Source organism: Puma concolor, chromosome D1, assembly GCF_028749965.1.
Source record: "Puma concolor isolate L17-30 chromosome D1, mPumCon1.1.hap2, whole genome shotgun sequence".
NCBI classification, from domain to species: Eukaryota; Metazoa; Chordata; class Mammalia; order Carnivora; family Felidae; genus Puma; species Puma concolor.
The window spans coordinates 6,580,094-6,647,373 of NC_141676.1; the positions used below are offsets into that span (position 1 = coordinate 6,580,094).

The following is a 67,280-nucleotide window of genomic DNA, read 5'->3' on the forward strand; positions in this document are numbered from 1 at the left end:
TCAGTTTCTACCTCTGTTAAGTAGGGATAATTATAGTTCTGCCCCTTACACGGTCACTGAGAATATGAAACCCTGGGAAGCGTTTAGTACGGAGACTGGCTGATTTTCTGAGGTCTTATTAAATGGAATCCGCTACCTGGGGCACCTGCGTGGCTCAGTCGGTTCAAAGTCCGACTCTTGGTTTCAACTCAGTCCCGATCTCATGGTTTGTGAGTTCGAGTTCCGTGTCTGGCTCTGCACTGGCAGCATGGAGCCTGCTTGGGATTCTCTCTCACTCTCTCTCTTCCTCCCCTCCCCTGCTCACACTGCCGCTGGCTCTCTCAAAATAAATAAACTTAAAACAAATAAATGGAACCCGTTATCACAGACTGGAAAGTGTGTGTGTGCACGCACAAATGAGTTTACTCTCCCTGCCCTAAGAAGCCTGCCCCAGGCATCAACCGCCCTGTTCACACCTAGATTAGAACCCTTATCGCCTACCTGCATGGTAATGAGCACCTGCAGGTATCAGGCCGAGTTAGAGAACTGTCAGTCTCCTCCCCTCCCTGCCAGCCCTCTGCAAGGCTTGTGAATGGACTGCAGGCTGGTGCTTAGTAAACACTCGGTTTGAACAGGATAACTGATCTGCCAGGAGTGCCTGCCTTTGTGTCCAGGAGGCAAGGGACCGTACAGCAGGGTGTGGGGGTGAGCAGCCTGTAAACCTAAGCTGTGCAATTTCGAGGTCCTCTGTTTTTCATCTCAGGAAGTTATGGGGGTGTTATGTGTGTGCCTGGAGGTCTGAGCACCCACCGTACCCAATTGTGTAGGCTTCCTCCAGCGAGCCTGACACCTGGGTTTGGGTTTGGCTCCCAGACCCAGCAGTGCAGTCTCGGTTTCTTCTGTAAGAGAAAGCCCTTGACATATAACTCTAAAGGTTCCAAGTGCGACGGGGGGGGGGGGGGGGGGGGGGGGGGGGGGGGGCTAGGCAGCCTGTAAGCGCGGGATGGGAGTATCTGGCACCCAGTCGCCCCTCATCAAAGCTGGGTCTTATGCACGGAAGCCCCGGGGCCCTGCCCCCAGCTCCCCTCCAGGGCTTGTGTGGCCTCTACGGAGGCCTGGGCCAACGCAACTTCACCCCATTCGGCTTCTGCAGCTGTTTCCTTCCACCCAAAGAGCACTCACTAACTCCCAGGCCCTTCCTGGAGGCGTCTTCCCCTCTCCTGCCGAGGGGCCCCTAGGCCCGCTGGCTCAGGCCCACCCATTTCCTGTGCCGCCCCAACTCCGCCCCCACTCGGGGTGGAAAGTTTCTCTCAAGATAGGCGGCTCCTTCTCCTTCCTTCCCAGCCGGCCAGGAAGGACCAAAGCGAGGCGGGGGGGAGAGGGGCTGGACTCCTAGATGTCCGGCCAGAGAGGGGAAGTTCCTCGCCAGCCGTCGCAGAACCGCGGGACCAGCTTGGCCAGCTCCCCAACCCCGTCGGTGGAAGGAGGTTTCGCATTCCATCACCGGCCAGCCCTTCTTCCACTCGGGGGTCTTGGGCGCCATCTGCCGGCGAAGCGCGGGGCCGCACTTGCCAGAAACACCGCTATCTTCCAGCCGCAGAGCCAGGCAGTCAGAACACAAGAACGCTGAGAGAGTATTTATTTACCTCCGTGCCCAGGAGTCTGGCCCCTAAACTTAAATATCCAGCATGGAGCCTCGGCCCTCCTGGCCGTGGGTGGGTGTAGGAATGGGGATGCCCTGGTCTAGAGCAGTGGAACCCAGGGACCAGAGGTGGGATGCCCCTGAGCCAGCAGCTGCCAGCAGCAGCAAAAGGTGAAAAGGCGATGGGAACCAGGCACTCATCCCAATCCCAGAGACGCTAAGGGGAGTGCCAGATGCTTTGGGCCCCACCACCAGACTGAAGGTTGGCCAAGCTGGGGTGCACACGTGTGGCAGAAGTGTGGAGGTCCAGTGCCACGGGCAAAGGCTGTAGGCCAGGTGCCTGCCCCAGTGCCAGCTAACCAGAGTCAGGAGAGAGAGGGTTGGCAATTTTGCCTCTGAGGGGCCCAAGCCTTGCCTTCCTATCAAGTGAGGTGGTATGGGGGAAAGCAGGCACTAGAAGTCTGAGTACTTGCTACGGGTGAGTTTCTGAGCCTTTTGCATGGGTGCATATTCCCCCCACCCCCAGCTCTTCAGAGGCTGATGTGGAAGGCGTCCTGCAGCCACTGGTCACGGGCATTGTGTGTCTGGGGCACAGTGAGGGGTGGCGGGTCCGGGGGCAGGCTGGCATCAGGAGGTTCATCATCATCAGATAGGCCAGCATCGGGTGGATAGGAGCTGTCTGAATGCAGGGAGGATGACAGGTCCTGGCACAGGCTCAAGTCTTGGCACAGGTGTTTATAGTCTTGGATTGACTCGTACAAGCCCCACAGCTGGCACAGCAGGGACATGTCCAGCTGCCGCAGCCCCACCTGCAAAAGACTGAGGGTGGGCTGGGGTTGGGGTCCAGGCCACCCTCGGCCCTAGCCAATCTTCCTGCACCTTTCTAAGCACAAAGTTTTGTGGACATCAGATGCCACCTGCAAGCTATGAATCTAGGCAAGTCACTGACCCTCATCTGTAAAATGGGGATAACATTTATCTAGCAGGATGGAATGAAATAACACGAGTAAAGCTCTTAAAAATACATGGTAACTAGTGCCATAAACAGTAACTATAATTATTGTTACCATATCCCCTCTGACCCAACTAGTTTGAGACGCAAGCTATGCGTTCCCCGTTCCGTGCCTCTGCCCTCCGCCCCGCCCCGGCCCCTCACGCTCAGTGGCAGACCCCCGCCCAGTAAGTCCGGGGCCCAGCTACTCACCATCTCCTTGCGCAGCGCTGCTAGTGCGGAGTCGAGATTGACAGGACGACGCGGACCGGGGGGACCGGCGGCGGGTCCCGCGCTGGTGGCGCCCGAAGCGTAGCGGGGCCCATCTGGGACGCGGGCGGCGCGGCTCAGCTCGTCGTGGATGCGGCTGCGCTGGCTGTAGACGCGCTCCAGCTCCCGCCACGAGCCCCCGCTTGCGTTGAGGAGACCGCTGAGGCCGCGCGGCAGCGGAGGGAGCCCGGCTAGGGCGCAGCCAGCGCCACCCGGCGCCTCGGCCGAGGGCAGCCCATTCATGGCCCGGCCGACGCGGACCCCGCTGCGGCCTGCTTCCCTTCAACGCTGCGCCCGGGCCGCCGCCCGCAGGCCCCGCACCGCGCGGCCCAGCCGGCCGAGCCCAGCCGCCGCCCGCAGGCCGCGCTTTGTTCCTTCCCCGACTCCTCCGACTCCGCCCCTGCCCCACCCCCTTCGCACGGGCGGGGCCTCCCTTAAAAGGGCTATGGTGGTGGGACCACATCTCGAAAAGCTGAGAAAACGGAATGGGGCATGCACTGAACAGGAGCCAGAAAAGGGGTGGGGGTGACCAAAAGCGGCGCACGCGGTTCCTTCGTGGTTCTTTTTTGCTCCCCCCACAACAATGTGTTTAATCATTCTGCCCAATTATAACTCCCAAGGGAAAGGATCCAAAACGAGGGGGCTGGGGCGGTCGGGAGACTTGGATAAGTCCATACTTGGTCCCTGACGTCCTGTCAAGTGTCTGAGTACCTGGGCTGGGCATGAGGTGGGTCAGGATGATGGTACCAGAATACTCCGGGGAAGGAGAAGATGCCAAAGGGGCCTGGAACCCCCAAATGTCACTGGAGGATGGGAAATGAGCACTGGATGGCTGAGGAGGCTGCAGGGGTGCGGAGAGGACCACCCCTCTTCCTTCGGCTTTTGAAGAGGCTTTGGCCTCCTCCTCAGAAAGTAAGTATCACATAGTCCTCTCCCTCTTCCCTCATTCTGGGCGGGGAAACCAAGCAGAGACAAGCCCAACGAATCTCTCAGGGCATCAGGAAGAGCCTGGTAGTAGTAGGGTAAGAGGCCAAAGGCAGGGAAAAGGCTCACGGAGCCGGGGCTGGCATGCAACTCAGAACCAAGAAAAGAACAAACCACACGAGAGGACAGCTGTTTTTCTAGAGGGTTTTTCTCAGGAGGGGCCTCTTAGTGTCGAAGCTGCCGCAGGCTGCGCAGAGCCTCAGCACAAGCTCGGATTAGGCTACACAGCTGGATGCTAGTCTCCAGGGAGGTGCTAGAGCCCAGCTCAGCTGAGGCCCAGGTCAGCTTCTGCAGGAGGGCCTCCTGTGTGCAGGCCAGGACGTCTGCATTTGGAGGCCCAGCAGGAGGGGGTGGCCCCTGGGCTGCCTTGAGCCCTGCTGCAGCTCCCTCACAGTGCTCTGGACGGGGTACTGGGGGCTGAGGGGCTGGCCGGGAGCCCAAGGGGAGCTCCGAGGCAGAGGCAAGCTGGTGTTCCCGAGCTTGGGAGAGGGCAGCCTGGGCGTTCAGAGCTAAAAAAAGGAGAAAGTGGGTGAAATGGTCAGGGCGCCTGTCCCCTCTCGGCCCTGAGCCACCTCCTTACTCTTTACTGCTCTGCTCTTTCTACGCTTGAGATGTTTTTCCTAACCCCTCTATTAGGTAACACATCCATTTTCTTCTTTGTGTCGAAGTTATTTGTGCCCTTGATTCATCTCTCCCATCAGGACCGTGCCCGATGGAGCTCAGACTCTTCACAGTGTCTGGCACAAAGTAGGTGTTTAGTGCTCTCACTGAACGAATGGTCCTTTCTAGAGCCGAAAGGAGAAAGCACCTTACCTCCGCCCCACCCGCAGACTCCACTGTCACCTCCCAAACCTACTGTTCCGGGGCTTCTATTAGCACGCATCTTCTCCACCAAGCACACTCGACCCCCTCACCCGGATTATCTTTATCCACGTCTGAGTCGAGCTCCTGACAAGCCACGCAGTAGATTTTCCGCTGTTTGTCTTGGAGGAGGATCGTCTAGAAGCAGAGAGTACGGGGGCAGGGGTGAGACGCAAGGCCATGGAATCCAGGGGGGAGAGTTGAGGAAGGGCCGTTGAGGCCTGGTCCGCGGCCCCATCCCCGATCCCACGTCCCGAGTCTCCTCACCCCGCAGTCCGCGCACGTCTCGCCCAGCATGCGGTAACCACGCAGCAGGTAGTCGCCCATGAGTCTGGAGATGCGATCCTGTCGCTCCCGTCGCGCTTGCAGAACCTTCGTCTCCGCTTCGGTTGGGGGCTCCCAGGAGAAATCGTCGACTTCTGGCGGAAGAGAGTCACAAGAGACAGAGAGGTCTTGCCCGAGCGGGTTGCCTCCTATATCCCGCAACCACAGGCCCCCGCAGCCCAAGTCCTCACCAGCGCCGTTCAGGGCCATGTTGCCGTTGTCGCCACTAGGCTCACCGGAAGTGACGTACAAGCAGCGCGCTTTCCACCCGGCTCCGCCCCCTTCACGCCCTCCTAGGATGAGGGCGGAAACGGCACCCCTCAGACGTCAACATGCCAGGAGTGGGGCGTGGCTGCTGCCGGCGACGCTGGCCTGCTGGCGAGCCCCGCGTCCGGAACCGGGTCTGCGAACTTTGGGCTGGCGGGGCCGCAGGAGGGGAGTCCCCGGGGTAACGCCGCTCGGGTCGCAGGACCGGAAAGTGGTGGGTGTGCGGGGTCGCCTGTCTTACCCGTCGCAGATGAAGAAGACCACTTGGCTGGTGAAATCCCCGCTGGCCTCCACCTGCCCTAGGGCTTCCCTTTCCGCACCGGTCGCACCGGCAGGCCGGGCAGTGTCGTCTAGTGGCCCCCTGCGCGCGCGTCGAGCCTCCTCGGGCCTCAGTACTTCTCACTTCAGAAGGCAGGCCAGGCGGGGATCGGTCTCCCTTTCTATTCCTTTCAGCCTGTTTCAAGACACTCCCACCCCTTTCTGCCTGTTCGGAGTCCCGATCTGCCGACCCCTTAGCCCCAAGGCCTGGGACTGATGCAAAGTCCGCCCCTGACTCACCTCTTTCTTTCTTTCTTTCTTTCTTTCTTTCTTTCTTTCTTTCTTTCTTTCTTTCTTTCTTTCTTTCTTTCTTTCTCCTTTCTCTCTCTCTCTCTCTTTCTCTCTTCCTCTCTTTCTTTCTTTCTTTCCTCTTTTCTTTCTCTCTCTCTCTCTCTCTCCTTTCTTTCTTCTTTTCTTTCTCTCTCTTTCTTTCTTTCTTTCTTTCTTTCTTTCTTTCCTCTCTTTCTTCTTTCTTTCCTCTCTCTCTCTCTTTCTTCTTTCTTTCCTCTCTCTCTCTTCTTTCTTTCTTTCCTCTCTCTCTCTCTTTCTTCTTTCTTTCTTCTTTTCTCTCTCTCTTTCTTCCTTTCTTCTTTTCTCTCTCTCTCTCTCTTTTCTTTCTTTCCTCTCTCTCTCTTTCTTCTTTCTTTCTTTTCTTTCTTTCTTTCCTCTCTCTCTTTCTTCTTTCTTTCTTTCTCTCTCTCTCTCTTCTTCTTTCTTTCTTTCTTTCTTTCTTTCTTTCTTTCTTTCTTTCTTTCCTTTCTTTCTTTCTTTCTTTCTTTCTTTCTTTCTTTCTTTCTTTCTTTCTTTCTTTCTTCCTCTCTCTCTCTCTTTCTTTCTTTCTTTTGACTCATGCAATGACCGCCCCTAACTTTTCTTTTTCTTTCTCTTTCTTTTCTTTTCTTTTCTTTTTTTCTTTCGACTAATGCAAAGTCCGCCCCTAACCTACCTTCCTTCCTTCCTTTTTGTCTTTCCTTCTCTTCTTTTTAAAGTTTAAGCCCTCAGTAGGGCGCCTGGGTGGTTCAGTCGATTAAGCGTGGGACTGACTTCAGCTCAGGTCATGATCTCACAGTTCATGGGTTCCCACCCCACATCGGGCTCTGTGCTGACAGCTCAGAGTCTGGAGCCTGCTTGAAATTCTGTGTCTCCCTCTCTGCCCCTTCCCCTTTCCCCCTCGGTCTCTCTCTCAAAAATAAACAAACATTGGGGCGCCTGGGTGGCGCAGTCGGTTAAGCGTCCGACTTCAGCCAGGTCACGATCTCGCGGTCCGTGAGTTCGAGCCCCGCGTCAGGTTCTGGGCTGATGGCTCGGAGCCTGGAGCCTGTTTCCGATTCTGTGTCTCCCTCTCTCGCTGCCCCTCCCCTGTTCATGCTCTGTCTCTCTCTGTCCCAAAAATAAATAAATAAACGTTGAAAAAAATTTTTTAAAAAAAATAAACATTAAATTAAAAAAAAAAAAAAAAATGGGGCGCCTGGGTGGCGCAGTCGGTTAAGCGTCCGACTTCAGCCAGGTCACGATCTCGCGGTCCGTGAGTTCGAGCCCCGCGTCAGGCTCTGGGCTGATGGCTCGGAGCCTGGAGCCTGTTTCTGATTCTGTGTCTCCCTCTCTCGCTGCCCCTCCCCCGTTCATGCTCTGTCTCTCTCTGTCCCAAAAATAAATAAATAAACGTTGAAAAAAAAATTAAAAAAAAAATAAACAAACATTAAATTAAAAAAAAAAAATGGGGCGCCTGGGTGGCGCAGTCGGTTAAGCGTCCGACTTCAGCCAGGTCACGATCTCGCGGTCCGTGAGTTCGAGCCCCGCGTCAGGCTCTGGGCTGATGGCTCGGAGCCTGGAGCCTGTTTCCGATTCTGTGTCTCCCTCTCTCTCTGCCCCTCCCTAGTTCATGCTCTGTCTCTCTCTGTCCCAAAAATAAATAAAAAAAACGTTGGAAAAAAAATAAAAAAAAAATAAACATTAAAAAAAGTGTAAGCCCTCAAAACGCTGGCTGACTGAGAAGTGCTGTGCTGGGCAGGCACCAGAGCTGGTCCAGCTGCTGCGGAGAGGTTCCCGCTGGATGGTGAGGCTGAGGGACCTAATAGTTATGACTGTAATATTCTTTTTTAGGTAGGTCTCTGTTAAAAGTACTAGTGCTCCCTGAACATTGGTCTTGATTTTTCCCTCTCTTCTGTGTTCTTTTTCTTTATACATTCTCTCCTTTATTAGATTTAGAGAAGCCAGACGGGGCAGGCAGTGGTCCCCAGAGGTGCAGCCCGAAGTGCCTTAAGGCTGTACCCCAGGGCAGAGGAGAAGGAGCTAGGATTTAGACCCCCATCATCTAATCGGCAACTTCCTTCTTTGGCTACACAGCACATGCTTCTGCAATCTTACCTGGAGATCGAGTGCCCTCCTTTTGGCCCCATCTTCTTTCTACATAGACTCCCCGGAACTGCCATTTTCTGACCCTTGCTGCCTCCTGCTTACTTGGAGAGCTCTGTGCCCCTCTTCACTCTCTCCATTTACCAGCAGGCTTCTGGGCATTAGTGCTCTTGACTCGCAGGCTGACCCGAAGTCAGTTCAGCCAAGCTGACTGGTGGAACTCTCGAACTCTAACCTGTATGCACAGACCCTCCAGGTCCATACCGCTTCAGCTCCCAGCCCCATCCTAAACTCACCTCATCAGCATGGCCAGGATCCCCTCAACAGCTTATTCTTCCTGGAGCCAACTAAGATCCTGACATTCATCCTCCCGTTCCCTCCCTTTAGTTTACTCCTCATGACAGCCTTATCCGGAAGGTACTACTGTTATCCCCATTCTACAGAACAGGAAACAATAATGCTTTGAAAATTTTTTATAACATTTATTCATTTTTGAGACACAGAGGGAGCATGAGTGGGGGGAGGGGCAGAGAAAGAGAGAGACACAGAATCTGAAGCAGGCTCCAGGCTCGGAGCTGTCAGCACAGAGCCTGACGTGGGAATTGAGCCCACAAACCATAAGATCGTGACCTGAACCGAAGTTGGATGCTCAACTGACTGAGCCACCCAAGCGCCCCAACAATAATGCTTTTAAGACCTATATCAGGGTGCACCTGGGTGGCTCAGGCGGTTAAGCGTCCGACTTTGGCTCAGGTCATGATCTCACACTTGGTGAGTTCAAGCCCCACGTCGGGCTCTGTGCTGACAGCTCCGAGCTTGGAGCCTGCTTCGGATTCTGTGTCTCCCTCCCTCTCTGCCCCTCCCCTGCTCCCACTTTGTCTTCCTCTCCCTCTCAAAAGTAAACAAACATTAACAAAAAGACACAAATCAAGTCATATCGCTCTTTTGCTCAAAATCCTCCGGCATCTCCCCATCATACCTAGACAAAAATCCAAAGTCTCGCCTATGGTCTCCAAGTTCCTATGAATTTGGCTCCCGGCCCACTTCCTCTCTTCCCACTCTCCCTGCGAGCCCGCTCTCCCATTACTCAAGGGGATTCTCATCACCTCTCTCTCCTCAGAGCCCGTCCCTGCCTCCAGTTGTGCAGGAGGGTAGACAAGGCACAGGTCGGGCATCAGGTGGGCCTGGCTTTGGTCCTGGATCCGCCGCTTACTGCCTCTGCCACCAGCAGTAATTCCCTTCGCTTGTCTGGACTTCCAGCTCCTCATCTGTGAAACTGGGTCAGTTACACCTCCTTGGCAGGGTGTCCGTGGGGATTTGGTGAGATGTGAGGAGAGAGGTGGTAGGAGACAGTTGTCGCCCAGCCTCTCACACGAATGCAGGTTTCGTGAGCAGAGACACTACCTTTATTCTGAACTGTCTTTCCCAGGATGTTTGTATAGTCAACAGCCTTGGACAACAGAGATAGCGGCTCCCTCTAGAGCAAAGGGCGGACATACTTACTGCCCGTTATGAAATCCCTGGGCGGCCCAAGCTCAGGGTTCTTCTACTGTGACACAACTGGCCCTGTGTGTGGGCATCCATATGATGGATGAGACCTGCACTGGTGAGACCTGAGGGTAAGGGGAAGTGACAAGTATTCTCGTGTTCATAACACGTGCTGTGCTGTAATGAAGTCCTTTATATCTCTGGCCCAGAAGTCTCATGTCTTCTGCCAGTATCCCTGAAATTGTGTCACCTTCTTTATTTGAAAGTAGGGTGAAATGAGAGACCCTATGGCATACAGGTGTGCTGTTTCGAAGGGACACACGCACCCCCATGTTTATAGCAGCACGATCAACAACAGCCAAAGTATGGAAAGAGCCCAAATGTCCATCGATGGATGAATGGATAAAGATGTGGTATATCTATACAAGGGAGTATTACTTGGCAATCAAAGAGAATGAAATCTTGCCATTTGCAACTACGTGGATGGAACTGGAGGGTATTATGCTAAGGGAAATTAGTCAGAGAAAGACAAATATATGACTTCACTCATATGAGGACTTTAAGAGACAAAACAGATGAACATCAAGGAAGGGAAACACAAATAATATGAAAGCAGGGAGGGGGACAAAACAGAAGAGACTCATAAATACGGAGAACAAACAGAGGATTGCTGGAGGGGTTGTGGGAGGCGGGGATGGGCTAAATGGGCCAGGGGCACTAAGGAATCGACTCCTGAAATCATTGTTGCCCTACATGCTAACTAATTTGGATGTAAATTTTTTAAAAATATAAAATTTAAAAAAATAAATAAATATCATAAATTGCAAAAAAAAAATAATAATAATAAGGGACGCTTTCACAGTTCTGGACTGTTCTCGCACTGAGGATGAGGTGCTGACGGAAGCACAGTTTTCTGTAAGAGGAAGTATGAAGACCTCACGGGCTGATGAACACATGTTGAGGGGAAAGCCAAGGGAAGCAGCAGCGCACAGGTTGACCAAATCGTACAATCAACCAATCGATAAACGGCCTTCGACTTCCTTTCCTGTTCATGAGAACGAGTGAGGGAGGTCGTTGCAGGTGGAGTACCTGGAAGTAGGGTCAAAGCCAGCTGCCAGACGCTGCCCAGGTTGTTGCTAACTCTCCTCTGGGTGGGACTGGGGGACGCAGGGGTAATTGCCCACAGCCCGGCAGGCAGCCTCGGGTCTGCCCTGTTGTAACAACCAGCCCTAAGACTCATTTGGGGCATACGGAAGTTTCCAGCCCCTTTCAGACGGCACATACACACTGAACAATGAAGGGAGGGAAATTTACTACCCCTATGGACCAAAGTCAGATGAATCATGAGAATTTTGTTGGCTCACTTGGGAGATGAGGAGAAGGACATGGGATGCTTGTTAAGGAAGGACAGTAACAGCTGGACCATCTTACAACTCAGTCCTTCCTACAGTCTATCATGCAAATCTTTTTTTTTTTTTACATTTTTTTAATGTTTTATTTATTTTTGAGAGACAGAGCACAAGTCGGGGAGGGGCAGAGAGAGAAGGAGACACAGAATCCGAAGCAGGCTCCGGGCTGTCAGCACAGAGCCCAACGTGGGGCTCGAACCCACAAACTGTGAGATTATGACCTGAGCCGAAGTCGGACGCTCAACCGACTGAGCCACCCAGGCGCCCCTATCATGCGAATCTTATACCCATGCCAAGATGATGATGAAAAGTCTCAGCTTTGCTTACTTTTTTGTTTTCGTTTTTGTTTTTTTGCCAATGAGTCCTAGCTGCTATATCGAAGCTTTATCCCACTCAGGGAGATTCTCTTGAGACAGACAGGCTCCCTTAGAAAACCATAGATGAGGCCTGGATTGCTCTTTGGGTTCTTGTTGTCTTAATATGGGTTCACAGTGCTGCTAAAGGTGGCCAAAAAAAATCTGGATAAATTTTTGTGATCAGCTCCACTGCCCTAGAAAATGGTCCTAGCCCTTACATTAAAACCAGGAAAAAAAACCAAGATGTTATTATCACAATGAGACAGAAAGAGCCTCGACCAAGGTAGTCTCCTTTAAAAGTCACAGACGTGCAAGTCAAGCCCAAGTACTGAGAGCTATAGAATATTCCACCCAACAATAGCAGAATGCATATTCTTCTCAAGTATATATGGAACGTTCTCCAGAAGAGACCATATGGTAAACCATAAAACAAGTCTCAGTAAATTCAAAAGGGTTGAAATCATACAGAGTAAGTTCTCAGACCACAATGTAATGAAGTTTTCAATAACAGAAGGAAATTTGGGAAATTCACAAATACGTAGAAATTAAACAGCAGACTCTAAAATGACTAATGAGTCATAGAAGAAATCACATGGAAAAAATAACATGAGAAATTAGAAACTACTTTAAGATTTATGAAAACAAAAACACGACATACCAAAACTTACGAGATACAGTCAAAGCACTGCTTAGAAGGAAATTTATAGTTCTAAAATCTTATTTTTTTTTTAATTTTAAATGTTTATTTATTTTTGAAAGAGAGAGAAAGAGAGAGGATGCAGGCAGGGGAGGGGCAGAGAGAGAGGGAGACACAGAATCCAAAGCAGGCTCTAGGCTCTGAGCTGTCAGCACAGAGCCCGACGCAGGACTCGAACCCACAGACCGTGAGATCATGACCTGAACCAAAGTCAGACGCTTAACCGACTGAGCCACCCAGGCACCCCTAAAACCTTCAATTTAAAAAGAAAAAAAAAAAAGATCTAAAATCAATAGCTTAAACTTCCACATTAAGAAAATAGAAAAAGAGGGTGGCTCAGTCGGTTAAGCGTCCGACTTGAGCTCAGGTCATGATCTCACGGCTCCTGAGTTTGAGCCCCGCGTCGGGCTCTGTGCTGACAGCTCTGGGCCTGGAGCCTGCTTCACATTCTGTGTCTCCCTCTCTCTGTTCCTCCCCAACTTGCGTTTTCCTCTCTCTCTCTCTCTCAAATATAAATACACATTAAAAAAATTTTTTTAAAGAAATAGAGAAAGAAGAATAAGCTAAACCCAAAGCAAGCAAAAGAAAAGCTACAGTAAAGATTAGAGAAAAATCAACTAACCTACATATTAGTTCATTGAAAAGATCAACAAAATTGACAAACCTTTTGCTGGACTGACCAGCTCAGGCCCAGGTTAGCCAAAGGGTATGAACCTGGCAGCTGCAGCCAGAAAGCAATGTGGCTGTGGTTGCTATGTCAGGGAGTCCCCACATGTGAGGTCAATGCCAGTGATAGTAACCCTGCCGCCCAATAGGGGGCTTCGCATGGCAATGCTTTAAGCTAACTGTGGAAACAAACCACAGCTGCTCAATACAGATCGCTCATGTAGCTGCCCATGCTCTGGGCCATTCTCTAACGAGACTGGAAAGAATCAAGCTGTTGATCGGTCCTGCATCACCCAGGTTGTCTCCATTTCTTCCTGGGTCTTTCATCATACGCAACATGTCCACCACCATAGAGTGGGCACAAAGTAGAAGATTCTAGGCTTCTGGTACAGAGGCCACCACTCCCTGCCAAACTTGTGACTCCTGCCGAACGTTCATCTGTGTGTCCTACGACTAGGGAGGCCACAGCGTAGGTAGTGTTGCCCCTGTTCTCTCTGGGGGAATTGACTACATAGAACCTTTCACTCCTTCTTGGGGCTATCGGCGGTGCCTTTTTCAGGGTACGGTGGTGCTGTGCCAGTCCAGCCAGGCAGCTTTGGCCACATCATTGTGGTTCTTGAGACTCATCTGTGCATTTTACTTTCTGGATGATTTGTAGCGTAGGAACAGGGCAACTGTTATCCCAAAAGCCACGCAACAAGGGGCTGATGGTCTAGGGATTTGGTGGCCCTTTCATGCTATCATCCGCAGGCAGGTGGCACTGTTGAGTGTTGAAGTAGTTTCCTCAAAACTAAACTCAAAAAGCATGCAACTCTTGATCTTGGGATGGGGAGTTCAAGCCCCACGTTGGGGGTAGAGTTTACTTAAAGAAATAATAAGCTCAAAAATATTTCTGGCCCTCCCCCCGGTCCACACAACTCAGTACAGCAGTTCAGTCACTGAATGTGGCTGTCCCCAGGACGGGACCATCTCCTCTTGGCTATGTCCTTTGTAATGATCAGGATGAGAGGGGTGGGATTTAGATAGACCAGTTTTAAAAAGTCACTGGGGCACCTGGCTGGCTCAGTTGGTACAGCGGGCGACTCTTGATCTCAGGGTTGTGAGTTCGAGCCCCATGTTTGGTGTAAAATCTCTAGAAAACAAAAAAATACATGATTCTTTGTTTCCCCTAACACTAGCCCCAGCCTGGTTGCTGCATTTCTTCGGTGGCAGCTCAAAGGGGACCTACGAGATTTACATTGAATTGTGGTTCAACCACCTAGGTTCTCTTGTTGGACAGATGTGGTCCTGGATCGTGAAAACAACTGGAGTGTTCTCTCTTTGAGTCCTCAGAAGTGGCCCAAATGTAGACTGGGGGACCTAATGAGTCCCTGTAAGTTTTATAAAAATGTCCTTGTCAGGGGCGGCTGGGTGGCTCAGTCAGTTAAGCATCCAACTTCGGCTCAGGTCATGATCTCATGGTCTGTGAGTTTGAGCCCCACATCAGACTCTGTGCTGACAGCTCAGAGGTTGGAGCCTGCTTCAGATTCTGTGCCTCCCTCTCTCTCTCTCCTCCCCTGCTCATGCTCTCTCACTTCTCAAAAATAAAAACGTTAAAAAAAATTTTTTTAAGTGTCCTTGTCCTTCTTGCACCAGACCCTCCCAGATGAAAGACGTCAGTAGGGAATGATTGGAAAAAGGTGACGTTCTGGCTACTGGAACAGAACAGATTGATCTTGTAACAATGGAAGTGAAACAACCGCCTGGGCAGCTCGGAGGGAGCACTTCAGACACAGGAGCCATGAGGGAGAGAGAGACATTAGTGATCTTTGCCTTTCCAAGGCACCTGGAGCCTCCCTTACTAAGGAAAACATCCTGGTCCAATGCACGCAAACTGTCACGAGTGCCTTAAACTTAACTGCCCGCTGGGTCTGTTATCGTCCACTGGACAGCTCTGACCTTGCTTTGATTGTCATTCCGCTTGAGCTGAGACGCCGGGAGCAGCAGAGGGTGGCCTCGGCTCCTCTGCTTCCCACATAAAACACCTGCCAAAAAAAAAAAAAAAAACAAAAACACCTGCCAACACCAGCACCTCCAGGTGTCTTCCTCATCCCCAAGCCTGTAGCCGTCATCACTCAGACATTCCCTGGGGTAGATGAATGCCATCTGGCTGGTGGCAAGGACAACCCAGAGAGGTTGGGCCCTCAATCAGTCCCTCCGAAAACAAAGACTAGACTCCATTATTTGACTTGGACTGGGCACTCTAAGGCGACTAGCGCGTGGAGAAGCCACATTGGAGGCGCTGTAAGTTGTGCCCCCAATTGATGCAGGTCCCACTTGGCGGGGGGGGGGGGGGTGGGGGGGGTTAGGTTTCTTCCCAGAAGCACCATATGCATCCTCGAGACTGCACGACTTGTGTGGAAGTTAAATGTTAACTTGCCTCTTTCTTGAAAACAGGATGACTTCAAATTTATCCGACTTTCTGGGGCGCCTGGGTGGCTCAATCGGTTAAGCGTCCGACTTCGGCTCAGGTCATGATCTCGCGGTCCGTGAGTTCGAGCCCCGCGTTGGGCTCTGTGCTGACGGCTCAGGGCCTGGAGCCTGCTTCTGATTCTGTGTCTCCCTCTCTCTCTATCCTCCCCTGCTCATGCTCTGTCTCTCACTTTCTCAAAAATAAAAACGTTAAAAAAAATTTTTTTTTAATTTATCCGACTTTAGTTGAAGTGATCAGTGGCACCACCTTGGCCTAGAAATCTTTTAGGAGAGTTTTAATTCACTACCTCGTGTTGCTATGGAGGATAGAATTTCCCTGGACTTCTTCCTTGCCAGCCGGGGCAGAGTCCGTGCAATTGTGATATATTCTGCTATACCTACGTGGGTTAACACTTCTGGTCAAGTGGAAAGGTTGATACCTAGAAGCAAGCAACCACCCCCACCCTGCCTTTTTTTTTTTTTCAAGTAGGTTTCACACCCAGCATGGAGTCCAATGTGGGGCTTGAACTCAAGACCCTGAGATCAAGACCTGAACTGGGGGACGCTTGGGTAGCTCATTCAGTTAACCATCCAACTTCAGCTCAGATCATGATCTCACGGTTCATGAGTTCGAGCCCCACATCGGGCTCTGTGCTGATGGCTCGGAGCCTGGAGCCTGCTTCAGATTCTGTGTCTCCCTCTCTCTCTGCCCCTCCCCACTCACGCTCTGTGTCTCTCTTTCAAAAATAAATGAACATTAAAAAAAAAAAGACCTGAACTGAGATCAAGAGTTGGGTGCTTAACTGGTCACCCTGCAACCTCGCTCTTTATGGGAGATCTGATGCTTAATGAATCTGTTGAACTAGGACCCTGAGGGGCATGGTTGAGGTTGAGGTCAGTACTATAAATTGACCTCATTCTGCTGCTTCAATTCCTGTTGAGAGAAGCCTTACGTAATGCTGTGTGTGACAAATTGAACAGATTTGGTCCCAGACTCTGTTGATCAGATTTACTGATGATGTGGTACCCTCACGGGAAAATCAGCCAAAATCAAGTTCAGAAATGAGGATTGGTTATTATTGCAAAATAGTTCTCCGGGAGTCTCTTAAGTTTCTGCACATTTTGCAAGAGAGGGACTATCTCCCTTGTCCTGGACTCCTCTCAAGGATGTTGATACAGTGAGCAGCCATGGAAGAGAAGATGGAAACAATGTCTCCTCCAGAGCAAAGGGCAGACATGCTTGCCGGCCATTAGAAAAGATGTGGGTTCAGGGGCACCTGGGTGGCTCGGTTGGTTGGGTGACCAACTTCGGCTCAGGTTATGATCTCACAGTTCATGATTTTGAGCCCCGCGTCGGGCTCTGTGCTGACAGCTCAGAGCCTGGAGCCTGCTTCGGATTCTGTGTCTCCCCTCTCTCTGCCCCTCCCCTGCTCACGCTCTGTGTCTGTCTCTCAGTAATAAATAAACGTTAAAAAAAATTTTTTTTTAAGAAAAGATGTGGGTTCATAAAGATGTGTATGTACACACACACACACACACACACACACACACACACACACACACTGGAATACTACTCGGCAATGAAAAAGAATGAAGTCTTGGCATTTGCAACAACGCGGATGGAACTGGAGGGTATTGTGCTAAGTGAGGTAAGTCAGTCAGAGAAAGATACCATATGTTTTCACTCATATGTGGAATTTGAGAAACTTAACAGAAACCATGGGGGAAGGGAAGGGGAAAAAAGTTACAAACAGAGAGGGAGGCAAACTATAAGAGACTCTTAAGTACACCAACTAATCTTTGATAAAGCAGGAAAGAATATTCAATAGAATAAAGACAGTCTCTTCAGCAAGTGGTGCTGGGAAAACTGGACAGCGACATGCAGAAGAATGAATCTGGACCACTTTCTTACACCAGACACAAAAATAAACCTAAAATGGGTGAAAGACCTAAATGTAAGACAGGAAGCCATCAAAATCCTCGAGGAGAAAGCAGGCAAAAACCTCTTTGACCTCAGCTGCAGCAACTTCTTACTCAACATGTCTCTGGAGGCAAGGGAAACAAAAGCAAAAAATGAACTATGGGGACCTCATCAAAACAAAAAGCTTCTGCCAGAGAAGGAAACAATCAGCAAAACTAAAAGGCAACCGACGGAATGGGAGAAGGTATTTGCAAATGACATATCAGATAAAGGGTTAGTATCCAAAATCTACAAAGAACTTATCAAACTCAACACCCAAAAAACAAAGAATCCAGTGAAGAAATGGGCAAAAGACATGAATAGACACTTCTCTAAAGAAGACCTCCAGATGGCCAACTGACACACGAAAAATGATCAGTATCACTCATCAAGGAAAGACACATCAAAACCACAATGAGATACCACCTCGCACCTGTCAGAATGGCTAACATTAACAACTCAGCCAACAACAGATGTTGGCGAGGATGCGGAGAAAGAGGATCTCTTTTGCATTGTTGGTGGGAATACAAGCTGGTGCAGCCACTCTGGAAAAAAGTTATGGAGGTTCCTCAAAAAATTAAAACTAGAACTACTCTACGACCCAGCAATTACACCACTAGGTATTTATCCAAGGGATACAGGTGTGCTGTTTCAAAGGGGCACATGCACCCCAATGTTTATAGCAGTGCTATAACATTGGAAAGAGCCTAAATGTCCATCAACAGATGAATGGATAAGGAAGATGTGGTACACACACACACACACACACACACACACACACACACACACACTAAAGTATTACTTGGCAATCAAAAAGAATGAAATCTTGCCATTTGCAACTATGCGGATGGAACTAGAGGGTATTATGCTAAGAAAAATCAGTCAGTCAGAGAAAGACAAATATCATATGACTTCACTCATATGAGGAATTTAAAATACAAAGCAGATGAACATAAGGGAAAGGAAGCAAAAATACTATAAAAGCAGGGAGGGGGACGAACCATAAGAGACTCTTAAATATAGAGAACAGATAGAGGTTGCTGGAGGGGTTGTGGGAGGGGGGATGGGCTAAATGGGTCAGGGGCACTAAGGAACCTACTCCTGAAATCATTGTTGCACTATATGCTAACTAACTTGGATGTAAATAAATAAATAAATAAATAAATAAATAAGAGAGACTCTTAGGTACAGAGAACAAACTGAGGGATGATGGGGGTGGGGGCAGGGAAAATGGGTGATGGGCATTGAGCGGGGCACTTGTCGGGATGAGCACTGGGTGTTGTATGTAAGTGATTGATCACAGGAATCTACTCCCGAAGCCAAGAGTGCACTGTATAGGCTGTAAATTAGCTAACTTGACAAAAAAAATATATTAAAAACAAGAAAAGATTTGGGTTCTCTAAATTTAGAGTCCTCTCCCTAGTGCAACCCACTGTGTGCAGACATCTATCTGGCCCACTGATGCCACCTCCATGGGACTTAGGGACAAGGGGACTAATGTCAATAGGCTCATGATCACACTGTCTACTGTGCCCTGAGTAATGAAGTCCTTTGTCTCTGACCCAAGAATCTCATGTCTTCTGCCGGCATGCACAAGACAATGGTGGGCTCACTTCTTACTCTGCAAGTGGGGGGCAGTCTCAGCCCCTTGCCAGTCTTTGACAGGGGTACAAAGAAGATCCTAGAAAAGCTGGTGGTAAAGCTTATTCATAGTAGTCATGGAAAGCAGACCAGTTGTCTGGGAAGCAGTGGGCTTGGACTCTTTCAGACTATTCCCTCACCAATGAATCTATGACACCCTCATGTAAGCCAGCCCAACATGTGTCCCTACCTGTGGCACTGCTGACATGGCAGTAGTTAGGCCATTCCTCAGTGGCAGCAAACACCATGGTGGCAGATATACTCGCACAACTCAATAACAGCCACCCTTGACTGCCTCATTTGGAGGTCAGGTTCACATGGTACCAAGTGTGGTCTATGATGCATAGCTGTGACTCTGAAAAATATAATTTATGTTATTGTATCTTCACACTAACAGGCACCCGAAAGGTATCAGCTTTTCTTCTTGTTTTTAACTGTAATGTTAATTGACCTGACATTTCTGTGGAACAGGAAAGGGCTTGATGATACAGTGACAAAAATACTACTACTCAACTTGCGGTGGATGTTTTCTGTGGGGTGGGCGCTGTGCTAAGGGCTTTTCACGACCTATCTCGCTTAATGCTCGGGACGACACCGTGAATTAGGTCTTATCATCATCTCTAATTTACAGATGAGGAAACTGAGGCCTGGACAGGTTAAGAGATTTCTCCATGAGCACTCTGCTCGGATGTGACAGGGCTGGGACTCCATCCAGGCAGCGTACCTCTAGAGCCTGATTCTCAGTGGGCTTTTCCTGTGTTTGAAAGGTGGAGGGGAGCAGCAGGGCCGAAGATGCTGTCTGATTGATCAAGCATGAAGAAAGCGTCATTTCATTTTCCAATCCCATCCCTTTGTCACAGTATGTGGCACATGGGAGGGACTCAGTGAAAGCCACTCTCGCCAAAGTGTCTTGGGAGAGAGATGCTTCGGGGCAGAATCGTCCTCTCCAGGCCTCTGAAACTTTCCACCCTCGCCTTCAGAACTGATGCGTAGCGCCCCACTCCCCTACCCCCCAGAGTCATGTCTTCAGAGCCTAGAAGCTTCCTAAAGACATTCAGAACTCTGAAGGTGGCACAGAGCCCCTCTTCTAGTGGTTGTACCCCACCTCCCCACAAGCACCTCCCCATCATGGTTCCCAGACCCAGATCACAATGATAGGAGTTAACATATACTGAGTACTTACCACGTGGCCAGCACCCACTAAGGGGTTCTTAAATGCCAATTCATTTGCATCCCTGTTTAACAGTGAGGCAATTGAGACATAGAGAAGTTGAAGAGTTTTCCCAATTCCCATAGTTGGTACAGGATGCAGCCAGGAAAATCTAAGGCCAGAAAACCACCGCTGTGCTCCGCTGCCTCCTAAAATATAACTTCCTTACGCAGGCTGCCTCTCTTCTGTCCCGCCAATTCCCCTAATGAGGCATTGGGAGCCCTGGGTTTGAGTCCTGGCTCTGCTCTTGACCGGCGGTGTAAACTTGGCCAAGTCCCTTGCCTTCTCTGGGCCTCAAGAACTCCCTCCACACAGAGCCGCCCCTAAATTTAAGCAGGTCTGAACATTTCCTGGGCCTGGGTCCCCTGCCTCATGTTTGTCCCATCCCAGTGGAGCTCATCATTGCCCTCAGGGCCCCACGCACCTATCTTTAGGACATTTGTGGGACCCTTCTCACTCCTCCCTCCCAAGAGTACTTGTGTATGTTTCGGATCAGGCAGCCTTGAGTTCCATTCCCACATTTGACTCACCTGATGACCTGAGTGTAACTGTTTCATCTTTCAAAGCCTCAGTACCCCCTTCCCGGGGTCACTAGGAGAATATAATAATGTAAAGGTATAAAGTGCGTGGTAAATGATGTGTTCTTGTGGCTCACTCCACCTAGCCAGTCAACAAACTTCAGCACCTTCTGTGTGCCAGGCCCTGTGCTAGGATCTGGAGACAAAGGTGTGCCTTCCTGGGATGGCTGGGAGACAGAAAATAAAGAAGTAAACACACCTATAGGGGCACCTCGATGGCTCAGTCGGTTAAGCGTCCGACTTCGGCTCAGGTCATGATCTCACGATTGGGCATCACCACGTCGGGCTCTGTGCTGATGAGCCTGGAGCTTGCTTCAGATTCTATGTCTCCCTCTCTCTCTGTCCCTCCCCCACTCGCGTTCCCTCTCTCTCTCTCTCTCTCTCTCTGTCAAAAATAAATAAACATTAAGAAAAAACTTTAAAAAAAAAAGTAAACACACCTATAAAGAAGAATGTTCCAAGGGTGACTGGGTGGCTCAGTGGGTTGAGCGTCCGACTCTTGATTTTAGCTCAGGTCATGATCTCACCGAGTTGGGCTCTGAGCTGCTATCGCAGAGCCTTCTTGGGATTCTCTCTCCCTCTCTCTCTGCCCCTACCCTGCTCATGCTTGTGCACGCTCTCTCTCAAAATAAATAAACATGAAAAGAAGAAGAAGGAGGAAGAGGAGGAGGAGGAGAGGGAGGAGGAGGAGGAGGAGGAGGAGGGGGAGAAGAATGTTTCAGGCTGTGATGAATACCAGCAGGAAACAAATAGGTGATGGGACCCAGAGGGCCAGAGGTGGCTGTTTTAGAGAAAGATGTAAAGAAATGCTTCCTAGAGGCAAGAACCCTAGACAAAAAGGATTGACCCCAACCTCATTCCCTGCAGAGTCAAGAACTCAGCACCTCTGAGGCACAGAGGACCTTGGGGGCCAGCAAGCAAAGGGAAGCCACTGGAGGCTTTTTAAGCAGGGGAGTAGCATGGTTGAAATCAGGTTTATTGGGTTTTTTTTTTTTAAGTTTATTTATTTATTTATTTTGAGAGAGAGAGAGAGAGAGAGAGAGAGAGAGAAAGCACACACGCACGTGTGAGCAGGAGGGAGAGAGAATCACAAGCACGCTCCGTGCTGGGAGTACAGAGCCCAACGCAGGGCATCGGACTCTTGATTTCAGCTGGGGTCATGATCTCACAGTTTGCGGGTTCGAGCCCCGTGTAGGGCTCTGCACTGATGGTGCGGAGCCTGCTTGGGATTCTCTCTCTGCCCTTTCTCTCTGTCCCTACTCGGCTCGCACTCTCTCTCTCTCTCTCTCTCTCTCTCTCTTGAAATAAACAAACTTACAACAACAACAAAAAAGGCAGCTCTGGCACCAGGTAGAAGAGGGACAAGGGCAGAAGTGGCAGTGGGGAGACCCATTGGGCAGCAGAAACGATCTGGAGTGACCGAAAAGGTCATGGTCTCCTTGGACTTACAGAAGAACTCTATCCAGGAGGCAGGGAGGCATGCTGGTAGGTTCTAGGGAGATGGGGTGCTGGGAATAGCGACGCAGGAGATGAGGCTAGACAGGGGCAGGCCCCAAAAGCTGGACTGTCAAAGTCTACCCTGCTGGTCCACTCTGCCTCTTTATCCTCCTTGCTCCATGACCAACCTCATGTGCTGAAACCTCCCAGGGGCCCCTGCCCACAGGCTGCTTTGGGGGCTCAGCAGGACAAGAGGAGACTAGAGTAATATGGCCTCAGCCTAGCCCCCTCTCTGGTGCCCAGGGTCTCTGCTGCAGGCCCCAGCCCTAGTTCCTGCGGCTCCAGGCTTAGATAAGTGGGGTCCCCCCCACCCCCAAGTTCCTTCAGCGGCCAGGGCTTCCCTCTGTTGCCCCTGGTGGTCTCCTTGCCCTCTGTAAGCGGTCCCTCCCATCCAACCCCCTCAATCACCCACATGCAGGTGTCCTCTGTTCCCTGCTGGCTCCCCACTGAGCTTAAGGAGTTTGGTGATGATGACAGATAACATTTACTAAGCACTCAGAATGTGCCCGGTACTGGACGGAGTGCTTGCTTTCGCTGCCTTAAGTCACTGAGTCCCCTCAGCAGCCCCTGAAGAAGGGCGGTCACCACCCCCTCCTGCTTTCGGCAGCGGGGGACACTGCTGGCCACACAGTCCTCCCAAACACTCCTCTCAATCTTTCCTCCGTGCTCCCTCCTGCTGCTCTTTGTGAGTCACTTCCGACTCTGCCTCCTCTCCCTGACCTGGGAGTGGGGACCTCCCTGGTTGACCCAGGGCCCTCTTCTCTCCCAGGCTGAGCCCATCCTTTCCCATGGCCATCGATGCCCCTGTATGCTGCGGACCCCAAGTCTGTCTTCGGGCCAGACGTTCTGTCTGAGCTCTAGACTGCTGGGTTGAGATGTCTCTATCTGGATGACACAAGCATCTCAAACTCAGCAAGGGCTCAAACAGAACCCCAGGCTCTTCCCAGAATCTCCCTCTCCGCCACCTTCCTCACCCACCCTCGGGCTCAGGCCAGACTCCCTGAGCCATTCGTGCCACCTGCCTGTCGGGTACCGGCCACTCACCCAGTGTCTAGATTCCACCTCCCAAATACATCTCCACTGTGCCCAGGATGTAGCATCTCTTCTGCGGTGATGGCAGCAACATCCCCTCTTGCCCTGATACAGTCCCACTGAAATGAAAAAAAACAAATTCCTCTGGGTGGCATCCCACATCCATGTCCTCTCCCACGTTGCACCCTGTTGTTTTGCTTGCCTTCTTTTAGTTCCTAGAAGAACTGAATCTCTCTCCCCTCCCATCCCCCAGCCCCTCATGCCCTCTGTCCATCCCCCTCCCATCCCCCAGCCCCTCATGCCCTCTGTCCATCCCCCCTCCCATCCCCCAGCCCCTCATGCCCTCTGTCCATCCCCCTCCCATCCCCCAGCCCCGCATGCCCTCTGTCCATCCCCCTCCCATCCCCCAGCCCCCCATGCCCTCTGTCCATCCCCCCTCCCATCCCCCAGCCCCGCATGCCCTCTGTCCATCCCCCTCCCATCCCCCAGCCCCTCATGCCCTCTGTCCATCCCCCTCCCATCCCCCATCCCCTCATGCCCTCTGTCCATCCCCCTCCCATCCCCCAGCCACCCATGCCCTCTGTCCATCCCTGCGCCCTCAATCCCTCAGGCCTCCTGCAGGCTTCCCTCCCGCTTGGCTGGCTTCACACGTACCCCCATGAACTCCTGTTCCTCTTCCAGCTTTCGGCTTAGAAGTCCCTTTGTCAGAGGGGCTTCCTGGACCTCCAGGTCCCACCACAGCAGCGGCAGGCCTCTATTGTAGCCACAGTCACGTGTGAATTGACTTGTCGCCTGTCAGTCTCCTCCTCTACAGAGGCTCCAGGTGAGGCAGGGATGGGTCCTATACCTTAGCAAGAGCTTGGTACCTGGTGGATTCTCGGTTGGTTGAATGAACAGAGCCCCATTTCGCAGGTGAGAAAACTGGGGCTTGGAGAGATTAAGACTCCAACCCTGGTCTGTTTGTGCTGTGTTCCAAGGGGAGCCACAGCCTGTTCTCAACAGAGGACGGTCGGGTTCAAATGAGTAGGAGGAAAAAATGACTACGGACCGCTCAGCCCTGAACCTGGCAGGTGGTAAGCGCTCACTTATTCCCTGCCTCAGTGTGTGATCTGAGCCCCGAGGGAGGGTGGGGCTGTCTCTCGTATCCACTTTGGGACTCCAGCAGTAGGGATCCCTTGAGGACACGGCCTCATCCCGTCCCTGCAACACCAGGCTGTATGAACAGGTCAGAGCCCACGGGGCACTTCAGGCAGGGGCTCCACTTAAGGGTTTCCCTCAGTCCCTCCAAAGCTATCCAAATAAATCCACCCTCACAGTAAAAAAACCATGAGTTCCTTGGACAGGTGTTCCTAAAGGCAAGTCCCTGAACCCCCTCCCCCGGTCAGACTGCCACCCCCAGGGCCCAACAGGAGAGGGTTTGGTGCTGCTCTGACCTGGCAGTGAGCTGCTCAGGATACCCTGGTCACACCCACCCCCTGCTGAGTTCTGTGAGTCAGACACTGAATCCTGGGGTCTCCTGGCCGGGCCCTGTCGGCACAGTTGGGGCCCCAGGACACAGCAGGCCTCCAGGGCTTCTCCTTTCCAGACCAGTGGACAGGCCTGGCTCCTCTGAAGCTTTACCAAACCCAAAGCCCCTCCCCAGCCCCTGCCAACCCCTGCCCTGGGGCCCTGCTGTGCCTCTCCCCAGCCCCCTGGGCCCTCAAGCAGCACCCCCCTCCTCCCGGCTGTTAGCCTGGGAAGGGGGCCAGGCCCTGAGCTCAGACCTTGGCGATTCCAGAGTGTCTGAGGCCCAGAGCCAGCCCCGCCAGCCCGGCCAGACAAGGCGAAGGGGGTGGGGGCAGGGTGGGCACCAGGAAGCCATTCGGTGGGGGGGGGGGGGGGTGTTGGCAGGGAAGCCGGGCCTCCAGCTTCGTTCTTTCGGCCCCTCTTCCGGCTCTCGGAGCCCCTGGCCCAAGGGTGCCCTCTCCTGGAGCCCCCTCCTCGGAGGCGAGTGGAGCGGCACTAATGAGAAGTGACTCTGGGGTGGTGAGCCCCCCACGTGCGCAAGGGAGGCTGGGAAAGGGCTGAGAGGCCTGGGTTCCAGCCCCACCTGGCCGCCCCGGCGGCCGCGTGACCCGGCCGGGCCCCGAATTCCTCCCCCAGCCTCGGTTTCCCGCTCTGACGCGGCCTCGCCGCCCCGCCCGGAGGAATCCGGCGGCCCGGCCGGCGGCCCAGGTGAGGGCCCTCTGGCAGGCGCCCAGCGCGGCGGCGGCGGGTTCCGGCGGGGCGGGCATCTGGGGTGGGGACCGCCCCCCACCCACCCCGGCCTCCGCCCGCCCGCACGCCCTCGCTCCTCCGGGCGGCAGCGGCGACGCTTGAAACTGAAAAAAAAAAAAAAAAAAAAAAAAAAAAAAAAAAACTGTCTCCCTGGCCCGGGGCCAGCGTCCCAGCCCCCCTTCGCCGCCGCCGCCGCGCCGCAGCCAGGGAAAACAACTGCTCACTTCTCCCTGCGTCCGCCCCGCGCGCTCCCTGCTTCCCGGCGGCCGCGGGAGCCCAGCCCGGCCGGGGGAGGCGCGGAGCGGGCCGGCAGCCCGGCCTTCCTCTCCCCTCTCTCCTCCTCTCCGCCTCAACCCGCTCGGCCTCCGCGCGGCCGCCTCACTTCGGGGCCTTCGCAGGCCCCCGGCCCCGGCTCGTGGCTGGGCTCCTTCCCGGGGCTCTGGAAGTTTCTGGGCTCCCCGCGGTCCAGCCTCCATCTCTTGGCCTCGCACCGGGCCCCCGGCCGCGCCTGCCGTCCCCTCCCCGCGCGCTTCCTCTGTTCCTCTCCCTCGCTGCCCTCTCTCCCCCCCCCCCTCCCGGGGCTCCAGGCTTGCTACCCCACCCCCCTCACCCCCCCCCCCGGGGGGCGCCGCGACCATAGCCCCGGCCCCGGCGCGCCCCCCGGGTCCTGCGGCCCCGGATGCCCGGGCCCCGCGGGGCTGCTGGCGGCCTGGCCCCTGAGATGCGCGGGGCGGGGGCGGCGGGGCTGCTGGCGCTGCTGCTGCTGCTGCTGCTGCTGCTGGGCCCGGGCGGCGGGGCCGAGGGGGGGCCGGCTGGCGAGCGGGGCGCCGGCGGGGGCGGGGCGCTGGCCCGGGAGCGCTTCAAGGTGGTCTTTGCGCCGGTGATCTGCAAGCGGACCTGTCTCAAGGGCCAGTGTCGAGACAGTTGTCAGCAGGGCTCCAACATGACGCTCATCGGAGAGAACGGCCACAGCACCGATACGCTCACGGGCTCCGGCTTCCGCGTGGGTGAGGGCCCGGGGGCCCGGGTGGGGGACGCGGGAAGGCAGACAGCAGGACAAATGCGGGATACCTGGTGGGGTAGGGTCTGTGACACTGGGGGCGCAGGGTGCGGAGTGCAGAGCTCTGGGGGCCTGGGGCGGGGGGGGGACACGAGGGGCTTGGGAGGCTGGAGTCCTGCGGCCACAGCTGGAGGGCCGCGTGGACCGGGACTTCACAGCTTTGGGGCAGGGTTGAGGCCTAAGGTGTGCAGTCATGCTGGGGTCCTGCATGATACAGGCCGGTCGGAAGGTGCTGGGTTCTGAGAGGGAGTCAGGGTCATTACATAGGGGCTTTTGAGGGATGTGAGCTGGGGCCAAGGAGGTCTCAGTGAAGGGACAAATTCTCCCCTAAGAAACAGAATTGCTGGAAGAAACAGGAGAAATCTTTTCAAAACGTCTAAAGTAGGGCCTGCCAGGGGTAGACACCTGCATGCTCTGGGGGGAGGAGCCAAGGTCAGGGCTGGGGGTGAAGAAGTTAGATGTTGGCAAGGTCTTGGAGGGGAGGGGTGCTGAGGCCTAACAGGCGGAGTGCAGGCCTGGAGGTGGGGGCTGTTTGGGGTCCTCAGTCCACCTTTTCCCTGGCACCCCATCTATGCCTCCCCCATAAGATCTCAGGAGGTCTGCCTCAGAGTCTCCCCTCCCCAACAATCCCTCATGACTCCCCAGTTCCACTTGGAGCCTACCCCTTCCTCAGCATCTCTCTTCAAAGGGCAAGGCCTGGGGCTCGGCTCTCCTCCCCGCAAGGCCCTGTGGGCCAGGCTGGGGGAGGTGTCCCAGTAGTAATTACCCTCCTGGACAGGGTAATTAGGCCGGGCCCAGGATGGCACCAGCGAAACGGCCCCTCTTACACATTCCTATACTCAACATACCGACTCACAGACCCAAAGGAACTCCACTGATGTGGCTCAGAGTCTCATGAGATGTGCGTGTGTGCGTGTGCATGCATGGGCTTTGCAGTGACACTCTGTGATTAATTACATGTTCCTTTGTGTTGTCCTGGGTGTATGTCTCCAGTCACTATGGGAGTGTTTCTGTGAGCTTGTGTTGGTGCCAAAATGAAATCGTGTGTGTGTGTGTGTGTGTGTGTGTGTGTGTGTATGTGTGTGACAGAGAGAGAGAGAAACAGACAGAGGAGATGACCGTGCATGTGAGTGTATATGGGCCGAGCCTCCCAGACCCCCTGGCCATCCTGCCCAGGCTGCTGTCTCCATCTGTGCTGCCCACATCCCCCAGGCTCAGAGCCCAGGCCACAGTGGGCGGGTGTCATTGAGAGGTCACCCTCACCGCTATGGGTGACTCACTGGGAGGCAGGAAGGAGAGGATCCTGCCTCCCCCAGCCCAGGACACACCCCTTCTGCCCTGAGAGTCCTGGCAGGATGGGCTGGGCCGGGATGCTCTCAGCCAGGCCCTGACGGCCATGGATGTGGGTTGGCCCTCTGAGGCCCTGCAGGTGTCCAGAAGAGCATCACCCCCAGCTTTCCATCCTGGGAAGTGAGGGCAGCCATGGGGCAGGCAGGAGAGGGGCTGGGTCTGGTGTGTGAGCTCAGGGCCCCAAGGCTGGATGTGAGATGTGAGTGTGTGTGTGTGACAGAAAGACACAGGTCTCAGCCTACCACTCAGTCCTTCAGTCATTCCCCCTGAACCTCCTCTGGGACCCAGAGCTGAGGCAGACCCAGCCCTACTCTCCGAAAGACTCTTCGTGTTGTGAGAGACAGACATAAATATAACCAAGTTAAGTGCCAGGCAGAGCAGGACAGAAGGTGATAACTCAGGAGAGAGAACAGAGGTGTGGCGGGGATACATGGAAAAGCTCCCGGGAGGAGAAACTGAGGCTGGAAGGATAATATTTGACTATGTAGAGGTGGAGGGACAGGGCCCTGAGGGAGGGTGGCATAAATGAAGCCATGGAGGCAGGAGATGTGACCCATTTGTAGGAGGAGGGAGAGGAGTCCTGAGGCATGGGGTGCACGTGGAAAGAGCAGAGGGGGATGGACGAAAAGAAGGTTCGCTCTGGGCCATGGAGAGCCTTAAATGTTTGTGCCAGGAAGCAAGGAGTGAGCAGGGATGTGATACGCCAGGGCTTTGCCTGAGGCTCGTTTCTCTGGGGGTGCTGGGCTGTGGACAGGCAGGAGAGAGAGAGAGGCAGGAAGCCGGGGAGGAGGATGGGTGGCAAGACACAAGGCACCAGAGGGGCAGAGGGCATGGCCGGGAGGGACGTGGGTTCATGAGACTGTAGAGAGGCCGGAACTGGGTGGAGTGGAGCAGGAGAGATGCAGCCTCTGAGGCTCAGTAGAACGACCTTGGCCGGCAGGGATTCCCCAGCGGGTAGTCCAGAGGGAGGGGTGGGGGCAGGATGCTGATTTCAGACAGTGTCCCCTGGGTGGAGGTGCCCAAGAGAGGTCCCAGAGAGGTAGCAGCTAGAGATGTGGGCCCTGGCATGGCAAGGCAAAGGGAGGGAGGGAGAAGGCGAACTCGGAGAGGGCTGAGGTCTGAATGGGGAGAATTTAGAAAAGGAGGAAGTGCCACATAGAGATCACATTCCCGGGAACGTTTGGAGGGAAATCCAGAGGAGAGAAAATCTGCTCCATCACCACGATCGTCCTCATCATTTGCTACTTATTAAACACTCAGCGTGCAGGGCACTGAGTGAGTGTACAGGCGTGACCTCATTTCGTAGACACAACAAACATCCCTACAGACGAGGACACTGAGGCACGGGGCTCAGGGCCACACAGCTGGCACGTGGCCTCCTAGCTAGGATTTAAGTACAGGACTTAAGACTCCAGAAGCCAACGTGGGTAGTAGGATGTTGGAAGACCTATAGGGCAGTTTCTATGTGTTCCGAAAGCCAGCTTCTCAAGGACGGGGGCCAGTGGGTGGCAAGGAAGTAGGGAGGAGGGGAAAGAGGCAGGCTGTGGGTGAGGGAGCAGGCCTGGGGGCTGGGAGGGCCGGTGGGCCCGGTTCCTGATCCACCTCCCCTCCCCAGTGGTGTGCCCTCTGCCCTGCATGAACGGCGGCCAGTGTTCCTCCCGAAACCAGTGCCTGTGTCCCCCGGACTTCACCGGTCGCTTCTGCCAGGTGCCCGCTGGAGGAGCTGGCGGGGTCACCGGCGGCGCAGGCCCCGGGCTTGGCCGGGCCGGGGCCCTGTCCACAGGCGCGCTTCCGCCCCTGGCTCCAGAAAGCGAGTCTGTAGCCAGCAAGCATGCCATCTACGCGGTCCAGGTGATCGCTGATCCGCCCGGGCCCGGGGAGGGGCCCCCTGCCCAGCATGCAGCCTTCCTGGTGCCCCTCGGGCCGGGACAGATCTCAGCGGAAGGTACCGGACCACGGGCAGACCCGGGGTGGCCGAAGTGGGCGGACACTAGGGTGGCGGGAACGGAATGAGCGACTGCACCCGCAACCGGTGGTGTGGGGCAGCCCTGAAGCCACCGTGCCCCGCCCCCCCCCCAGTGCAGGCCCCGCCCCCCGTGGTGAACGTGCGCGTGCACCATCCTCCCGATGCCTCGGTCCAAGTTCACCGCATCGAGGGGCCGAACGCCGAGGGCCCAGCCCCCTCGCAGCACCTGCTGCCGCACCCCAAGCCCCAGCACCCCCGGCCACCCACCCAGAAGCCCTTGGGCCGCTGCTTCCAGGACACACTGCCCAAGCAGCCTGTGAGTGAATCCACAGTCCAGCTGGACCGGACCTTCGGTCTCCCAGGGTTGTCCTGTCCCAACTAAACGGGGACTGCGCAAAACGGGGGCCCACGGGCTGAGGAGGGAGGAGAAGGGCCTGGGGAGGGAGGCTGGGTGGGGCTGGGCGCCCTGTGACCCCAGTCCCAACTTCCCCTAGTGCGGCAGCAACCCCCTCCCCGGCCTCACCAAGCAGGAAGACTGCTGTGGGAGCATCGGCACCGCCTGGGGCCAGAGCAAGTGCCATAAGTGCCCCCAGCTGCAGTGTGAGTGCCTGGGCTCCGGACCCCCGTCACTGCAGGGTGGACCTCCGCATACCTCTTCCTCCCCTGCAGGGGAGGACCCAGCCGGTGCCGCCCGAGCCTCTCCCTGCCCACCAGATTCCTCTCACCCATCCCACTCTGCTCCTCCCCATGGCCCTCCTTTCCCCCCTCCCCTGCAGGACCCCCAGTGTCCTCCCCTGCCACCGTCTCCTCTCTCTGCAGACACAGGGGTGCAGAAACCGGGACCTGTACGTGGGGAGGTGGGCGCTGACTGCCCTCAGGGCTACAAGAGACTCAACAGCACCCATTGCCAGGGTACGGCCAGCCAGGAGATGCTATGGGCTGGCGGGGCAAGCCAGTTGTCACTGGGGGAGGCCCCGAGGTGACTGAGGGAGCAGGCGGGGCTGGGGCAGGACCCTGAGGTGTTCGGAGTAGCTTGCTGTCACCCTATGGCCCCAGACTAGAGGGATCACATTCCTGCTTACCACAGACATCAACGAGTGCGCGATGCCCGGCATGTGTCGCCATGGTGACTGCCTCAACAACCCCGGCTCCTATCGCTGCGTCTGCCCGCCTGGCCATAGCTTGGGCCCCTCCCGAACGCAGTGCATTGGTGAGAATGGGGGGGCTCAGGTCCCTGGGAAGTCACAGGCATGGACCTCCAAGCAGCAAGCGGCAAGGATCAGAGAGGTCACAGAGGTCACCGTGTGGTCAAGGGTTGATTGCAGGAGGATCGAGGCCCCGAGCCGATAGGATCAGGGATAAGTGGGGTCAGGAGTCACTTGAGATCTGGTCAGAGGTCACATGGGGTCAGGGACTATATAGAGTAGGGTTGTAGGAGATCATGGTCCTGGTGGGTAGGAGGGATAAAGCCCTACATACAGCAGCTAGAATCAGGGGTCAGTGGGGCCAGCAGTCACAGAGATTTCAGGGGTCACATGAGGTCAGAAACACGGGTTCGGGGATCACGTGAGTTCGGGGTCACCTGAGGTCAGAGGCCACAGGAGGATCAAGGGTTGTCTGGGCCAGAGAGGCAAGGCCTGGAGCAGCTTGGAAGAGGGACATGGGCGGCGATCAGGCCCAGGTGACCATGCCTGCCACTGGCCCCCGCAGCGGACAAGCCAGAGGAGAAGAGCCTGTGCTTCCGCCTGGTGAGCCCCGAGCACCAGTGCCAGCACCCGCTGACCACGCGCCTCACCCGCCAGCTCTGCTGCTGCAGCGTGGGCAAGGCCTGGGGCGCGAGGTGCCAGCGCTGCCCGGCTGATGGCACTGGTGAGCGTGGGGCATGTGGGGCGAAGGGGCCGTCCCTGTGCCCGTCCAGGAAACACTCACTTCTCTGCCCCTCCCTCTGGCCGCAGCTGCCTTCAAGGAGATCTGTCCAGCTGGGAAGGGCTACCACATCCTCACTTCCCACCAGACCCTCACCATTCAAGGCGAAAGTGATTTTTCCCTTTTCCTGCACCCTGACGGGCCACCCAAGCCCCAGCAGCATCCTGAGAGCCCCAGCCGGGCACCGCCACCTGAGGACGCGGAGGAAGAACGAGGTCTGGCCTGAGCCTTTCTGTTCCCTGACAGATGATGAATGCCTTAAGACTCGATCCCCTGGCTCCCCACCCACAGATGTGACCTCAGGGTCTAACCCCTAGCTCCTCATCCTTGACCTCATCACTGACCCCCAGAATCGACCCTCTCGTCCCGAACCAAGGTTGTCACCCCAGGATTTGACCCCCTGATGGACAGGATCTGACCATCCATTGCCCTCCGGATCTGTTCCTCTGACCCTGGAACCCCTTTGATTTCCAAACCAGGGCACTGATCCAGTCCGAATGCTGTCCCTAGATCTGACCTTCTGTCTCCCGACCCAAGGATTTGGCCCTAGCTGTAACCTCCTGAGTCTTGCTCGATAACCCAAGGACCTTGACCAACCATCGCTCCCCATACCCGCTCCCCTGACCCGTGATGCAAACGCCCCCTGGCTCCAGGATCTAACTTTTGACACCTGACCCAGAGACATGACTGCTGAACTCTTAGAGACCCTAAGCACAGATACCAACTGCCAATCCCAGTCTTAACTCTCTTTTCCCAGCCCTGCGCTGATGGCCCCATCTTCCTCCCTTTTAGGGGTGAGCACGGACTCAGTGAGTATGAGAGCGCAGGTGGGAGGAGCGGGAAAGCTAAGGAGACAGAGGGCTCATGCTGCTGTCACTCACAGCCAGTGATGGAGGAACAGTCGGCACAGCAGAGCCACCTGACCGCCACCACATCTCCTGCCAGGCCCTACCCTGGTGAGCTGGGCGGTGCTGGAGGAACCAGTCCTCAAGGACTGTCACTGGGGGGTGGTTGACAGCTTAGCCATCCGGGGATAGTGAAGATGGGTGTGAAGTCCCAGCCACTGGCCTGCCTGGAGAGGGACGGCTCTCCCATCCTCCACACCCCCTGACGGCGAACACTGTCACCTACAGAGTTGATCTCCAGGCCCTCGCCTCCCACCGTGCGTTGGTTCCTGCCAGACCTGCCCCCTTCCCGCAGTGCAGTGGAGATTGCTCCTACCCAGGTCACAGGTAAGACCTGCCCACGTAGGCCATGTCCTGGAGAGGCCAGGTCCCTGGCTTAATTTCAGTCCTCCCTTACCGCCCCCTCCCTCCATCATTCCTGAGCACTAACCCTCCACCCAGGCTTCCTGTGTGCCTGGCCCTGGGCTGGGCTCTGGGGAAGCCTTGGTGTGCAACCTTGAAGGATCCGGGTATTGTGGTGGTCAGCCCAGTCGGACGGTGCTTATTCATTCATTCAGTACTTATTGAGTACCTGTGATGTGCCAGACACGGTTTAGGTGCTGGGGATACAGTAGTAAGCAAAAGGCAAGAATTCCCTGTTCTTGCACAGTAAACAGAAAACAGATCAGTAACTAAAAACCCAGGATGTCTCATAAATGCCATGAAAAAGTAAACCAGAGAAGAAAAGAAGTCTGGGGATTATGATAATATGTAGGGTGGCAATGAGAGAAGGCTAGCAGGGCTTTAAAGAGTGTTGGAAATTAATGAGAAGAAGTGGGGAAGAAATGGGCGTGCAGGTTGGGAAAACGGGACATTCCAAGTGAAGTTTAGGCAAAGGCACGGAGACATGGAAACGCTGGTGGAGGAGGGAAAACCACACAGCCCCGTGTTTCTGAACCAAGGGAGGGCCGACGCGTGGAGCCTTGTTCAGAGGCTTGGGTTTGATCCCAAAGGCTGTGGGAAGTGTCTGTAGGGTTTGGGGCATCATGATAATTGCTAGCTATGGCTGAGCAATTGCCTTGTGCCAGGCACCGACCGGAGAGTTTTACGTACTAAACATCCCTTAACCTTCTCATACTCTGAAAGTGAACACTGGTAGCTTCATCTTCCAGATGAGAAAAACAGACGCTCAGGTTCAGTATCTTGCCCGCAGATCACACATCTGAGCCAGGTTCAAGCCCAAGTCTGTGTGGACTCCAAAGCTACAAGGGAGCCACCGGCCCCATCGAAATCTAGGAGGCTAGATGGGCTGGGGGAGCGGGGAGTGATGGCTCAGGCAGAAGGTGGCTGCCCAGGAGGCCTGTACAGGCTAGGACAATGCAGTGACAGCCCTGGGGGTTGTGGGAATGTGGGGGAAGAGGCATCTGGGGAGGCTTCTCAGAGGAGAGGGTGTTAGGTGTAGGGAGAGATACTCTAGGCAAAATGAGCAGCTCACAGGTGTGTTTGGGTGGGGCAGGGTTCAGGGTCAAGGCCTGGGCTGCAGGTGGGGGGGAAGGGAGAGGGGGAGTGAGGGAGTTCAGTGAGACTGTTGACAAAGAAAGTGAAGGGGGTTTCTGGACCTGACTGCCTACATATCCACAAAGGGGCAAGCCAGATTCCCAGGAAAGAGCTCCTGCCTGCCTTGGGAAGGGACGGAAATCAACCATTCTGGAATGGGGGACCCGGGTCCCTAAGGCAAGGGTGTTGGGGTCACTGGGCTAGAGGATATGGGAGTAACAAATGCTGCGGGATTTTAAATATTGAGGTGACTGGAGGGGAGGGTCTTAGAGCCCCTTGGGTAGGGGCATTGGGATGAACTGAGGCCCTGAGGGGACGTGATCGGGTTTGGGGTGACGGGGAGACAGAATATAGTGAGTAGAAATAGAAATATCAGGGATCCTGGAGTTGAGGAGAGGGATGTCAGGGACCCGGGGTTGCTATCTGGGGTCGTGATGCTGGGGTTATCTGGGATAGAGGTATAGGAAATCCTAGGATTGGCGTATGAGTGCACAGGGGCCTGAGGTCATGGTGTGACCAGGCTCAGGTATCTGGGTTATTAAGAATGGGGTATGGAGGTCCGCCCGGGGAACGTGGCAGAAAGTGAGTGCTCCCTGCTCAGCCCCATGCTTCCCCCCCCCCTCCCCCCCAGAGACAGACGAGTGCCGACTGAACCAGAACATCTGTGGCCACGGCGAGTGCGTCCCGGGCCCCTCGGACTACTCCTGCCATTGCAATCCGGGCTACCGGTCGCACCCGCAGCACCGCTACTGCGTGGGTGAGCGCGGGCGGCCGGGCGGGCGGCCCGGGGGCGGCCTCGGGTCCCCATATCCCTCTGACGTCTCGCCGCCCGCGCGTCCTTCCCAGACGTGAACGAGTGCGAGGCGGAGCCGTGCGGCGCCGGGAGGGGCATCTGCATGAACACGGGCGGCTCCTACAACTGCCACTGCAACCGCGGCTACCGCCTGCACGTGGGCGCCGGGGGGCGCTCGTGCGTGGGTGAGCGCGGCCGGGCCGGGGCGGCGCGGAGGCTGGGGGGATGGGGGGCCCTCGTCCGGGCCGCCGCGTAACCGCCTCTGCCGCCCCTGGCGCCCCCCTCGCGCCCTCTTCCTCCCGCGCAGACCTGAACGAGTGCGCCAAGCCCCACCTGTGCGGCGACGGCGGCTTCTGCCTCAACTTCCCCGGTCACTACAAGTGCAACTGTTACCCCGGCTACCGGCTCAAAGCCTCACGACCGCCCGTGTGCGAAGGTGGGGGAAGACCCCATCCGGGCCGACAGGGGGTCCTCCGCTGTCCCTCGGCCTGGCGTGGGGGCAGGGGGCCTGGACTCCAGCTCTGGGCCCCTCAGAGGTTGGGGTGCGGGAGCCCTGAGGTCCCAGTGGGCCCCGTTGATCCGTGACGGAGGGAGGTCCTGCCAAGGATACTGAGGGCCTGGTCGGTCACGATGTCCCCAAATGGGTCTGCCTCCTTCTCGCCTCACCCACGCAGACATCGACGAGTGCCGAGACCCTAGCTCCTGTCCGGATGGCAAATGCGAGAACAAACCCGGGAGCTTCAAGTGCATTGCCTGTCAGCCTGGCTACCGCAGCCAGGGGGGCGGGGCCTGCCGCGGTGAGGGCGGGGCCTAGATGCCGGACGGGCGGCTTCGAAGGCAAATGGGCGGGGCCCATCCGGGAGGGGTCCCCCGCGACCTGGGAGTTTCGGGGTCCGGTTAGGGCAGGGGCGGGGCTTATGTTCGTGAGAGTCGCCTCGCAGGCGGCGCCCCCCATACTGGGCGGGGGAGACCCCCACCCCGACACAGTGCCAGGCCCAGTGGGGTGGCGACCGAGGTGAGTCTCCTCTGCCGCAGACGTGAACGAGTGCGCCGAGGGCAGCCCCTGCTCACCGGGCTGGTGCGAGAACCTCCCAGGCTCCTTCCGCTGCACGTGCGCCCAGGGCTACGCGCCTGCGCCGGATGGCCGCAGTTGCCTGGGTGAGCCCCAGCCCTGCCAGTCAACGCCCCCCGCACCCACGCCGCGCGCAAACTGGGGACCGAGTCTGTCCCACGGTGGGCAGGAGATAGATAACGCACCCTCCAGTTCACGGATCTAGTCACTCATTTTCTCAGCGAACCTAGCCCGTGGAGAGACCACCAGGATTTCTGTGTAGGAAGGGTCTTAGCAGGCAAGGCTCTAGCTGCTTTTGCAAAGCAGGTTCCTTAAATTTAAAGAAAAGAAAAACCTCTAAAAGAATGGGGAGAGGCGTTAGTAGTCCCTCTGCACTGTTTCTTTTTCTTGTTTTAGAGAGAGGGGAGAGGGGCAGAGGGAGAAAGAGAGAGAGGATCTTAAGCAGACTGCACACACAGTGTGGAGTCTATCCTACGACCGGAAGATCATGACCTGAGCGGAAACCAAGAGTCAGTCGGTCACTTAACCGACAGCCACCCAGGCGCCCTGGCACTAATGTTTCTTATGCACCAAGAAGTCTGGAGAGTGCAAGGCCGTGGGCCTGGATGGAATGTGGGTGCAGGGCTGGGAGGAGGGGAGACCTGAATTGTCTTAAAGAACCAACAGAAATTAGCCAAGCAAAGGAAGTCAGCACCAGTGGACGCAGAGGTGAAAAACAGCGCTGCATGTGCAGGGAACGGCAAGGTAGAAGCAGAGAGTGGGGGCTGAGGCTGGCTGGTGAGGGGCAGGACCCGAGGCCCTGGGCCTCAGCCCCTGGAAGGCCCCTCTAAGCCCTGCCCAGGAGGTTGGTTAAGCTTCATCCTGAGGGCGCTATAAGGCACCTGAAGCATTTTAAGGGGAAGGGGGACAAGATTCACCATTTGCTGTAGAAAGTTTCCTGATGCTGGGTGTGGAGAGTAGCTGGAGGTCTACTGATGGCTCAGAACACAGATAGTGGTGGATGTGATGAGAGAAGTTGCCTCCGGATGGTCATGAGATGATGTGATAGTAGAGAAATATTAAAGCAGATTCCCCGGGGCTTGTTAACTGTATGCCCAGGTGGGGGTGGGGGTGGGGGAGGGGAACAAGGAACCCTCCAGGGGTCTGGTTTGGGTGACTCTGCGGGTGGTGCTGTTCACTGGGATAGGGTCTCTAGACGTGGTGCATATTTGAGAAGGAAGACACCCAAGTTTCATGCTGGACAAGTTGAGTGGGTGGTTTCTGCCGGCCTCTGGGCTGGAGATGGCAGCAAAAGGTGGGCCATACAGGTTGGAAGCCTTGGGCCGAACACGCCCCGCCCCCAACACACACACTCCTAGAACTGTGGACGTCGGGGGCCGTGGAGCCTTAGGGTGCGTCTGCTCAGCCAAGGGGGGTGGGTCCAGTGAGGGGAGCCTCACAGAGCCTTGTGGGCAATACCACATCAGCGGAAGGCAGGGGTCTAGGAGTGGGAGATGGGGAGGAGGGATGGAAGGAGGCCCAAGGAGCACCAGCTGAGAAACTGGGGGAGGAGAGGCTCCCAGGGCAGAGGAGGATAAAGCAAGTGCAACAGAGAGGTTCTTGTAAAATAAGAACCAAGTGGTAAGATGAGAAAGCTCCCGGTGACCTTGTTAGGGTGGTTTCTGTGGCACGAGGGGGTTAGGAGGTGGCAGCTAGCAAGTGAGGCGGAGCGAGACCTGGGGCTGCCAGAATGGGGTGTAGGGTTGTAGGCTGAGGAGATGGCATGAAAATGGGAGAGGGGATGACAAGGGCAGCTGGGGGAGGGGCCGTGGACAGGGAAAGGGACATCTCTTGCCCTAATGGGAGCCAGAGGGGAACGGATGTCATGATTTGCAGGGGGTTAAAAGAGATTCCTCTCAATTCTCTCACGTACAGTGAAGAGCCTGAGTCCAGTAGGAGACTTGTAATGGCCAGTAGAGGTTTGGGACTGCCCAAGGGCATGGGAGCTGTCTAGGGGCTTTCCAAAGGTCCAGGCTTGGGAGGTGGGGGAGGGTAGCCTTGGCCACACTGAGGATGGGGCGGGCCCAGAGGCCAGAGGGAGTGGCTGTGGCCCAGGGTGCACAGTCTGGCAGCTGCCTGCACCCCTCTCAGCACCCAGGATCTGGAGACCCAGAGGCAGGCATGGCCTGCCAGACTGGTGAGGAGGAAGGAGAGATGTTCGTGGGCCCCTGCGAAAGAAGGCGAGGTAGGGGACTTGAGAATAGCAGAGGCAGTGGGAAGGAAGCAGCATCTGAGATGTCCAAGGTGGGGCAGATCCCAGCCCCTGTCCTGAGAGTGAGTGGCTGCCACTGAGGTGAAGGTCACAGAAACTGCTCAAGGGTGTAAGGTCAGAGGCTGGGGCCAGCTGGCCACATGGATGCTGAACACTTCTAGGATGGGGAGCAAGATAGAGGGAGAGAGACTAGGAAGGTGAGTGCCGACAGCAGTAGAGAAGGTGAAGGCTGGCATGGGGTCAGGTGCACCTCAGAGGCGGAGCTTGGTTTGGACGGGGGTTGGAGGTGTGGCCAAGAGCCAGCTTCTGGCAGAAATGACTGCAGAGAAGCATGCTCTCAGGGGAAAGCCAAGCTCCTTCACTGCACAAGGAGAAGAAACTATTGTGTGAGAAGGACAGAGAATAGAGGAGCTTATTCACATGGGAAGAAAGGCAGCCGTGGCAGGTAGGGGAAGGGGAGAGCAGCTGGGGCAGTATGGGAAGAGGGGATGGGGAGGGTGCCCTTTTTGGAGAGGATGGATGAAGGTTGGTGAGGCTTGAGCTCTTTGGAATCGGACATGGCCCAGGGTCCCTGGCAGCACCTGGCCTGGTCACTAGGGCATGGTGTGCCACATGGAGGGCGGGTTAGGGTCCCGTGCTTCCCTTCAGCTCCCCTGGCCTCCACTCTGGTGCTCCATGCCATAGGCACGAGCGGGAAAAGGGTGGCAGACGCCCGAGACCATCCCCATGCTGGCCCTCTGACCCCGCCTTGTGCCCTGCAGATGTGGATGAGTGTGAGGCCGGGGATGTGTGTGACAATGGCATCTGCACCAACACGCCAGGCTCCTTCCAATGTCAGTGCCTCTCCGGCTACCATCTATCAAGAGACCGGAGCCGATGCGAGGGTGAGTGGGGCCTCGAGCTGGGGATTAACTTGTTCCTCCCTATCCTGGGACTTCTAAGCCCAGGCTCCAAGTTCGGAGCTACCTGTAAACAGGTCAGGCACTCCCATGTCCAGCCCGCATCCCTATCCAAGATTGGGCGTGGAGTGTAGACCTGACCCACAGATTGAGTGTGGAGGGGGAGCCTCGGCAGCCTCAGGCTGAGTAGGGTCAGCTCATGAGATTCTCCACCTCTTTGATCCCCTACAGATATTGATGAGTGTGACTTCCCTGCCGCCTGCATTGGGGGTGACTGCATCAACACCAATGGCTCCTACCGATGTCTTTGTCCTCAGGGGCACCGGCTGGTGGGCGGCAGGAAGTGCCAAGGTATGGGGGTATTGGCTGAGAGTTCCTCAGGAGGAGTGGCAGGGAATGACAGTAATCTCCTAGACACCCTGTTGACCTGTCTTTCCATCCATCTGTCCATCCACCCGCTCACTCACCCTTCCACTCCACCCACAATAGCAACAGTAACAATGACGTAGTTGCATGGTGACCTTTCCATGCATTAGTGGACAGGAGTTTCCAGAGAACCTACTATTTGCCAGCTTCTATACTACGTACTAGGAATAGAGCAGTGATCCAGGACTCCCACTGGGGGAGGCTGACGTGTAAATTGATTCTTACTGTTCAGAGTGCTGGGAGCCAAAAGAGGTCTGGAGGGGTGATTAATTGCAACGGAGATGTGACGGTTGAATTGGAACTTGGAACATATATATGGTCCCCTAAAGCATAAATAGGTTCCCTAAGTAGAGAGAAGCATGGGATGGCATTCCCGGCCCGAAGAACAATGTATGTCAGAGCACGGAGATCTGGAAGGAGCTAGTTGTGATTTTAGGGGACAGTGCCCTGAACATAGACTCGGGAGTGCCGGTGTTTAGAATACAGGATGATGAAATTGAAAGATACCAGGAGACCAAACTCAAAGGCCTTGAATGCCAAGCTGAGAGTGAGGGCTCCATTCTGTTGCCGGTAACAGCCACTGCAGGTTTTGGGAAGAATACAGTGAATGTGCACACATCTACCCACATGCACAGACAGGAAAGAGCGCGCTCCCTATTGTGTGCACTTTGAGATCAAAGTGGAAGTTCGGGTTCTGAACTTGTGTGAGTCCCTGGAGGCACATCCCCCCCCCCCCCCCCGCAAGAAGCGACTGGTTTCCTTGGAGCTACTCTTCCTGCTTCCCTCACTCCCCACAGACATAGATGAATGCAGCCAGGACCCCGGCCTGTGCCTTCCCCACGGGGCCTGCGAGAACCTGCAGGGCTCCTATGTTTGCGTCTGTGACGAGGGCTTCACGCCCACCCAGGACCAGCACGGCTGTGAGGGTGAGTGTCCTCCAGGCTCCTCCTCAGACTAGACAACTCCCCTGAGCTGCAGCTGGGGTTCAGAGACTTTTCCTGGTCCCACCCTCTGGAATCTGGGGAACGGGAAGAAATCCCTTTTGCCTGAGAGTCCAGTGGACCTGGACCGCACAGGAGAGCCCTGAACCTCACATTGAGGATGGAGCTTGGCTCTGACCGGGCGGCTGAGGGGAGCGAGGGAGTGTGGGGCAGCCGGGGCATGAGGTCGGTGGGCAGCGTGGACAGCAAGACCGTCTGCAGGACCCTGAGCTGCCCTCCCCTCCCCTCAGAGGTGGAGCAGCCCCACCACAAGAAGGAGTGCTACCTTAACTTCGATGACACCGTGTTCTGCGACAGTGTACTGGCCACCAATGTCACCCAGCAGGAGTGCTGCTGCTCGCTGGGGGCTGGCTGGGGCGACCACTGCGAGATCTATCCCTGCCCAGTGTACAGCTCAGGTCAGGAGCCGGGCAGGCCTTTCCCCTTCCCAGAGTCTCAGTTTCTTCATTTGGAAACGGACGGGGAGAAATGGCCCCTCCCTGGATAGGTGGGAAATGAGGCGGAGAGCCCCGACAGAAGCACGCACGCGCTCAGTCCCGCCTCCTTTCTTCCCCACGGCCGCTCTCTCCCCGCAGCTGAGTTCCACAGTCTCTGCCCAGACGGGAAGGGCTACACCCAAGACAACAACATTGTCAACTATGGCATCCCGGCCCACCGTGGTAAGCCCCGACACGGCTCCGCCCACCGGACACGCCCCTCCCCGCCCCGCCCACCGAGGTCGGTAGTGCTAACTGGGGTAGGCCCCGCCCACACCGTCATCGTCTGCCCCGCCCCTATCACGCCCTCGTCCGCCTCGGGAAAAGCCTCTCCCACTGAGTTTGCTCCGCCCCCGCGGTAAGCCCCGCCCACACTTCCCTGGCTGCGGGCCTGAGCCGCCCGGGAGGTAGAGGCCGCAGGGCGCCCACGGCTTGTCACTCCGCAGACATCGACGAGTGCATACTGTTCGGGGCAGAGATCTGCAAGGAGGGCAAGTGCGTGAATACGCAGCCCGGCTACGAGTGCTATTGCAAGCAAGGCTTCTACTACGACGGGAACCTACTGGAGTGCGTGGGTGAGCGCAGATGGTCCCAGTGGCCGTGGGCCAGCAGCCGGGAGACACGCACAACCACCCGACTCCGGGCTGGTTCCCTCCACTCGTGCTTTTCCTCCCCGCAGACGTGGACGAGTGCTTGGACGAGTCCAACTGCCGGAACGGAGTGTGTGAGAACACGCGCGGCGGCTACCGCTGTGCCTGCACGCCCCCCGCCGAGTACAGCCCGGCGCAGCGGCAGTGTCTGAGCCCGGAGGAGATGGGTGAGGCCCGGGCCTGCCGGCTGGGGAAACAGGAGGGGAGCGGGGACTGGGCCAAGCTGTGACCGCCACTCCCATCCATGCCCTCGCTACCCCCTAGACGTAGACGAGTGTCAGGACCCGGCAGCGTGCCGCCCTGGCCGCTGCGTCAACCTGCCGGGCTCCTACCGCTGCGAGTGCCGCCCGCCCTGGGTGCCCGGGCCCTCCGGCCGCGATTGCCAGCTCCCCGAGAGCCCAGCCGGTGAGGGCAAGAGTTGTCTTGGGCCAATTCCAGGGCCTGGGCTGCCGGGTGGAGCCCCGGGGTCGCGGCTCCCCACGAGGCTTGGTTGGAGCAGGGACCTAGTGTCCCCGTTTCGGGCCCCCCAGCTGAAGCCAGGTCTCCCCTGGTAGAGCGTGCCCCGGAGCGACGGGACGTGTGCTGGGCCCAGCGCGGAGAAGATGGCATGTGCGCGGGTCCCCTGGCCGGGCCAGCCCTCACCTTCGACGACTGCTGCTGTCGTCAGGGCCGTGGTTGGGGAGCCCAGTGTCGCCCTTGCCCGCCACGCAGCGCTGGTGAGCCTCCCCAGAGGGGTTTGCGGAGTGCTGGGGCAGGAGCCAGGGTGCTGCTTTCGCGTGGCTGACCGCCCCCGCTCCTCCCAGGGTCCCAGTGCCCAACGTCACAGAGTGAGAGCAATTCCTTCTGGGACGCGAGCCCCCTGCTGCTAGGAAAGCCCCCTCGAGGTGAGTATAACGGGAGGGCACAGAATAATAATGTGGGGGCGGGGGGTCCCCAACCATCTGCTGGCAGAGGTGAAGGTTGATGTCTGCATTTTCCCCACCGGCACAGAAGAGGACAGCTCGGAGGAGGACTCGGACGAGTGCCGCTGCGTGAGTGGCCGCTGCGTGCCGAGGCCCGGCGGCGCCGTGTGCGAGTGTCCGGGCGGCTTCCAGCTCGACGCCTCTCGTGCGCGTTGTGTCGGTGAGCCGGCCCGCGGGGGTGGGACCGGCCCCCAGGCCAAGACCAGAAGTTGGTGGAGGGGCCGGGGCCAAGGCTGGCAGCCCGGGGGAGGCACGGGGCCACACGCTAAGGGGGCTGCGTGCTCTGGCACCCTGGCGAAGCTCGCACCTGTCGCCCCCACCTGCAGACATCGATGAGTGCCGAGAACTGAACCAGCGTGGGCTGCTGTGCAAGAGTGAGCGCTGCGTGAACACAAGCGGGTCCTTCCGCTGCGTCTGCAAAGCTGGCTTCGCACGCAGCCGCCCACACGGGGCCTGTGTGCCCCAGCGCCGCCGCTAACGAGGCCCTCAGCCATCAGCGAGGGGTTCCCGCCTGACCCTCGGGGTGAACTCAGTCTCTCACCTGTGTTCCCACTCGGGGCTCGGACCCAGGAACTCTCCGGGGGTCTTAGACCCCTTCCTGCGCCCCGAGTTCTGAGGGCGCCCTTACAGGCGCCGCCCAGTTCGCAGGTGGAGTTTGGGACTCTCAGGCACTGAGGTCCTTCCTCCCAGAGGGCGTTTCCTGGAAACTGATAAATCAAATCATGCCTCTGCACTCTCGGCTTGTCCAAGCGAATTGATGTTCCCGTCTGTGGTGGGCGTGGACTTCGCGGGGCAGCGCCACACCCAAGCCTTCTGGGAGGGGCTACACTGAGCCCAGCACAGGGGTGTGAAATAGAATTTATTGTGGCTCTGATTATGTACACGTGAGATGTGCCTGGCCGGGCTGGCCGGGCTGGCCTGGTTTGTACAATAAATACATCCGCGGGGCCTGCTCTCCGCGGCTGCGAGCGCCCATATGGCAAGTTCAGTCCAGCTTCCGAGTTCCCAGCTTCATGGGGCCCTTGGCTGCCTTCTTTTCAGCGCGTTTGGCTTCCATCTCCCGCCGACGCTCCTCGCGCTTCTTCCGGGCCAGCTCGGCCTTCCCTTGCCCTGGGAGGAGGAGGAGGAGGAGGAGGAGGAGGAGGAGGAGGAGGAGGAGGAGGGCGGAGGGCTTCAGGACCACTGGGGCCTCAGCTTCCCAGCCTGCCCCTGCCCCCAGTCTGTCTGCCCGGACGGGAAGGGGAAGCACTCACGGCTCTCGGTCTCCAGACCCTCCCAGTTGTCATCGCCCCATGAATCAGGTCTCGGCTGAAAGGGAAGTGTGGTTGGAGTGCAGGTGGACTCCCGGCTGAGGTCCACCCCGGTCTGAACCCTCATGGGAAAAGGTGCCAAGTACCTGAGCGCTGGTCTCCCGGCGTGACGACACAGCAGCAAAGGGATCACCTTTGTCACTGGGCTCCGAGCCACCCCAGTTATACTCGCTGGCCAGCCGTGTGCCCTCAGGCGGTGGCTCCGGGGGACTTGGCTCCTGCCAGCCCTGCTCCCACGAGCCCTCGGCTTCCCAGCTGCCCCAGTCTGACTCGGATTTTGGGTCCAGGTTGCTGGTCTGCAGAAGATGGGGAGGTAGTGCCCAATGGTGGGGGGTGCCCAATGGCTGGCCTCCCCCTCCCCCATAGGCACACCACTGTCCCACCCTGCTTACCTGCCCGGCACGGCTAGCTCGGCCCCCAGTACTCCAGTCCTCCTGCTGGGCCAACACCGATTCGGCCTCCTGCTGCAGTGTGGGAAGGAGAGCGCGACCATAGGCGCTCCAGCCCCCACGCAAAGGGCAAGGAAGCCTGCCTGCCCCTTCCCAGCCACGGACTCCACCCTTTCTTCTTTGGCATTCCATCTCGCTCCTCAAGCCTTGCTTCCCATCTATAGAGTGGACATGCCATCACTCCTCTGAGGCTGGGGAATGAGATCTAGATGTTCCACACCGTTCCCCACAGCCTCAGACCCGAGACTGTTGTCAGCAGATGGGGAAATCGGGCCCCAAGGTCTGCCCCCATTCCCATCAGGGTAGCCCCACTCCATCCTCAGCCCATCCCCCACAGGCCTGGGGGTGGCCTCTCCTTACTGACTCCTGGAGCTACTGGAGGACAGGGAGAAGAGAGTGAAGAAGACAAATGGGCTGCCCCCAAAACCACCACCGTTTCCATCCCCGCTCCCAGGGGCCCCTGGGGCTTAGTGGGGACAGCTGCCAACTCTTACCCACAAGGGCCACTCGTGACACCTACTCAGCAGGGATGCTGTGCAGATGAGGACAGGCGTGACCAGCCAAGCCCACCTGAGCTCCTTGAAGGCAGCCTTAACCTTTGACCTGGAGTTACCTGGGAGTCGCCTGGGGAGGCCCCCTCAGCCCCACTCACCTCCAGGCTGCCCCAGTCTTCATCATCCCATCTGTCGGCAACACTGCTGTCCTCCGCTGTGTCCGTGCCCTCCTCTTGCGTCTCCCAGTGGCCTGAGGTTGTGGATGTGGCAGGGACGACGGCGGGGGCCGGGGCAGGAAGTCCTGAGGAGCAGAGGCTCACTGAGGTCCCGGATACTGGGCCCCAGGAAGGTCTCAAAACAGGGCAGAGGTTTCTGGGGTCAGAGGGAAGGTGCAGAGAGCAGCTCGTGAAGGGACTAGACCCCGCCTGTCCCCTACGTCCCCACTGCCACCCCCGGAGAAGCCAGACAGTCATAGCTCCTAGGTGCCAGCACCCCCAAGCCCTCTCAGTCACTGATGCGGCCACTCTGGGGCACACTCACCCTCGGGCGTGGGTCTCTGGGGGACGCTGGTCTCAGCTGGGGCAGCTGCTGGGTGTGCACGGATCAGCTTGGACGTGAGCGAGGAGACCCCTGTGACAGCCCAGCCTGCCCAGCTGGCTGCGGCTCCTCCCATTCCAGGGCTGGAGGCGGCATGGACATCCTTCTCTGGGCAGTGTCAAAAGAGACAAGTATAGTCACCTCAGGCTCTCATGGGGAAGGTGACAGGAGTGCAGTAACGGACACAGAGCAACCTGTAGTGGCCCCCCTTCTCCAGGCCTGTGCTCCCCCATCTCTAAGATGGGAGGGGTGGGGAGCAGTGGTGTCGGGTCTGCTCTCCGAGGTCGTTCTAGCTTTCAGAGACTCCAGTGACGTGGAAGGGGGCTCTGACAGGTAACAGTCAAGGATGTGATGGAAGAAGAGGGCACACGACTGGGGGCCACTCACCCACTTCCGCTAGCTGGGTTGGGTCCTCTGACACAGACTCCAGTTTGGACAGGAAGCTTCGAATGGCCTTGAAGGCCTAGGGGGTAGGAAGGGGCAAAGCTGGGGACTCCAGGGTTCCCATGAGTCCGCGGGGCCAGCTAGGGCCCAAATGCCCCCCTGGAGCCTCCGCTCCAGGGCCCGGGCCCAGCTGTGCCTCACCTGGTCTCGCACGGATTTCTCAGGATCCACGGTGAGGCCACAGAGCACAGGCAGGATCTTGTGGGCACAGTCATTCATCGAGTAGAGGTTGTGGGTGGCAGCAAAGCCCAGGACACCCGCCACCCGCGAAGGTGCAAATGGGTCTTTGGTGGCCCGGCTGAAGGCAGAGGTGAGGACCCTGTGTCGGGTCTGGGGTGGGGCAGGAGAGAGGGCTCCTGAGTTCAGGATCAGTACTGGGACCCAGAACTCCCAGATCTACTTCCCGGAGCAGAGGCCATCCACGGGCTCCCCCAGAATCTGAAAAATGTGAGCTAATCACTAACAAACGAGGAGAATTTTTCCTGAAAACTCGATCTGGGCTTCTCCTCCCAGATCACCCTGTTCGTGCTGCCTCAGGACAACAGGGGCTGGAGCCGCTGCCCTGGGGCCGAGGCCTGGGCCGCCTTCACCATTCATTCATTCCTGTTAACTGTCTGGGCGCTGCAGACATCTGCGTTTACAAACCCTGGCTGAGGGAGTGCACACAGGCCAAGGGGGCCAAGCAAGCCTGGGTTCAGTTCCCAGATCCACCACCTACTGGCTGGGTGACCTGATACATGCCTCAATCTACCCTCACACATCTGGGCTGGGAGCACCCAGGGCCTAGGTCTCGGGGAGGATGGCAGCCCCTGCACAAGGAGGCCTGGCCCTGGAGGACACTGTGGCCCCGGGGACAGTGAGAGAACCCCCAGGATCCATGTAGGGCACTCACACTGGCACTGAGGTAGGAACCGATTTTGCCCAGGCAGACGGTGGTATTGCAGCGGATGGGGCCCTGTTCATCCTTGGCCTGCAGCCGCGCGAAGTGCTTCATCAGCTCCACATTGAGGTTGGCCTCGTTCAGCTTTGGGGCCAGGAGCAGCATGGACTGTGGGTGCAGGAGTGTGGAAACTGTGGGCCACGGCCGGCCAAAAGACCACATGCAGAAGTGGCTTCCGGGGAGGGTGGGTGGGCCAATAGTGGCACTGGGTGCTGAGGGAACCTCCCAAACCTACCCCCCAACCTGGTCCTGGCCCCTACCCAGAATGCCGTGGAAGGGGACGCTTCTCTGTCCCCTTTACAGCAAAACCTCCGAAGTTTGTGCACACCCCTGTCTCCCGTCCTTCTCCCTCCGTTCTCTCTTGCGTGCACTCTACTCACGCTTCTACAGAAACACCGCCCCCCACCCGCTCTCTACCAACTGGCTCCAGGAGGTGACCAGGGACCTTTGTGTTGCTAAATCCAGTGGCCGATTCTCCGTCCAAACCAGCTGTGACCCCTCAGTAGCTCTGACACTCCGGAGTTCTCCTTCCTCCTTGAAACTGCCATCTCTGGTCCTCCAGGACCCTGCCCTCTCCTCACTCTCCTCCGACCTCATCAGCTGCTCCTTCTCGGTCTCCTGTGGCCGAGATCTTACGGTTCAGACCCCCACAGGTGCTCACCAGGCCTCTTCTCTTTTCACCTCACCCTAGGTGACCTTACCCCTTTCGTGGCTTTGAATGCCCTTGTTAGCTGACAAAGCCCAGATGAGCAGCTCCGGCCCAGACTTCTTCTCTGAACTTCACACATATATAACCAGCGGCTGAATAGACATCTGTACCTGCCTAACTAGACCAACCTCCTCCCGCAAACCTGAGGCTCCCAGTTTCTCAGTAAATGGCAACTTAACCTTCCAGGTGCCCAGGCCAGAAACCTCGGAGCCACACTTGGCTCTGCAGCCATCCATCAGCACATACTGTCGGCCCCACCTTCGGAATGTGGCCCCTTCTGTCCCCCCACTGCCACCTCTCAGATCTGAGCCACCATTACCTCTCAGACTCCACCTCTCACAACCACGCCCCTTCAGCCATGCTAAACCTCTTACTGCTACTTCTACACTGGCCTCAGGACCTCTGCACATGTTCCTTCTGCAGGGAACCCGTTTCCTCCAGATCTCCACCTACCTTGATCCCAAGCCTCCTTTCCTTAAATGATACCTCCTTAGCAAATTCTTCCCTGATCGCTGTTTTTAAAACTGCAAACCCTTCTCTTCACACTGTCACTTTCTAACATAATGTACCTTTCCTAATTCTGTGTACTGTCTGCCAAGCCCACTCCCTGTCACCTCAAAAAGATGCTCCATGAGACATAGTGCATCCCAGCATGGGGCACAGGGCCAGCCAGGCACGAGAGGTGCTCAGCCAGTGTCTGCTGAACGGAGGACTATAAGCCGATCCCAACCTGCTTCCCTCACCAGCTGCTGAGCTGCTCCCAGAGCCCGGCCCTACATGCAGGGTTGTGCCTGCTCCTCCCTTAACCTGCTCAGACCCATAGGCCAAAACCAAGGCCGCTGTGCTCTCAAGTGAGCCCTCTCTGAGCCTTCAAAAACCAGGGCACGCCCACCTTGACTGTCTGCTCCCGGATGGCAGGGTTGGTGTCCAGGAAACCGTGCACAACGTGGGGAAAGATCTGGGTGTTGACTGTTGGCTCATCGAGGTATTGGATAAACTGTTCCATCTGTGGCCCAGTGAGGGGGAGAACACAGTCAGCACCCCCAACCCTGATCACAGCCACCAGCTCATCTCGTGGCTTTGTTTTTCCACCTGGCAGGCACCGGCTAGCCAGGTGCATCTCCTGAGCCCCCTACCTCGCATCTGGCCTATCTCTGGCCTTTGGACCACGCAGAGTGATGAAGAGAGGCCAGGAGGGTGCTGGGAAGAACCAAGGACTGGCAGCTGGAGGGCCTGGCCTCCGGTCCTGCATCACATCCCTTCTCAGAGCCTCTACTGTCTCTTCTATAAAAGGGGTTATAAACCCCAGCCAGAAAGTGGCGTGAGGTAGGCTCACGTGTTTGGCAGCTGGGGAGGGAATGATACCTCAGAGCCTCTAGGTACTTGCTGGCTCATAAGAGGCCCCCACCCTTGATCCCAAGGATCCTGTCTGATGCTCCCAGCTGCCCAGGGATTGGCAGGGGAGACACTATCCCCACTCTATGAACAGCTAAAGTGATCAAGTCAAGAGACTGGGGGAGGCGGACAGTTGGGGCCCTGCAGTCTGGGCAGGCTGTGCCTTCCCAAAGGTGCCGATGAACCTTGTGATGGTCTCAACTTCCTGAGAGCCTAGTCTTACCAGTCCCTCATCTGTGCGTGTTTGGGGAAAGGCTTCTGGGGTGCCAGGGCAGGGGCTCGGGCCACCAGCCTGGGGCTGGAAGTGAGACAAGGGTCTCCCCAGCAGCCAAGGTGGGGTCTGGGTGGGGTGGAGGGGTATAGGGTCTGACCACAGCCCCTACCTGCTGTAGGAGGCGGATACGCATGGCCCGGTCAGTGGATGAGAACATCTTGACCACAACAGGGATGATCTTCTGCTGATACTCCTCAGCGTTGAGGAACTTGCCCACCTTTGGGAAAGAGCAGGAAGAGGGGGCTCGGCTACATGCACAGAAGCAGGGTGACTTTACTGGGCTCATTTACCTTCCTTGGACTCCCTGCTGATCTCCCAGGGTGGGAATGGGGTGATGGTAGAGGGCGTCAGGCACTTCTTCAGCAGCCCCTCTGCCCATACTCCATCTCAGGCAGCCCTGCCCTTAACTTTTCGAGTCCAGGCCCCTCTTAGGAGACTAATGAAAGCTCTGTGCCCCCCCCTATAATCAGGCACCAATGTACCACATGCACACTCATACACACAGAATTCTGCCTATGATTTCTGGAGGCTCCCAGCCATAAGGATTTGCTTGCTGTCTTCCCTCTTGCCCCATGCCAAGCCCCTTCAGGAGAAAGTGTTCTCCCAGGGTGGGCAGAGTGGGGAAGAGCAGGTGCCCAGGTAAGGGTGGGCTGGGGTCTAAGGGAGTGGGGGGAGGATCCAGCCCCTAGAAGTCAAGAGAACTGAGTGCCAGTGGTCAGGAGGGAAGAGGGAAAGTGGGGTGGTGAGCAGGTGATCTCCTGGGCCTTGGAAACACAGTGCACACGTCAGACCAAGGGCACTGTGTTGGGGAAATGGAAGAAGGCCTGTGGGCTCTCAAGCAAAGGGTCTTTGGAAAAAGAATTTTAGAGGCCCAGGGTTTCGCCTCCTCAAGGACAAGGAGTCCACCCAGCCTCCCTGACAGCTGATCAAGTGGTCCTGGATTGCTGGACCAAGGGGACATCAGCAAGAAGTCCCTCATGTGTGTGGATCTGCCCTGACCGGACTGCCCCTCCCCCAGAGCCCTCTCCTTTGCCATTCAGACCCACCCGGCCAGTCCCTGGGCCCCACGGGCCTTGCTCACCTTGAACAGGGGTGTGAGGACAACGGCTCCTGCATTGCCAAACTCGAAGGCGGTCAGCAGCTGGGGCAGCACCTTGTGCCGGCAGAAATCCTCGGGGAAAGAGTCCAGGCTCTTGCTCAGCTCTTGGAAGAACTTTTGCTTCTCAGCCGGCTCTTTGATCTGGGGGTATCAAGGACAGGATACGGGGAGGAGATCAGCCTAGATCAGCCTCAGCTATGGGCCGGGACAGAGGGTCGCCCCCAGCCTGAAAGAGAATTGAACTATACGGGCTCTGGAGCCCCACTGCCTGGGTTCAAATCCCAACTCCCTCATTTAGCAACCACGTGACCTTGGGCAAGTTCCTCCAGCTGTGAAGCGGGATAATAACTATACTGACTTGTTCTGCAGATTCAACCGGAAAATGCACGTGAAAGCTGCGAGCACAGTGCCTGGCGCACCGTGGGCGCCTAGTCAGTGACTGTCGTTCTCGTCACTACCCCTGACCTGTTGCTGGGAAAGCAGCCACTTGGGCCATCAGACCTTTGTCGGCATCACCTCTACTCCTCACAAACAACAACCCAAGGTGTGAGTACCATTAACCCCAGCACACCAATGAGAAAACTAAGGCTCAGAGAGGGGAGGGGGCTTAGTCCATCCACGTGCCCCTGGCCAGGGTGGTATTTGTGGCAAGCTGTGTGGAAGGCAGGGATCAGGTATAGTTAACCCCGAGACCTGGTCCTCCCACTGAGCCAGACAGGCCAGGTCGTCAGCTCAATGGTCCCCCTAATCTGCCTCTGAGGCCACAATCCCCGTAACTCACATCTCCTGAGGACAGACTATGCCAGGCAGAGTTACATGCTAAAACCTTTACACAGGTTAAATGATCCCCCCACAACTTTACCGGATAGGTGCCAACTTAATCCACATTTAATCCAACAAGGAAGCTAAGGCACAGAGAGGTCAAGGAATCTGTCAAAAGTCACACAGCTAAGCAGCAGACAGGGAAGAGTTTGACTCCGTGGGCTGTCACCTACCCTGTGCTGCACCCTGTGAAGAGATGCTGTCATTCCCTCATGTATATGCAAGGAGGCTGAGGCTCGAGGTCACCAGCCGAGAGTGACTGGCTAGGGATTATACCCTAGTTCTATATGCTTCCAAAGTTCCTGTGTTTTCTACTGTGCCCTCATTCCCTAAGCAGATGCCTGGCCCAGAAGAGCTGACCTCTGGCTGGGAATGAGGAGGACCTGGTTAGCACTTGAGTACCTCCGTCGAGCGTGGGAGGCAGACCTGGTGCTCTGACAGTCAGGTTCATGGGGCGCCAACGCCCAGAGAAGACCGAACTGCATTGAAGGTCGCGTAGCTGGGCGCTCTCCACTGGCCAGCCCAATGACAGGAAGAGGGGCCCCAAGGCCCTGCCCTCCTCCCACATTCTCCTTGGGCTTGGCCAGAAACAGCCCATTTCCTATGGAGCACATTATAAGAAGGGTGGCCTGGCAGAGTCAGAGACGTGAGGACTCCAGGTGACAAAGTCCCTGCTGCCCCCACCTGCCCAGGAGGCACAGGGCCCAGAACCTCCAGCGCTTTTCCCTCAGGATGAAGCTCAGGTTCCCCTGCTCTGAAGGCCCTCCCTGCCCGACCAGCTCCATCAAGGTCAGGAAAGTGTCTCACTCCTCTCCCCCTCCAGATTCTCAGTCACCTTTCCGTGTGCCCCACACTCAGCTGGGTCAGAGCAGGTATCCAGGGCTGAGCCTCCCCCCTGCATTCCCTACAACAACCTACAGGCCGGCAGAAACTATCATTATCCCCATTACACAGATATGGAAACTCAAGTTCAAGGAGATTAAGCCAAGGAGTCCTCCCTCACTTCTTTCCATTCGCTGTTCCCTCTGCCTGGAACACTCTTCCCCAATTCCCATCGCGATGGCTCCCACCTTCCCACTCTTCAGGTCTCAGTTCAAATGTCACCCCTGAGAGAACCTCTCCCTGAGCACCCTGACCCACTATTTTCCTTCCTGGTACTTGTCCCTATCCTGGGAGCACACATTTCCTCATTTATGATTTTCTGTCCCTCTCTCCCAGTGAGAGTCCCTAAGGTTGGGACCTGGTCCATTTACTCCCTGCTAGATCCTCGAGGGCAGGGATCTGGGTCTGACTCTTCCTCCTGGCCCCGCTGCCCACAGCACAGCGCAGCACTAGGCATGGCATCCATCAGGACCAAGGCCAGTGTGCACAGGGGGAGTTACTGGAGTGCCAGGGGCAGTCACTAAGTGCCTACTATGTGGCAGACATTATATTATGCGCTTCCCACTCACTGAATCCTCACCGAGTTCCTCTGAAGCAGGTACTAGTGTAGAAAGAGCGTCTGACAAGTCACAGTAAATGAGAGCTGGAGCCAGGGTTCAGACCCAGAGAGCCTGGCTCCCTAGTCCATGCTTATCCCCCAGGGTCTAATTATAAGGGAGCCCACAAAGTGAGGAGGGAGGACTGGGATGAAGGACACAGGACCAAAGCCCAGGGCGGGGTGGGGGGCTCACCTGAATCTCCTCCAAAAAGAGGTTGGTCTCCACAAAGCGGTTGTTCATGAAGCCACCGGGCGCCCGGCAGTTCTGCAGGAAGCGGGCTGGGTTGGGACGCACTTTGGGGTTGGCTCCAACTAGCTCACAGTAATGGGGCACCAGCGATTTGGGGATCTGCAGGAGAAGGGTCAGTGTCAGGGCAGGGCTGGTTGGCTGGCAGACAGGGGCTGGGATTGGGTCGGACACTCACCTTTCCAGGGTTGCGCAGGGCGGCTGCCCGAGGTAGGGGCCCGTTGAAGACTTCCCAGATGAGGCAGCCCAAGCGCCACATGTCGGCTGACCTGAGGCAGTGTGACCAGAGCCGCTCAAGGCCCTGCCACCTGCTAGCACAGACCTCCAACCCGCCTTGGGCACCAGACACTAAGCTGATCATCCCATCAGCCCTCAGAAGCAGGGCTCATTAGTCCCATTTGACAGATAAAGAGACTGAGGCTCAGAAAAGCAAGGACATCCACCCCAGCTCATACGTCTTTGTTTCTCCTGCCCTACCTCCCTGAGGACCCTAGGTCCCTCCCCAGCTGGGCAGCAGGGGACAGGGAAGTGCCAGCTGGTTGAGGGGTCCCGAGGCTGCTGGAGCTGCCAGAATAGGGCAGGTTGGGGCATGCCGCCCCCAGTCACCCACCATTTCTCTCTGACTGCTCTGCCACTGCCATCAGCCAGCTCCGGGGGGTCATACTGCTCAAGTTCAGGGACCCCCTTCCGGGGGGGTCCCCCGCCATTGCCCTGGGCAGAGTACATGTAGTCCAGGCCCCCCAGCTTCCACTCGCCGGCCCGGTCCACGAACACAGCGGCCATGCAGACGTTGTTGTGAATGAGGCTGCAGTCATTGACCAGGAAGCTGAGGGCTTTCTGGGGGCAGAAGGAGCCATCGCACTCCAGCAACTGGAGTCCCCCACCCTGCCCTCATCACCACTGCCCCCCACCTCACCACAATCTGGTGTAGCCCCCAGGAGAGCTCCAGATCCTTCAGGCCACCGGCCTCCGCTCGCTCCTTGAGGTACATTCCCAGTGGGGTCACTGCCTCTGTCACTACATGGAGGCACTTGTCTGTCTGAAGAAGGGGACATGGCCGGAGAGGAAGGGGAGATGAGAGGCACAGGGAGAGAGGTGGAGAACGAGAAATCAAATCTAGGGGTGCAGAGGCAGGAGGGGTGGAAGTTGAGGGGCAGGAAGGCAGAAGACAAGGCTGGGAGCCTGGGAGAAAGTGAGGGGCACGGATGGGACAGCCTGGGCAGCAGGTACCTCCAGCCCATCGATGTAGGCCAGAATGTTGGGGTGCCGGAGAGTTTTGAGGCGCTTGAAGGCAGCTTTGGCCACCTGGGTCTGCTCTTCGGCACCGGGCTTCACGTCGTACACGAAGATGGACACCGGGCTGCCTGTGGCCTGGGGGTAGGACAGAGGGACCTCAGGGATGTGGGCCGGGCCCAGGCGACCACTCCAGTTCGGAGATGGGCCCCCGAGCTGACAAGTGGCGGGAGAAAAGGGCCGCCGCCGGGTACCTCCCCAGGTCAGCCTTTAGGGACTGAGCCGGGCCCACGTGACCCCGGTTCCGTCCGCCGGTCGTCCCTCGGTCCTTCCGCCCGCCACGTCGGCACTGCCCGTCCCCCTCCCCCGGCCGGTTGCCCCGGAGGCTCCGCAGCCACGTCAGGCGGGGCGCGACGCGGCGGGGCCGGCGGCGCTGACTAGGCGAGGCCGAGGTCGGCCGCGGCCTGCGGAGCGGGGCCGCGCTCACCTTCTTGCGGCCGCGGTGCAGGACCCAGGGCCCAGGCGGGCCGCCCTCGGGGGGGTCCGGGCTGAGCTCGAACGGGAAGTCCCGGACCGGGTCCCGGGCAAAGAACCACATCGTCCCCGCCGCCGCCGCAGGCCGGGGCGCCTCAGCTCCGGGTCCTCTGGCGGCCGAGCCGGGCGGGGCGGGGCGAGGGCGGGGCCTGAGCGGTGGGCGGAGCATATAAACGGGGCGTGGCGTGGGGCGGGTACGGGGGCGTGACATGGGGCGGGGCAGGCGGGGCCTAAGCTGCGCGGAGACCAGCTCTAGAGCGGCCGGGGCCAGACGCTCGGTGGCCAGGCGCCGCCGGTTACTAGGTGCGCGGCCCTGGCAGATCACGCAAATCTGAGCCTCTGTGTCCTTATATCTAAAATGTGGGTGGTAGTAGAGTCCACCTCCCAGCGTTATTATGGGGATGAGAACTTGGGAAGGAACAGGGGATGGAGAAAAGGCATGGAGGAGGAGAGATATCCCCAAGCCAGATGCTGTCTCCCACCAGCCAGTGGGGGGCTCCAGTATACAGTGAGGCATCAGTGTTTGTGGAATGGCCTAGTGACCAGGGGAGAAGCACAAGGAGACAGAGCTCCTGAGAATCGATGGAGGGAGGGGGGGTGGAGCGAAGCAAAGGTCCAGGGGAGGCCCAGGAACCCTGTAGCAGGGAGGGAAGAAGCTGTAACCCCAGGAGGAGAGAAGGGTGGAGAAGGAACAGCCCAGCAAGTCCAGAAGAGGCCAGAGGGCCAGGAGGGGCTGCTGCCATCAGACCTGGCTCTCTGGTCTAGCCTTTTCCCAGCTCCCCAGTGCCACTCAGAAGAGTCTCATTGTCTCCCTTTTCTTCTCCAAGTACCTGGAGGGACAGTCACGCAGAAGGAGGGTTGGACAGGGTGTTGGGTGCTCAGAGCAGAACAGAAATAACAACTAGAGATCTTCCTGTGTACCCTCTACAGGAAGACAAGACAACATTGTAAATATGGAATTTGCAGTATTAGGAGGTAGGGGGCTTACTATCACTGGAGGGGAGCCAGCAGAGGTCTCGAATGCCAGAGTGGAGAGTCTAGAACTTTATCGTACTGGAGAGGTGAGCCAGAGCCTGAGCTGTGTGTTTGGGGTGTGAAATGATGGAGCGGTGACGCTTTGGAGGCATGGGTGAAGGGCCTTTAAGAACACAGGGTTCACGTGGTGGCATGTAGTCAGCGGCACATTCTCTTGGCAAATGTTTGGTCTGTGCAATGCAAGGGGCCTCGCCTGGAGATGTAACAGGTGCAGAAAGGGAAGACCCCTGGGCTGGGGGAGATCTGGGTGTCCCTAGTGCACGGAAAGACAGCAGGGAGGTAGGGGCCAAGTCTGGAACAGGCTGGGCAGGGCTACACCAGAAAGCTTAGTTACAAATGAAGAATCAGAAAAGGGAAGGTCCCTACAAATTCTCTGTTAACGAACCCTGCTTCTTCAGTGCAACTCAGCACAGGGACGCTGGCATCTTAGGAAGGAGACGGTGTCCCTTTCCCAAGTTCTCACCTTGTGCCCGCCCTGCCCTCACGTCGTGAGCCTCCGTGTCATCACCTATAAAACGGGGGTAACACCAGTTTCCCATCACTGCCCTGTGAGGGGGGACTGGTGTTCTCACGTGCAGATGAGCACCCTGAAACTCTGAAAGCCGATGCAGTAGGAAACGGCAGCCTGCGCTCTGGGCTGCTGGCTGCCTCCCTCGCCAGCCAGGACAAGTCCGAGCAGCCCTGCAAGCGTCCGGCGACCTGTAGACGTCCGGGGCAGGTAGGCATGGGTTCTGCAGACCACCAGAAGGCCAGCTGCTCCAGAGGAGCTACAGTAAGAGGTCAAGCAAGCAGAACCTCGGGGTGGATGTCGTGGGTTAAATCCCATTTTATGGGGTCTTGAACAAACCACTCCGTGCCTTTTCCTCGTCTAGAGAATGGAGACTAGAAAAGTAACTAAGCGTTCGCCACTGTGGTTAGGAGACGTACTTGGCCCCAGATAAATAGCATGCCACCAAGGGAAACGGAAGGCCTGGGAAAGGAAGTTGTCGACAAGACTTGAGGCTTGAATACAACATAAAAAGGGAGAAATTGGAAAGGCTCAAGGATGGAAGTGATTTATTAACCAGAGACCTTCGGAAGATGACACTGGAGAGGAAACACAAAAACTCCACCAAAGCAGGCAAATTACACCCTCAAACACGATGCCTCTGACAAGGCGGAGCAGAGGGAAATAAAGCTGGAATCACAGTCAATGTTAGGACAGTATTTTTGGTCCTGCGACACATTAAGGTAACAAATTATTTTTATTTTCTCCGCGAAGCTGAGGGTTCTTTGTTCCCACTGTAATTTTTTGTTTATTATTGGGAGAGTAATATTCCTCTCCTTTCATTAAAGAGAAACATTTTTCAGTTACTCAGTTGATACGAAGTTGTAAAAATCCTTTGGTTTTGTGTACTCAAGCGATAGTCTGACTTCAAAGCTCCTAGAGTCGGGTTGAGGAGAACTTCTGGCTTTTAGGAACTGCTGGGGGGAATTAAGTGACATGGCTGTGGTGAAGGACAACGTGGCAGCACCTGTTACACTGTGCCCCAGTAATTCTGCTTCTAGAAATGTATGCGACACAAACCCTCATTCTAGTATGCAATGATTTATGCAAAGTTGTGTGGTTGAGAAAACCTGGATTATGGAGCCAGACTGCCTGTACCCCAGCTCTCCTGCTTCTGAGCTGTGTGACCTTGGGCAAGTTACCTACTCTCTTTGTGCCTCAGTTTTTCCATCTGTAAAATGGGTAGACTAATAGTATTTACTCCATGGGTGAGGTAGGCTGAATGAAGCCTGCTCACAGGTGTCCACCTCTTAATCCCTGGACCCTGTGACTATGTTACCTTATGCGGGAAAAGGGACTTCACTGTTGGGATCAAGTCAAGGATCTTGAGATGGGGCGTTTATCCTGGATCATCCGCGTGGGCCTGATGTTGTCACAGGGGTCCTTCTAAGTGGGAGGCAGGAGGATCACAGTGAGTAGTAGGAGGTGTGCCTGGGTGGGGGTGGGGACAAGAGGGTGGAGCCAAGGTGGGGGAGTTGGTAGCCATGAGCCACAGAATGCAGGCAGCCTCTAGAAGCTGGGAGAGACAGAGTCTCCCTGGCAGCCCTCAGAAGGAACACGGCCCTGCCAACACCTTCATTTCGGATTCCTGACATCCAGAACTGTAAGGTGATAAACGTGTGTTGTTTTAAGCCACTCAAGTTTTGGAAGTGAATAGAATAGCGCGTTGTGAGAATTGGAGTCACTGTATGTAATTGCTTCAGTGCAAAGCATATGTAGGCTGAGTGTTCAGGGGCGGACAGCTCTTCTGTGGATCATAGGGCTGTTCGTAATAACAGAAGAGTGGAATAATCCCAATGTCCATCAGGAGTTGAGGGATTCCACACTCCATCCGTACCACGGAACCATGGCCATGGCCAATAAGGCAGAGGCTACTCTGTAGGTATTGACGTGGAGACGCGATAATGACAATGACAGGGACGACGATGATGATGACGTAACTGCTGTTTTCTGAGTCCTCCCTGCGTGTTACACACTGAGCTCAGCCCTCTCCCTCCTTCCAATCCTCATAACAATATGTGGGATTGGGTTCAGGCTGAGGGAAACCACAAAGTAATTTGAACAGGGAACGTTTAATATAAAGAATTATTAACTAGAACAGGGGATTGGAGTAACAAGGGATCGGCTAGTAAGAAGTAAAGGGAACTCGGGCGCCTGGGTGGCTCAGTCGGTTGAGCGGCGACTTCAGCTCAGGTCATGATCTCTCGGTCTGTGAGTTTGAGCCCCGCGTCGGGCTCTGTGCTGACAGCTCAGAGCCTGGAGCCTGCTTCGGATTCTGTGTCTCCCTCTCTCTCTCTGCCCCTCCCCTGCTCATGCTCTGCCTCTCTCTGTGTCAAAAATAAATAAACATTAAAAAAAAAAACTCTTTTAAAAAGTAAAAGGAACTCTAAACACGACCAGACTAGCAGATGTAAGGAGCAGCCCTCATCCCCAGGGCCGAGACAGAGCACTTCCTCCCGTAGCCAGAAGGGCTCCCATCCAGCCCCAGGTCTGAGATCCAGACCTCGTTGGAGAGGGAATGGCCGGGCCGGGCCGTGGCTCATTGGATAAGTGAAGTTGCTGAAGCACAGCACAGGCCCCATGGAACTTACTGGAAAGCCATCCTTTAGGGTGCTGGGGAAGAGGCCCTCCACTACTCCCAGGGTGGGAGTGGGGTGCTAGGGGAAGCAGCGGTTCTGGCTGCCTCTGCTGAAGGAGCCGGCTGCTGGAAAAGCTGTCCCCGTGGCAGGAGCTGAGCTGGAGAAGTTAGCCCTGCCGCATCACCACCAGGAAGTAAAGCGTCTTCCTCAAGAAACGGCTGCTGGCGCCCTCTAGTGGCAAAACTCAGCATTGTTCCATCTGGCAAAGGAAAATAAACGGCCCAGACCCATTTCCACAGAGCGGACAAACATGATGAATTTGGAGCCCAGAAGCAATAAACACCCGGCACAGAATCATTAGTTCCATTTTCGCAGATAAGGAAACGGAGGCACCAGAGAAGGGAAGCAGCAGCAGCGGCCTTAGGATTTGCTTTGCTCTACAAAGTGTTTAGAAAGCAGGTTGTGATGTTATTCATGTTATGGCATTGTGGTAATAACCCCGCCAACCGTGAACATGCACAGACATACTCTCCAACCTGGAAAGATACACACCAAATGCCAGCGGTTCCCTCCAGGGCACGGAGATTACAGGGAATTCTCCTTGCTATATTATTAGGTTGAGCAGTATGAAATCGCTGATCGTGTAGGTCAAAAAAATAGTGAAGGTGGGGCGTCTGGGTAGCTCAGCTGGTTAAGCGTCCAACTTTGGCTCAGGCCATGATCTCACGGTTGGTGAGTTTGAGCCCCACAAGGGGCTCTCTGCTCTCAGCACGGAGCCCACTTCGGATCCTCTGTCTCCCTCTCTCTGCCCCTCCCCTGCTCTCTCTTTCTCTCTCAAAAATAAATAAAAACATTAAAAAAAAAGAACGAAAAATAGTGAAATATTGGAAATTTTATACAGCTCAACATAATATTTCTGTGATGTGATCTTTGAAGTTTTTATGGGCGTGAGGTGCTTTTATAAACAAAATTATACATGTACATATGTATACACGTATACATACACACATATACATAATAAATGTTGGTATTATGTATGTGTGCTTCGGAAAGTCCTTCTTCTGGCTTTTGCCTGTAGGGGTATCTGTCCCTCCAAAAAAATAGAAACTTCAAGCTTAGCTAACAGGGATCCAAAGACTTCAGGGGAAAATATTTGTCGTTCAACCCGCCGTGAGGTCGCAAGAGCTTCTTGCCAAAGACTCGTGCTTCCATTCTTGACATTTTCCCACATGAAGAACCTGTCGCTTGTGTTCTTTCTACTTATTTTATATCTAGGTCATGAAACAGAAAAGCTGCTGTGAAACAATAATGGCTCTTATGCGACAGTAATCAAATTTTAATTTTAGAAAGGATTTGACTTGTGCTTTGTCCTAAGTCTGAATACTGAGAATTAAAGGAGACACTCCAGTGTCTGCAAAAACATGAGAATAACTTCAAGGCAAAAGTTACTTTGCGTCCTTACTATTGCCATTCCCCGAAATGGTTACGTGGGTTTTTGTTTTTGGTTTCGGCAAACACGATACCCAAAAAGGAAGCTGCTCGTGGTTCTCGCCTGTTGTGTTAAGCAGCATAATGACCCCACCCTCTCCCCCTCCTAATGTCCATATCCTAGTCCTCAAACCCTGTGAACATTACATGAAAAGGGGGAAATTAATGCTGCAGAGAGAATTAAGTTCATGAATCAGCTAACCTCAAGATCGAGTATCCTAGATTATCCAGGTGAGCCCAATGTAATTACAAGAGTCCTTGAAAACGAAAAAGACCCATCTAAGCAGAATATACATTCTTCTCAAATACACATGGAGTGGTGTTCAAGATAAACCACGTGCTAAGGCAAAAAATGAGCCTCCATAAATTTAAAAGCATAGAAATAACACAAAGTGTGTTCTCTGAACACAGGTGAACGAAATTAGAAATCAATCATAACAAGAAATTTGGGAAACAAATTTATGGAAATTAAAAACGACACACTCCTGGGGCGCCTGGGTGGCTCAGTCGGTTATGTGTCCCACTTCCGCTCAGGTCACGATCTCGCGGTCTGTGAGTTCGAGCCCCACGTCGGGCTCTGTGCTGACGGCTCAGAGCCTGGAGCCTGCTTCGGATTCTGTGTCTCCCTCTCTCTCTGTCCCTCCCCCGCTCCCAAAATAAATAAATAAACCTTAAAAAAAAATAAATAAGACATGCCACCTGCCTCAAAGAGTAAAGCCAAAGTATGGCGGAATCTTCGCCCAGCACACCCACTGTGCGGCGTCTCACCCAACCCAGAGGACCCGCACGTGTACCTAGAGCAGACCCGGGTGTGCGACAATGGGCCCACTTCTCTGCTTTTGGCTTATCTGATGACGCTTGCCTGTAGACAAGAATCTTTCCCGATAGGTGATTCCTGTGGGGAGACTTGGAAGGAGCCCTGGGTTTGAGATGAGCAAGATCGGGTCAGGAAGCGGGCAGATCAGGCAAGACCCTCCGGGAAAGGACTAGAAGGAATAAAAGAATCATCTAGAGTACAGTCAGAAGGGGCTGGGGCGTGTCTGGTGAGGGCAGCCTGGTCGGGCCTGACTGGGGGCCGTGGGCAGTGCAGAGACTGTGTTGGGAGGTAGAGAGTCAGGAGTGGAAAGAGAGAGCCAAATAGATCTATCTCACGTAGACGCTGAATATTGACCCCTCAGAAACCCTTGCTGGAAGAATTTCCAGAAGGGCTTTAGGAAGGAGGGCCTTGGGCCCAGAAGGGCGGAACAGGATTCGAGAAAGCCAGAGACACTGGCACAGGAGTCGGTCAGGTGAAATAATAATCCCTACCCATAAGGGACAGCTGATTAGCATGCACGTGGGGAGATGGAAAAACAAGGTGGCCAGGAGGCAGGGGTGGCTGGGATTCTTCTGGGGGGGGGGGGGCGCGGGTACAGAGCCCTGCCGTTAGCGGTGCTGTTAAGTGCCCTGCTTCCAAATGCAAGGGGATAACAAAAGATTAGAAATAGTACACGTTTGGAAGCAGCGGAAAGAGAGACAAAGGAATCAGGAGAAGGTGGAGGTGGGGGAGGGTGGGGAGCTGGAAGGACCCACAGCGGAGGGGAGTGTGGAGCAGGTCAGCCCAGAGAACCGTCTGGAGTCGAGGGTATGACCCCACAGCCAGCCAGCCTCCAGCCTCCTGCCTCGGGGTGATTTTCCTCCTGTCCTCGCATGCGTGAGCCCCAACATTTCATGGAGGCTTAACTCAGACGCTTTCTCCTCCAGGAGGCCTACCTCCCACCGGGCCCATGAGGCCCTTTTCCCGACCCCTGGGGCACCTCAGCTTGTACCTGAGCTCGAGTCAGAGCTGCCGGCGCGGGCTCCCTGAGCCCGGGGCCTGTGCCTGCTCCGTCGCCGGCCGGGGGCCACGGTTCGCTGGCGAGCGTGTGCAGAGAGTGTGAATGGGTGTGTGCAGGCTGCCAGGCTTCAGATGCCAGCTACTGACTGTCGGTAGTGTGTGTGTTTCTGTAAGAGTGAATGAGCAGGGCTAGTGCAGGACGTGACAGGGTGGCGGGGTGAACCACAGCCTGGCATCAGGTCACACAGCCAGTGCCGAGGCAGGGCTTGGGGACGGGGAGGGCGCATGGGACCAGAACACAGGGCTCCAGGAGGCTCGGAGACCAGAGCAACTTTATTTATTTGTTTGTTTATTATTTTTTTAATGTTTATTTAATTCTGAGAGAGAGAGAGAGAGAGAGAGAGAGAGCATGAGCCGGGGAGGGGAAGAGAGAGAGGGAGGGGACAAGTTGGGCCTGCGGGGACGTGGCTGGAGACGCCAGAGGGAGACACGGGAGCAGACAAGGAGGCCCTTGTGCAGGGAGGGGGGCACCCACGTGGGTGTGTCCAACCCAGAGCTGAAATGGGGGTTTGAGACTCTCCGAGGGGGAGGCGTCACACGTCGAAGCTTCTGGCGGAGGGACAGAAGGTGAGGTCCGATCATGCCCCTGGGAGGCCTTCCCCGCCCGCGCACCTCCCGAGTCCGCAGCCGAACCTCTTCCTTTCCCTCCGGGCCACCATCTGGGTGGTCCCTGGGAGCCGGCGGATCTCACCACGGCCTATTTCTGAGCACCCCAAGTGCATCCGTTCTGATCACCCCGAACGCGTCCCCTCGGCCATCCCACGGGCCTTTCGGATGCGAATCCAACGCTCACCTCACTGTCGTCCCCTTCCCCGGGAACCTCTCAAGCGCTCCTGCCTGCCCCCCTCCGGCTGTCTCGCGGAAACGGCTGTCTCGTTTGTCCCCTGAACCCCCCCCACCCCAAAGCCAAAGGCCTTCCGCACAGCCATTCTCTCCCTTGGTCCCAGCCTAAGTATCTCGCTGCCTCAACGCCCCTGGTCCCCAGACCTCGGGTCTTTCCTCACTGACATTGTGGCCAGAATCAGGTTTCACCATCTGCTCCCCGGCCCAGCGCCCAAGCCTCTCTGGTGTTCTAGGACCTTAACCATCGGCTTCCAAGCGGCTGCTCCAGCTTCTTCCTCTTCTCCGCTGCCGGCCGTGCCCCCCACCCCCCAAGAAGTGCAGCTTTATTGATGGACAATAATCAAACCGTTTGAGGTGTACAATTTGATGAATTTTGACATCAGTGCGCGTCTACCAAACCAACGCTACGGTCAAGGCAACAAGCACGTTCATCATCTTCAAACTTTCTTTGTGTCCCTTTGTAACTCCTTCTTTTTTTAATGTTTGTTTATTTTTGAGATGGGGGGCGGAGATTGAGCGCAAGCAGGGGAGGGACAGAGAGAGAGAGAGAGGGAGACAGAGAATCCAAAACAAGCTCCAGGCTCTGAGCTGTCAGGGCAGAGCCCTACACGGGGCTTGAGGCAGGGCTCAGACTCATGAACTGTAAGATCATGACCAGAGCTGATGTCAGACACGCGACCGACTGGGCCACCCAGGCGCCCGCCCCTTTGTGACTCCTAATCTGCTGTTATTTCAGGTTAGTTTTTATCTTTTGAGGATTGTTTAGAAATGGAGCCAGACTGCGTGTACTTTTCAAAAACTGGCTTCTCTCTCTCAACAGTTATTTTTAAATTCCTTTATGTTATTCCGTACGTCAATGGTTCATTCAAGATTTAAAACTTCTGGGGCGCCTGGGCGGCTCAGTCAGTTGAGTGTTTGACTTCAGCTCGGGTCACGGGTCTCGCTGTTGTCAGCGTGCAGAACCCACCGCAGATCCTCTGTCCCCCTCTCTCTCTGCCCCTCCCTGGCTCTGGCTCGTGCTCTTTCTCTCAAAAATAAATAAACGTTAGAAAAAAAAAAAATGTAGTGGGGTGCCTGGGTGGCTCACTCGGTCGAGTGTCTGACTTTTGATTTCGGCTCAGGTCACGATCTCACTGTCCCCAAGCTCGAGCCCTACATCGGGCTCTGTGCTAACAGTGTGGAGCCTGCTTGGGATTCTCTGTCCCCCTCTCTCTGCCCATCCACTGCTAACCCTCTATCTCTCTCTCAAAATAAGTAAATAAACATTTTAAAAAAACAGCCAGGTTTAAAACTTCTACTCTTCAAAGACAGTTACAAAAAAAAAAAAAAAAATGAAAAGGCCAGGCACATACTGAGTGAAATATATTCAAAATATACATGGACAAAGGACTCATATCTCGTACTTGTAAAAGGTCTTACAACGCAACAATAAAAAGATAAACATTCCAATAATTACACTGGCAAAAAAAAAAAAAAGCGAATAAACACTTAACAAAAAAATGTGTATAAATGGTGAGTAAGCACAATGAAAAGATGCTTAACATCATTAGTGATTATAAAACCCAATTTATTTTTTTGTCACACTTTTGTTTATTTTGGAGAGACAGAGACAGAGCGTGAGCAGAGGAGGGGCAGAGAGGGAGACACAGAATCTGAAGCAGGCTCCAGGCTCTGAGCTGTCAGCACAGAGCCCGACACGGGACTCGAACTCACGGACTGTGAGATTATGACCTGATCTGAAGTTGGACGCTTAACCAACTGAGCCACCCAGGTGCCCCATATAAAACCCAATTTAAAACAACAATTGAAAAAATGAAATCCTGGGACATGTGGATGGCTCCATAGGTTAAGCGTCTGACTCTTGATTTGGGCTCAGGTCATGATGTCATGGTTGGTGAGTTTGAACCCCGCATCAGGTTCCTTGCTGACAGTGCAGAGCCTGAGATTCTCTCTCTCCCTCTCTGTCTCTGCCCCTCCCACGCCCTCTCTTTTCTCTCTCAGATAAACTTGAAAAAGAAAAAATGAAATCCTGCCATTTGCAGCAACATGGATAGATCTAAAGAGTATACTGCTAAGTGAAATAAGCCAGTCAAATTTCATTCATACGTGAAACTTAAGACACAAAACAAAGAGACAAACCAGATTCTTAACTACAGAGAACAAACTGATGGTTATCAGAGGGAGGGGGGGTAGGGGACGGATGAAATACGTGAAAGGGGTTAAAAGAGTATGCTTACCATGACAAGCACTGAGTAATGTATAGAATTGTGGAATCACTATATTGTTCACCTGAAATGAATATAACACTGTATGTGAACTATAATGGAACTAAAACAAACAAAAAAAGCAATGAGGAACCACTATATGTTCACTAAAATGGCTAAAATTTAAAGATGAGACCATACCAAATGATTATGAGGATGAAGAATAATAAGACCTCTCACACACTGTTGGTGGGAATGCAAAATGGTACAACCACTTTGGAAAACAGTTTGGAAATTTCATGAAAACCGTGCATACGCCTATGCAACATACCAAGAAAAAGGAAAACATATATCCACAAATACTTGTACGCAAATGTTTATAGAAGCTTTGTTCCTAACTTCAACAAAGTGGTAATAACTCAAATAGCCACGCAATGGAATACTACTTAGCAATGAAAACGTTCATTGAACATTCAATCGGGTTATGAAGCATTCCAAGGACAGTGCATGCAATGCTGCATTTACCCACTAGAGGGAAGCAAAAGCCCACTCATTTCCAGTTCCATCAAATTTGTGTAGTCCTTACCACAGCAGGCAGGCAGACAGGGCATTAACCCATTTTCTTTAACCCCATTTAACTGGTGGGAAAACAAAGGCCCGGAGAGGGCAAGTGACACCCCATGTTCGCCAACCTGCCAGAGCCAGGAGCCAGGACTTGACCCACATCTCCTGGACTTTGTGGGTTTCTGAATCAACAACCCGGAGAGACACTCGCACAGCTCTCCCCCACGCTCTGCCCCATCCCCCCAAGTCCCCTCACTCTCCTAGCCGTCGTCCCTATACCGAAGTCGGAAATCTGCGGCCTGGATCCGTAGCAACTGGGCTGGGCCTGGGAGGCCTGAGGGGAAGCTTGGTGAGGCCAGGAAATGTGGAGCTACCGCTTGAATTCAGGTTTGTTTTAGAGACACCCAGGAGGATCAGGGTGATGAAATGCAAAACAAAAAAAAACATGGTAGGAGAGCACGTTGTCCAGCTGGAGGGTTGTGTAAATGCCTAGGGTTTGTCTATAATATCAAGACCTAGCCTCTTAAGTTGGACATAATCTTTGGGGGAACTTTATGTTGGCCTGCTCTCCATTCCCCTTTCGTACTCAGAGGGTAGCAGTGGCTTCAGGCCTACTTTTGTACCTTCCTGTCCCTGACTCTGTGTCTGGCCTTTACCTTTCCAGTCCTGGCCAACCCTAAGCATGCTCGGCACCAGGAACCGTGTAGCCCCTAGTGAATACAGGCCTCTCTCTCTCTCTCTCTCTTACTACTTTGCAATGAAGTCTTTCCGGGGAGGCTTCCGACTCTGGAAAAAACGAAGACCTTTCTCCAAAAGACCCTAAGACGGCGTCCATTCAGAATAGGCAATCAAGTCCAGGGGACCATGGTTCGGCTTCTCCCTGCCATCTGCCTCTTACGAGATCACTTCAAGGGAAGAGGAAGTCCCTGTGCCCAGGGCCTGCACGGGCTGGGTGGCTTGGAGGTTGGTCTGCTGCGGACAGTGACATACGCACTGAAATAACAGCAACAGAGTCAGCCTTGAGACTGACCAGGGGTCAAATCCCAGTCCTGCCACATTGGTTGGCAAAGCGACCCAAAGCCTGCTTTTCCATTTTTAACACGAGTAACATCTTCCAGAGTTGTAACGTAGAAAAAAAAAATTCGGTTCACCGAGGCCCCTCCACTGGACTGATCTGTGGCCATCAGGTGAACCAGGATGGGAGGCCTCTGCTGGGTGTAGCATCTTCTGTAGACCAGGGTCCCCCACTCTCCTAGGCTTGGCTGGGTGGAATGAGCCTCTCCCACCCCTTCAGGCAATAGGTCAGTTGGGAGTGGAAGGGACTTAGCAGCCAGGTTAACACCATGAGGGTATTTCATTGGGGGGCTGGGGAGGGTGGTATTTCAGTATTTTCACTTTAACTGAAAAGGGAAGACCTGAAGACCACCTATCCAGGCCGTTCCACAAAACAAGGGGACTCCGTGACCCAACTTGTCTGGGGCACCAACAACTGATTAAGGGTGTGATCAGGAGTAACAGACGGCCACAGAGCCACTTCTTATTAAACGCACAAAGCGCCCCTAGGCCTGCAAGTGTTATTTCACTGAAGCAATGGAGAGCTCTCCTTCCTCGC

The 67,280-nt window shown here is 55.6% G+C and overlaps 4 protein-coding genes and 1 long non-coding RNA gene across 10 annotated transcripts; 1 reads left to right on the forward strand and 4 right to left on the reverse strand.

Moving 5' to 3' along the window:
• Positions 1–1,601: 1,601 nt before the first annotated feature.
• Positions 1,602–3,859, reverse strand: FAM89B (family with sequence similarity 89 member B). Its single transcript, XM_025915457.2, has 2 exons — positions 2,826–3,859; positions 1,602–2,430 (listed from the first exon to the last, which is right to left on the reverse strand). Exons 1-2 carry the CDS (start codon positions 3,123–3,125, stop codon positions 2,152–2,154), a joined length of 579 nt encoding a protein of 192 aa, XP_025771242.1. The 5' UTR covers positions 3,126–3,859; the 3' UTR covers positions 1,602–2,151.
• Positions 3,860–3,996: 137 nt separating this feature from the next.
• On the reverse strand, positions 3,997–5,373 carry ZNRD2 (zinc ribbon domain containing 2). Of its 2 annotated transcripts, XM_025915668.2 has the most exons (4): positions 5,243–5,373; positions 4,995–5,146; positions 4,781–4,865; positions 3,997–4,375 (listed from the first exon to the last, which is right to left on the reverse strand). In XM_025915668.2, exons 1-4 carry the CDS (start codon positions 5,259–5,261, stop codon positions 4,032–4,034), a joined length of 600 nt encoding a protein of 199 aa, XP_025771453.1. In that variant the 5' UTR covers positions 5,262–5,373; the 3' UTR covers positions 3,997–4,031. The 2 variants fall into 2 exon arrangements, with proteins under 2 accessions (XP_025771453.1, XP_086533049.1); XM_086676923.1 differs by having other exon boundaries at positions 4,995–5,276.
• A 6,547-nt stretch (positions 5,374–11,920) lies between these two features.
• On the reverse strand, positions 11,921–25,354 carry LOC147576376 (uncharacterized). Its single transcript, XR_015240717.1, has 4 exons — positions 23,631–25,354; positions 22,989–23,095; positions 14,663–19,014; positions 11,921–14,631 (listed from the first exon to the last, which is right to left on the reverse strand). It is a non-coding gene; the product is annotated as an uncharacterized LOC147576376 (long non-coding RNA).
• Positions 25,355–25,471: 117 nt separating this feature from the next.
• LTBP3 (latent transforming growth factor beta binding protein 3) lies at positions 25,472–43,480 on the forward strand. 3 transcript variants are annotated; one of them, XM_086676910.1, is made up of 28 exons: positions 25,472–26,239; positions 29,258–29,587; positions 29,722–29,924; positions 30,103–30,208; positions 30,428–30,520; positions 30,696–30,818; positions 31,319–31,477; positions 31,564–31,749; positions 32,327–32,343; positions 32,418–32,490; positions 32,668–32,766; positions 34,607–34,732; positions 34,822–34,953; positions 35,076–35,204; positions 35,443–35,565; positions 35,804–35,926; positions 38,853–38,975; positions 39,222–39,341; positions 40,214–40,342; positions 40,648–40,815; positions 40,993–41,076; positions 41,340–41,468; positions 41,573–41,710; positions 41,808–41,948; positions 42,098–42,259; positions 42,347–42,427; positions 42,537–42,665; positions 42,832–43,480. In XM_086676910.1, exons 1-28 carry the CDS (start codon positions 25,912–25,914, stop codon positions 42,981–42,983), a joined length of 3,906 nt encoding a protein of 1,301 aa, XP_086533036.1. In that variant the 5' UTR covers positions 25,472–25,911; the 3' UTR covers positions 42,984–43,480. The 3 variants fall into 3 exon arrangements, with proteins under 3 accessions (XP_086533036.1, XP_086533037.1, XP_086533035.1); XM_086676909.1 differs by having other exon boundaries at positions 25,473–26,239; positions 42,534–42,665; XM_086676911.1 differs by lacking the exon at positions 41,808–41,948 and having other exon boundaries at positions 42,534–42,665.
• On the reverse strand, positions 43,352–54,672 carry SCYL1 (SCY1 like pseudokinase 1). 3 transcript variants are annotated; one of them, XM_086676920.1, is made up of 18 exons: positions 54,486–54,672; positions 53,996–54,136; positions 53,682–53,804; positions 53,376–53,602; positions 52,944–53,034; positions 52,712–52,867; positions 50,199–50,357; positions 49,227–49,334; positions 48,341–48,454; positions 46,692–46,847; positions 45,941–46,129; positions 45,743–45,818; positions 45,299–45,463; positions 44,917–45,059; positions 44,208–44,276; positions 43,902–44,111; positions 43,759–43,813; positions 43,352–43,615 (listed from the first exon to the last, which is right to left on the reverse strand). In XM_086676920.1, exons 1-18 carry the CDS (start codon positions 54,594–54,596, stop codon positions 43,491–43,493), a joined length of 2,418 nt encoding a protein of 805 aa, XP_086533046.1. In that variant the 5' UTR covers positions 54,597–54,672; the 3' UTR covers positions 43,352–43,490. The 3 variants fall into 3 exon arrangements, with proteins under 3 accessions (XP_086533046.1, XP_086533045.1, XP_086533044.1); XM_086676919.1 differs by having other exon boundaries at positions 44,208–44,279; XM_086676918.1 differs by having other exon boundaries at positions 43,902–44,279.
• Positions 54,673–67,280: the final 12,608 nt, after the last annotated feature.

Bases quoted from the DNA above. Each gene is read 5' to 3' on its own strand.
- FAM89B (XM_025915457.2), bottom strand. From the start codon at position 3,125: ATGAATGGGCTGCCCTCGGCCGAGGCGCCGGGTGGCGCTGGCTGCGCC. The intron at 2,431-2,825 runs GTGAGTAGCTGG...AGTCTTTTGCAG, and splicing joins CAGCGCTGCGCAAGGAGATG to GTGGGGCTGCGGCAGCTGGA.
- ZNRD2 (XM_086676923.1), bottom strand. From the start codon at position 5,261: ATGGCCCTGAACGGCGCTGGTGAGGACTTGGGCTGCGGGGGCCTGTGG. The intron at 4,866-4,994 runs GTGAGGAGACTC...CTCTGCTTCTAG, and splicing joins AGACGTGCGCGGACTGCGGG to ACGATCCTCCTCCAAGACAA. The intron at 4,376-4,780 runs GTGAGGGGGTCG...TCCTTTTTTTAG, and splicing joins CGTGGATAAAGATAATCCGG to CTCTGAACGCCCAGGCTGCC.
- LTBP3 (XM_086676909.1), top strand. From the start codon at position 25,912: ATGCCCGGGCCCCGCGGGGCTGCTGGCGGCCTGGCCCCTGAGATGCGC. The intron at 30,819-31,318 runs GTGAGAATGGGG...TGGCCCCCGCAG, and splicing joins CTCCCGAACGCAGTGCATTG to CGGACAAGCCAGAGGAGAAG. The intron at 42,428-42,533 runs GTGAGTATAACG...CCACCGGCACAG, and splicing joins GCTAGGAAAGCCCCCTCGAG to AAGAGGACAGCTCGGAGGAG.
- SCYL1 (XM_086676918.1), bottom strand. From the start codon at position 54,596: ATGTGGTTCTTTGCCCGGGACCCGGTCCGGGACTTCCCGTTCGAGCTC. The intron at 46,130-46,691 runs GTGAGTGCCCTA...GCCCCACCCCAG, and splicing joins GTTCCTACCTCAGTGCCAGT to ACCCGACACAGGGTCCTCAC. The intron at 45,060-45,298 runs GTGAGTGTGCCC...TCTGCTCCTCAG, and splicing joins CCAGAGACCCACGCCCGAGG to GACTTCCTGCCCCGGCCCCC.